Source organism: Lepidochelys kempii, chromosome 6 (genome assembly GCF_965140265.1).
Source record: "Lepidochelys kempii isolate rLepKem1 chromosome 6, rLepKem1.hap2, whole genome shotgun sequence".
Taxonomy (NCBI): Eukaryota; Metazoa; Chordata; order Testudines; family Cheloniidae; genus Lepidochelys; species Lepidochelys kempii.
In genome coordinates this window covers 75473573-75545661 of record NC_133261.1, presented here as the reverse complement: position 1 = coordinate 75545661, position 72089 = coordinate 75473573, and the positions used below count along the sequence as shown (strand labels likewise).

At 40.5% G+C, this 72089-nt stretch overlaps 1 long non-coding RNA gene across 1 annotated transcript; it reads right to left on the bottom strand.

Moving 5' to 3' along the window:
* Positions 1 to 28922: 28922 nt before the first annotated feature.
* On the bottom strand, positions 28923 to 52757 carry LOC140913101 (uncharacterized). The gene is made up of 3 exons (XR_012159470.1): positions 52582 to 52757; positions 30627 to 32552; positions 28923 to 29624 (listed from the first exon to the last, which is right to left on the bottom strand). It is a non-coding gene; the product is annotated as an uncharacterized lncRNA (long non-coding RNA).
* Positions 52758 to 72089: the final 19332 nt, after the last annotated feature.

Here is a 72089-nt window from a genome sequence, read left to right as displayed (position 1 = left end):
CACTAACTGAACTCTGTGTGCATATGTGCATGGGACAAGTCCACCTAAACACTGTTGTGGACTTACATAAGACTGGAATTTTTCCATTATGAATCTTGTCTGGTATCTCCACCTTGAGTCACATGTGAAAATGGGCAGATCTTAACTGTGTACACCTCTTTCCAGGAGATCCTAGAACATTCACAGAACATTTTAGCTAAAAAATTATGTAAATTTAGACAGCTGTGTGGGGATGTTTTCTGGCTCTTCCTTAGAAAGCAATAAAAATAAGAGGAGTTCCCTATAAATTATTAGTATATACAGTTAAATATCAGGGCTGTAGCAATAAAAAGAAGGGTAAGGGAGTAGAATGTTTTTTAGTATTGTGAGCAGCAATACATAAATAATAAAATCTCCAGGGTGAACATGGAAACAACTTTATTACAGCTCCAAATCTCACTCAACAATCACTCACACACAGCCTTGGACATTCAAAGCTGTTTTTCAGAGAGGGGCTATTGGACTGGAATTCTAAGTTAGGAATTATCCTCAAGAAATGTCATTGGCTCTTCAGCTTCCACATTAACAGCCACTAACGATGATCAGAAGGGATCTTGCTTTAATCAATGTCTTTATTGTGATCATGCTACCTCTAAGGTTCACTGCACACTGGCAAAATTCAGAGCCATAGTTTTCCATCAGTGCAGCTCTACTGGAAGCAGCAATGGTGGAAGCTTTAGAGAAAGCATGGCACAAAGTTAGCTGGCATGGTGTGCCCTAGCTATACAGCAGTGTCCACTGCAGTTGCCACCACTGTAGAATTACATATTTAATTTTTCCTGGTGAAAACAAAGCCTAATAGAGCAGTACCTCTCTGCAATTGCACTGTAGTGTCAGACCTACATTGGTGTTGAAGTCCTAGTGTAGGAAGTGACTGGGGGGCAAAAATTGCACCAAGTGAGCCACTACAAATACATGTTTAAGGAAGCTATTTTGGAACATTATCATGGTAGGCACATCACATACTATGGCAGTGCAAAAATAATTCCCCATAGGGCACAGCCAGAATATTTGTACTCTGACCTGGAGGAAGCACTTCTGAATTCATTCAGTCCTTGGCCTACCTGCTGTGGCTGCCAACCAGTTTGCTGATCGTACCAGTTGTGGTGGTTGTTTTTGTGACATTTTGCACATTGTGCAATAATCTGTTTGCATTATTATTTGAATATGTGATCCCATACCTTTCTAATGTTCTTATCACTGTAGAAGCTGGGAGCTCTCAGACAAATTTATCTACTATCAGGGTTACCTCCTAATGGAAACATGGCTTTCCACCCATGCAATCATCTCCTAGATAGTCTTTGATTAGAAAGTTCTTATGTCAAGTGAAGTTGAAGGATAATTGTCTTTAGGAGAATGCCTCTGTAAATGGGTGAGACTTGCACCATGCTCTGAAGGTCTCTTTTTCAGAAGATAATATTTTAAAGGAAGTGCATCAGAATTATGTTTATCACAAAAAGCACGGCAGGAAAATCACTGCTTTTGTATAAAAATACTTTGATAATGACTTATGTTTTCATACAATATTTTAAACTCTGGACTTCTAAGAATGTACTGGGTTGAGGAAGGGAGAATTTAATAGTATGTTTTTAGGTAATAGAAAGCTCAGAAATATGATCTAGTAAGTTAGCAAAACACAAATGGTGACAAAACTAAAAATAGTACCGGCAGTGTGCTGCCCATATGGATTTCATTAGCCCAAAGCCTTTCAAACACACCTTTTTGGAAGGGAGTTGCAGGGCTAGTCATTTTCCAGCATGTGCCCTTTTGCTTAGAGAGACCACAAAGAAGTCAAAAATTTCCTTCAAGGCAGCCATTCAGCCAATTTGTCATCCTTTGTATGGTGTTGAAAGTGGTGTTATATCTAACCTGCATTGCTCTGGTTTGGTGTTACATTTTTTAACTTGAAAGCTAAACTTTTCAATAAATTGTCTCCAGTCTGATTACTTTAGCAGTGCTTATTTTGTGAAGCTGGCATCTTGATGCCTATTCTGAACTCCAGTTGGTAGCAATTTAACTTTGCTTAAGTCTGAAACTACCATTAATGGGAAATATAAAGCTGCCTCCCCTGCATTTTTGCTAATATTAAAGTTGTCTTTATCTGAAATATTTCAAGTAGACAAAAATATTTACTCCTAGTTGTCTTACATTAAACAGTCACTATATGATGTGCAGCTTCCCTTAACTGCTGTCTTCTTGTCTGCCTTAGACTGTGTGCTCCTCAGAGCAGGGAGTGTCCCTTTTTCAATGTCTGGAAAGTGCCTAGCACTTCCTGAGCGCTACCATAAACAAATAGGAACTTAACTCTAATTTGTCTCTCTTAGACAGCATTTGAGCTGTGCATTCACATTTTTCAAAGGATTTAATTGTAAAGAAATAAATACGCAAGATAAATAACTGATCATTTTATTTGTATTGATATAATAATTACTGTCTTACATTTGATTTCTTCCTGATGGATCTTAGAATGCTTTACAAACTGTAGGTCTGCTCCTGCTCATACTGAACTCCTCATTAGTCTAGCCATAGATTTCTGTAAATACAGGATCAGGAACAATGGGCCTAATGTTGACAGGTCCCAAGCACTGAAGAGACACTAGTGCCACATCATGCATCAGCATTAGTATGTTGCTCAGAGGCTCGTACTGGATATCATGTTTCTATACAAGTAAGATTAAAGCCACTCTCTATCCTGGCTGCTGCTAGGGAAGAAAAACCCGAATAGAGGATCACAGTTCATTGACTTCCCTTGGTGCTAGACCTTTCTGGTCAGAGACTATTTAGGACTGGAAAGGGTGGAAAACTATACTCCCATTGGGAGGCAACCCTTGTAACAGAGACATCTGTGTAAGTGCTTTTAAATACTACCTTCCTTTGTACCTGCTATCTTTATCAGAGGTTTATGATCCATAACCAAGGTAAATGTATTTCCAAATGAGTATTCATAATATTTAATTATTCCAAAAATTACACCTAATGTCTCTATCACAACTTGAGAATAATTGTGTGCATGCAGGGAAGGCAGAATACTGGAACTGAGATCTGCCCTGAGAGGAGAATTTTGCCCTAAGTGCAGAAGGACAAATGCCTTGAGTTAGCATTGCTTATGGTTGTGGTGGTTTTCCCATTGTTGGAGAAAGAGGACGAATATTTCACCAATATAGTGTTGCTGTAGGAGGTGTGGAGGTGTATCCTTCACGATTTATGGAGGATTGTGGGTGTAAAAAATCACACAGAATTTCAGAGGAGGGTAGGGTGACCAGATAGCAAGTGTGGAAAAACTGGGGGTGGGGGTAATGGGTGCCTATATAAGACAAAGCCCCAAATATTGGGACTATCCCTATCAGGAAATCTGGTCACCCTAGATGAGGGGTTTTTTAATTTGTTCACATTCCCATCCCTTTTGTTTGCTTTTCTGTGACCGTTCATGCAAATGGGTTTTTGTCCAGCCTGCTGGCATAAGCTAAGAACTAACAAACTCATAGCTGGAACCCAGACCAGTTCATCTGTATGTTACTTTTGCTCAAAATAGGTATTAATGTTATAAGAATGTATCTAGCGTTTAGACTCTATGAAATGCTTTTAAGTTTCTGCATGCATTAATCTCACTTGCAATGCCTGTATTCCGTGCTATAAGAAAATTATGTAAGTTTTGCTTTATAAATGTTTGCTCTGAACTTGTGAACTCAGGCCTGGGAATAGTCACCCTTCCCCATCCAAAAGAACTATCAAAATCAGATGGGTCATCAAGGAACATCACAATACAAAGGATTGATTCATGACCCTATCACACCTGGGAAATGCGAAGTGCAAGGAAACTCATCCTGTGGACTTGGAAGCTGAATGAAGGAAATAAAACAAAGCCACAGGAAAATTTTCCATCTTTCTGGCTGTTTGAACTCTGACAGGGCTAGAGACTCTGAACTGAAGTTAGAGATCCCAAGGGGCTGCCTCTTGGGTCTGCCCTGAAAGACACTTTGAACTGACAGATCACTACAACTCTGTCACTCTTAGGATTTAGATGGTAAATCACTTGTGTGTATATGTTTGCTTGCTTTAACCTGTAAATAACTCTATTTCTTTTTCATAGTTAATAAACCTTTGGATAGTTTGTTACAGGACAGACTACAGAAGTTCTAGGGTACCAATCGATCTGGGGTAAGTGACTGGTCTCTTGGGACTGGAAGCAACCTGAATGTGGTGTGATCTTTGATGTAAGTGACCGTTTATTACTAAATCCAGTTTTCTGGGTGGCAACTTAGACTGGAGAGCATAAGGGGACTATCTGTGATTCCACGGTAAGACTGTTACAGTGATCCAGGAATTCATATTTGTTACTGCTGCGGTGAAAACTAATCACAGAACATCAGTTTGGTTATGAGGTACTCCAGACTGTGTGACACACATGTATATTTGGAGAAAGGCTGTTTTTCATGCAACACCTATATTCGTGCATGAACAAGAATGTTTGCAGGTAAATACAGGTATCTGCCCTGTGCACAGGAAGTACTCACCTCTGTTTATAAATGCTGTCATCCAATCAGGGAGCAGAATTGACACCATGTGACAGGTAATCAGTCACATATCCTGAATAGTGGAAGACATAAGCCTGGTGTATGCAGCTGAACTGTTTCACTAGCAAGGGAAGGGAAGCAAACTCCATGCCAGCTTCCTTTTTAAGACCCTTAGGGATGTGTTGATTGTTTACAACAAAGGTTGCAAATTAAAACAAAATAACACAACACAACTCAACTTCAAACACCAGTCATAGCCCCCAAGAGGCTTTTCCCTGCCTCCATCAACTGGGGAAAGAGGACACACCCATCCCCTGCAGCCCTGTACCCAGCTTTCACTTCCTTATATACCCTGGCCTGTCCAAACGTGATTAGCAGGGACTTCTTAACCCTGTCCAGGCTGCTGCTTTTACCTTGTCACAGTCTGGTTCTTATGTCTAGTAAGACTCCTTCAAGTAGGGCCACGTGTACAAAGCAGTCTGAAACATGGTGGATCTAGTTATCAAGGGATTAATTCAGTGTGGGGAAAACTTCTGGTGACAAAGAATCATAGGGTTAGAAGGGACCACCAGGGCCAGCAGAGAGACCCACAGGTCATTAGAGCTGACTAGAAGACAACAATTCTGTATCATGGGAACTTTCAAGGTATCAGAATTTGGTTGCGTTTTGTATTGGAGTTAATCAAATCCTTTCATGAATATGGAATTGTCTGGAAATGTCCATTTTGAAATAAAAATGTCTGTGTTAAGAGCACTGGCCTGGCATGTGGGAGGCCCAGATTCAAGTTCCTTCTCTGATTCAGAATGATCTGCGATGAAAAATTCTGCTCTGAACCACACAGAGTAAGGACTTATACCTGGGTTTCCTGCATGCCAGGTCAGTGCCTGCACCACCAAGCTAAAGAGTACGTGGCTTGCTCTTCCTTCCTCCCCTCCCCCACAAAATCTTCTATGAACTGTTTCAGCAAAATGAAATGTTCTGGCCAGCTCTAGGTCCCACCTGCCTCTTCATTTCTAGTATAGGAGGCCTGGGCTGGCCTCCCATACACCCAGTTGCTCTCTAGTTGCCAGAATGCTCTTTGGGGCCATTAGTTATTGAGATAGGTTAGAGCAGCTCCCAGCTGTCCCCAGGATAAAATTTAATGCCATCTTTGTCCCCGCTCTGCTCAGGTCCTAACTGACTATAGCTCAGCTGGACCAGGGAGGATCTTGGTCATAGAGTGAAGAGTTTGCATACAACCCGCTGGCTGAAGTATGTTTGCTGAAAGCGTTGAACAATTGCAACTACATTTTAAAAAATAAGAGTACTTTTGGGAAAAAAATCAGACAAATTGATGATAATAAATAGGTTACTCAGCCGTAGCAGGGACCATGGGTAAGCCAGATAATCAGCATACATACACATTATATAGATATGCATAAGCACAAACATACATGGACAAACCCACTTCCTCATGATTGCCTCCCTTTACACCCCTTTTTGATATCAGTGGCAGAAGACTGGAGAATCTCTGTGAACCTTTTGGGAAAGGATAAATTAACATTCAGCTTCCAAGACTGCCTGCAGATTTTCTTGCATGTTTGTCAGCCAAATTTGTCCGATCGTACTGATTCTTCGGAGCTAGGACTCTCGGTAAAAGCACTCTCCAATCTCTAGAGTACTTACTAGTATCATCAAGGCTGGTAACAGCCATTCACTGGAAAAAATCCCCCTGCTTCCTCCTGCACAAGCATACAGTATTGTTATGAAAGGATTTGAGAAGCTGTGGTAATGGAAAAGTTAATATAAGCCAGCCAGCAGAGGTTAGAGAGTCATTATGAAATTCAGCTTCTGTTCATGCAGTTCTCAGAAAAACAAAATTCCCAAGTGCTGAACTTTCAATCTTAAGGAGAAAGAATGGTTACTAAATACTTTGTTGCCAGTCAGAAAACCCATAGAAAGTATACTCCATTACGTGGTTATGTGTATCAGAAGAAGTGAGCTGTAGCTTACGAAAGCTTATGGTCAGATAAATTTGTTAGTCTCTAAGGTGCCACAAGTCCTCCTTTTCTTTTTGCGGACACAGACTAACACGGCTGCTACTCTGAAACGGTTATGTAGTAATCTATGTCCACCTAGACCTACAGACACTGAACTCATCAGTGGGATTGAACCAGAGACATTCAGCTGCAAGGGGATTGATCTAAAGTCCTTTGAAGTAAATGGAAAGCCTCCTATTGAGTTCAGTGAGTTTTTGATCAGGGCTCTAAATCAGAACCCCCTACTGCTTGAGCTGAAGGAGTAATTCTGTTAGCTGACAGTTAGTAGCAGGCTGTTCTCTGTCCGGGGTCCAGCTACATCATCACATGTATTTGTTACAGTAAAACAAAGGAAAAGAAAAGAAAAGAAAATATTGGTCACAACTGGTTGAAAATGGATTATTTGTACAAGTCTTTATGACAAACCTGAAAGAATGTAATCTAAAACAAATATTAATGATCAGTGTAGACTACTGGCTCTCACCAATGCTTGTTTTTAATTAACTATCCAGTTTAATTTTGGATGCACGCTGTCTTGTGGGGTGAACTATCTCCTGCATTTTTTTAGGGATGGAGTCTCAAGACTTTATATGTGGCCCAGTGCAGAAGGCTTATGTAAGGCCTAATATATCACTTAACGACCACATAATCCATAAAGGTAATTCCTTTACTTAGCTCTATGGATGTGGAGATCCCTCTGGCTGTGCAACAGTTGTGACTCTCTTGCTCAAGTTAGAGAGGAAGGTTTGATGGGGTAACATGGAGTATACAGCCATGATATGGCCCAGAACCCAGCTCTGTGGCAGCTCCTTGTATGATATGCAAAAGGCGGCAGGAGTGGGGTGGCGGGTAATCTAAACAAAGGGAAGGGAAGTTCTACCACTGTAAAGATCCTCCATTTCTCCTCTCTATGGAGAAAAGGGACAAGGAGACAAAAATAGTCATTAGGTGAGAATAGTCTCTGTGTGGCTCTGATCCTGCTCTACAGTATGGGGAGGACTCTTCCCCCAGTTTTCCTTGCAGAGATTTCCCATGGTCCTGCAAAGTTTTTCCAGCTGGAAACTGTTGGAGAGGTTTGTGCTTTTACCTGAGTCTTAAATGTTGCATATGACTTTTGGGGGTCTGGAGGTTCTTCTGCACAGGGGTCTTTCGCACAAAGGGTGGTTTCTCAGGCTTTCATTGGGAGGGTGGACACTAATTAAAGTTCTCTGCTACCTTTTATAAGAAAGAGGAGAAAAAATCTTAAACTTCCTTGAAAATGCATTTTCAATTTATATGCATTTTTTTTGGCAACACTTTATAATAGGAGGATATAGGATTTCAATCCATTAAGATGTCTAAGAGTCACAACCAGAATAATCAGTAGGTCTGGCCAGAAAACAAGAATTTTGTTTTGTGAAAAATATTGAGGTTTTGGAATTTGTTTTTATTTTGACGCTGAATGAATCTGAGACCATATGAGGTTTTTTTCTCCCCCTAAATAAATGGATGGTGAGGGAGAGCCTCGCCCCATCATAGGTGGTTAGGCTACTCACCTGGGATATGGGAGACCCATGTTCAAGTCCTTGCTCTACCTGAGTCTCTTTCAAGTACTGGAATTGTATTGCTCTGTATAAATAATTAAATGATCAGGGAACCAGGAGAGACTCTCTAACTCTGTGATTAGGGCACTCATCTAGGCTGTGGAAGCCCTGCCCCACCAGGTTCAAGTCCTGGACCAAATCAAGCAGAGCAGTGACTTGCACCTGCATCTCCCACACCCCGGCTATTAGCTGTTCTAGGGTTGTCTTCACACCAACAATTCCATCCTAGAACCTGAGAAACCTTCCTGTTGAAAGTTTCTTTGAAACTGTTTTCTGCAAAATTTTGGTTTAGATGAACTGGCATTTTGCAGTGAAAAAAACATTTCATTGAAAAATTCCTGACCATCTTTAGTATCAGTGTTAATCATTGTTACTTAATGATGTACAAGGTACATGCACTTTTCAGCACAATGCACAAGGAAGTGTAGGAGCATATCCACAGAACAGGAAGAGGATAGAGAACACTGTTTGCTAGTATAAAATCTCTTGTTCTGTAATATTTAGGACCCTCAGACAATCTCAGGAGACAAGTTTTTTAATGACATTGTTAAATAACCTTGGTAGCAGTAGAAACAGGCCTATAGTACAATAGCCAAGAAAAAAAGCTGCATATCACACAAAAAGATGGAGGCACTCAGAAGCACTTGCTTCACCTTTTTATCCCTTCCTACTGGCTGGAGATGTTGTTGAGAAAGTCTTCTCCTGTACAGCTTCTGCTATCTGGAACACCCTTTCTGTGCCTCTCTACTTTATCTATCCTCTGTTTCTTCTAAAATATCAAGTCAACACGTATCTTTTCTCCCTTACATATACCTGTTAATTTCTCCTTTTTCTCTTATTTATTGTTTAACTCAGTAAAGCATTTTGGGATAGACTTTGTTTGAAAAGTGATAAAATAATATCTATTGTACTGTATGCATGGAGGTTTCCACAAAAAAGGAATATGACTAGACAAGAAGGGCTGTTATTCAACCCTTTTATGGGAACAGAACTTAGTATTGTAAGATGTAAGACCTCAAAAATCACTTCTCTCAATACAGAGAAAGACAGGGCAGAGAAATACCCAACACTTCCATCTTCCCCTTGGAATAATTCATTCCCACCTTGGATTATATTCATTCCCTATATTCACTATATTCATTCCCACCTTGGATTATCACATAACTGTTCTGGGTCACATGTATCTCAATTATCATTAACAAAGTTAAAATGCTACAGACAGTGGGAAAATTCATCCTTGGCGTAATTCCAGGGATGAATTTGGTCCAGTATGCCCAGTTTTGATGGAATCCCATGGAATTCAGATAAATTCTGCCAGGTCAACTGAAGATTTCTTGCATTATTTTGTGGGCATAATTTACAAAACCATGGATAAATGCTTCCAGTTCTAAAATGTACTCTAATCCATGTGGGTATAGAAGACAGAAATAGATCATGACTTAAGAAAAACAGTCTGCTCAGAAGTCAGTTTTGGGCTGGACTTGATTCCAGTATGCTTTGTGGAGCCCAATGACATGCAGCGACCTTAATCACAGAAAAATATAGAATACCTTTTTTTAAAAACCAAGGACCTGTGTTAAGTCTGATGTTAGTTTCTATAAAATCTGGGAACAGAAGCTGTAATCCAGCGCTGCGTCAAAACAATTTCCTAACAAAACACATAGTACATGATTTTTTGTTACTGCCATTTGAAATATTCACTTAAGCTTTAGCCCAGCTACCTCAAAACAATACTTGGGTTTTCTGTAGGTATCCATTTTCTGTGCCATGTCAGTTTACTTCAGACCATAAAAACCACTTTGTAAGCATAGTTTCAAAGTCTCAACATAGGTGGAATTAAAGGTGAAACTGAACCAAAACTCATACATACACTCCTAAACTCAGAATCTGGATCCATTTTTTTCCAGCTAGCGTTTATTCCTTTAATGGCCTCTTCTCTGAATACCCCTGATTTCTATTTTTTTGGGGAGGCAGGAGATGGCAAAATGGCTCTAGCTCTGAATTTTGGCACTGGCCCAGCTCTGGGTGGAATGTTAGGACACTTAAACAGCATCTGTATCTCAGCTCTCTGATGACTGGGATAAGTTCAGTTTTTAGTGCAGATTTATCACTGAAAAAAGTGTGGAAGAAAGAAAATACACTTAGTAATGAGCTTAGGGTGACCTTGAACTGCTGAGCTATTAGTTAGTGGTTAGCTTTAGAGCAGCTCTTGGGCAGAAGTAATTGGCAATTTCAGTCTTGTTTCTAACAGTAGGGGTTGCTGCAGGCAAGAGAACAATGCAGTATTGATATCAGGACACACAGAGGAAACTATGAATTCACAGAAATGCCATTTCACTGAAGTAAAGGTTAGATAGACTGTTAAACTTCACTGTTTGGTTTAGAAATGTTTGACTAATGAATAATTGCCATTTTTTCAGGACACTAAATCTAGGAATGTACAATTTTGCTTTAATCCATATTAATTTAATATGTCCTCTGTAGAAAAAACTTTTGATTTTAATTTTTATATCCTGGTTTAAATTAACAATAAATATGACCCTCCCCCCACTCCGAAGCATATACAAGGTATTTAAAAAGCTGTTTATTTGTCCTGAAGGCAGATTCAGTGCAACACATACAACTGCTTTGTTGGGAATGGGCTGAGATTTTAAATGATGATAAAGGAGGGTCAGAATAAAGGAAAGAGTCTGTCTTAAGTGTTTATACGGTGCCAATCACTATTATATCTGGGTAGCAGATACTGGTGTGAAAAGCCCTGAGCCCCTAGTGTGACCAGTCTGGTATCCTGAGTTACTACTCTGGCATTCAGATATAGCACTCTTATTTGTTTGTTTTTATTGCAGAATTGCCTAAAGTCATAGACAGGGACTAGGGCCAAATAGTGCTAGCCACTGTAGTACACATACATAACAAAAAAGATGGTGTGACAGGTTCAAGAGCGCTCCCTTGCTCAGACCCTAAAGGGTTAATGCAGCAGCCGATTAACCCTGACCTGCCAGAGGGAGCACTGGAAATATAAAAGGTTGCCTGGGAGACAGCATAGGGGAAGCAGTGAAGTGTGAGTTGCAGCTTTACCTGTAGGTCTGTATGCCTGGGGAGGCAGTTAGTTGATGCCTTTGTTTTGCTACTGCTGTTTTGGTTTTTGTGTAAGTTCCTGTAAAGGTGTCCTTGGAGAAGGGAGAACACAACTGACTGAGGGCTGTTTGACTGGGAAATCAGTGCAAAAGAGCTCACAGATGGTCTTTGCCCTCCAAAAGAGCTGAAGGAATGCCTTTTTCACTTGCAGAGAGGTTAGGCACCCTACCATGTGATTTTCCTTATGGAGCAGCATAGCAAGGCAGTGTGACCATCAGTGTGATTAAGAGTTGGGGGAGAGAGACTGGATAATTCAGTGAATTGACAATGGAATATTAAACCTTTCAACCATATCCTCAGAATCCAGACCAGCAGCAATTTAAAAGTGCTACTTCCTGAGGGTTAGTAGGCTATGCATAATGAATTTGTGGTGTTGGTCCAGTCTGTAGTAGAGTAGTTGTCCTGATCACAAGAAGCATTAGCTGGCAACCTTGTTGACAGTCTTAGCTGAGACACCAAGGATTGAATGGGGTGTGGACATTGAACTCTCTTGTCTCTGGAGATGGCTCATCTGAAATAGAGCTTGGGTACACTTATCTGGCAAGAAGGGTAATCTTGCCCTGCTCTCACCCTTGGGCCTATGATTTCTCTGCATTGTGTGATCAGGATATACAAACACTGGGCTTCCAGCTTCCCTCTGCATCAACATAAAAGGGGAAAGGAGGGCCTGTGGAGCTCTCACCTCGCCCTGTGGCAAAGAAGCCAGGATTTGGCTCTGAGTTGCCTTTTTTTACATATAATACTAACACATATAAGAACTCCTGATTTTATAGAGCACAAATAATTCACTGCAAAATTCAACTGGTAGTAAAAAATATGTGTATATATATATATATATATATATATATATATATATATATATGTATGTATTTTGAAGGTTCCATGCTCCCTAGAAGGCTACATCAGTAAACACCACAGGTTCAGCCACAACCCAGATCAAATTGTCAGAGTCATTGGACTTTGCCATACTGAAGCAATGATTTATTTCAGTGGCAGCTGAAGCAGATGATAGCTGCAGAGGAGCAGCCTTAAAGTGAGGAAATGAAACCAACAATGCAGTTTAAAAAATAATTGGGAAGAATATTTTGTGGTTTGAGAAATGTTAATTACGGTGGCAATAAAAAAATATTGACTGAGGGTAGTTTTGTACTGCTCTGTGTATAATGATGAAGAGGAGGGGATATGCCAAAAATAAACCTACTGATGTGTGGAAACACTATCTCAATTTTGCCTCCCCCTCCTCTTTAAATTAGAAGAAGAGAAACTTGGGAGTAAGGCATAACTACCTCTCACCTTCCCCCCACATGAAAACCTTCCTGGTATTAAGTTATGGAATTTCCCTGAGGATAGCCATCGAACCAACATTGCTAGAGGATGTTGGCATAAATATCCTCTAAGGTCTCAGGGTAAAAGTGCAGCTGCTGGGGGGAAGCTATGGCGGTATAAGTCCTAACCCATAGATCTGCTGCAACGGGGAATCAGGGGACTAGGAGCACAAGTACCTGCAGGCCATGTTCTAGTGCCCCTTTTAAACGTAGATAACAAACACGCGCAACTGTAGGGGGCTTATGCTCTAAAGCAGTGGTTCCCAAACTTGTTCCGCCGCTTGTGCGGAGAAAGCCACTGGCAGGCCGGGCCGGTTTGTTTACATGCCATGTCCACAGGTTCGGCCGATCGCGGCTCCCAGTGACCGTGGTTTGCTACTCCAGGCCAATGGGAGCTGCTGGAAGCGGTGGCCAGTACGTCCCTCGGCCTGCGCCGCTTCCAGTAGCTCCCATTGGCCTGCAGCAGCGAACCGCGGCCACTGGAAGCTGCGATCGGCCAAACCTGCGGACGTGGCAGGTAAACAAACCGGCCCGCCAGGGGCTTTCCCTGCACAAGCGGCGGAACAAGTTTGGGAACCACTGGGATAAAGTCACATAAGACCAACTTCTAACTACAGGAGCCAAGATATGTTACTTGACTGAGGGACAAATCCTCCCCTACTCTGAATGCTTTGCACCATTGGAGCTGGAAAACCAACTTAACTTGCTACATGGAATTTTTGAGCTAGCTAGAAAGCCAGGCCCAATTCACAGCAACTATGTTGCACCTAGGACCAAGAGGTCCCCAGAATCAGCGGGGATGTTAATGTGGCATAAAACCCAATGCCGGGGGGAATCTGACTCTCAGTTTGCAACGTAACACCTTAGCCCAGGGAACTGTTTGTGGTGTGTTTTGAAATACTATAAATAACTTGTTTTATATACTTGTTTAGAAATGTGATTGTTATAATTCATTACAATATGGTGGCTACAACAATCGATTGAGAGCCTGGCAAAGCCTGGATTCCAGACCTAGTACAGCTACTATGCAACTTTGAACAAGTCCCTTGACCTCCTTGTGCTTAGGTCAATTTATCTGTAAAATTGAGTAGAAACAGACACTGCATTCTTTCCTCTAATATCCTTCAGTTAGTCTCTTCTGAGGTGTAACTCTCATACAAGTAAAAAGAAAAGGAGTACTTGTGGCATCTTAGAGACTAACCAATTTATTTGAGCATGAGCTTTCGTGAGCTACAGCTCACTTCATCGGATGCATACTGTGGAAACAACAGAAGACATTATATACACAGAGACCATGAAACAATACCTCCTCCCACCCCACTCTCCTGCTGGTAATAGCTTATCTAAAGTGATCATCAAGTTGGGCCATTTCCAGCACAAATCCAGGTTTTCTCACCCTCCGCCCCCCCCCCCCCACACAGACTCACTCTCCTGCTGGTAATAGCCCATCCAAAGTGACCACTCTCTTTAAAATGTGTATGATAATCAAGGTGGGCCATTTCTAGCACAAATCCAGGTTTTCTCACCCCCCCACCCCCCTCCAAAAACCACACACACAAACTTGGGAAATGGCCCAACTTGATGATCACTTTAGATAAGCTATTACCAGCAGGAGAGTGGGGTGGGAGGAGGTATTGTTTCATGGTCTCTGTGTATATAATGTCTTCTGCCGTTTCCACAGTATGCATCCGATGAAGTGAGCTGTAGCTCACGAAAGCTCATGCTCAAATAAATTGGTTAGTCTCTAAGGTGCCACAAGTACTCCTTTTCTTTTTGCGAATACACACTAACACGGCTGTTACTCTGAAACCTCTCATACAAGTGTGTAGGATTATATTTTCCTGGGATGGTGTCCTTACTGTGCTGTCCTAAAGGCACATCCCTGGCCAAACTGAAATACGTGGATACCATATTCAGGATTTATTTATTTACATTAGTGTCTACAGGTCCCAACTGAGATTGGGGCCCTACTGTGGTAGGTACTCTATGCCTGCGTAGTAAGAGACAATCCCCACCCTCAGGAGCTTACAATGTAAAGAGACAAAACAGACAGAGTGGGAGGGGCAAGAGAGGCATAAAGAAGAGATAACAACTTGCCCAAGTTCTCCTAGCAAATCACTTTTTCAAGCAATAGTAGAATTGAAAGAATTTAAATGAAATCAGACCATCAACAAATTGAATTAATTATTATTTATATTGCAGTTCCTGTATCCAATAAATGATCAGGGTCCCATTGTGCTAGGCACTGTACAAACAGATTAAAAAAAGAGACAGTGCCTACTCCAGAGACCCTCTTGCCTAGAACATTATTCCTCTACCCAATTCTATTACACCAATTCACAAATCCAAAATGGCAGTAGCTAGGTTGCCAGGAGAATTCTCCCATCAATCTAGTGGTGCCTTTGCTGGGGCTGGGGGCTGGGTTAGGTCGGTTTAACTGCATCGGTCTGGGGGTGTGGATTTTTCACACACCTTCGAAGAGGCATAGTTATAGTGACCTAATTTCCTAGTGTAGACCAGGTCTAACTCACGACAAATATTTAAACTCCTTCCATAAAAGGACTGAATTCCTACAAAACTGAACGATATAAAAATACGAAAAACAGCCTGTAGTTGAATCACCCTTGTATTTTGTTTAATATAGGTTTATTCAGCAAATTGGCTACCAGTGGAGTGCAGTGGTTTCCATACTACAATTTGTGGCATATTTAAAACAGATGGAGGTATCTCAGAGCCTGCTGTGTCCAAGGCCAAGAACATTTTTTCGGCAAAGATTCTGAACTTGTTGCCACATAAACAAAATGAGTGATTTAACATAGCGTCTACATATTTTGGATTGACAAAAAGTGCTGAAAAAAAAAAAAAAGACTGAGGCCAGAGGGCAGACCCCATGAAAATAGGAACAGATTAAGACAGAGAGAGAATTGCTGGCAGCAGCTCAGCCTGAGTGTTTGTGTGGTGAGGCTCTGAGCAAGCGCTAGGCTGTACTGGTACATCTGGAAAATCTCACAAACATTTTTATCCCATAAACACAGAACCAACCTATGTATTGTAGATAAGATATTTAGATCACTTCTGCTGATTGGCACGGCTGACAAAATTAAGCCTTGTGTTTTGTTGAAGTGTGTTTTGTGTATGGTATTTTTCTTTTCAGATTCAGTGAGCTGCTTGCCAGAAATTCAAACTCCGGCAAATAAGTTCCAGTTGGGGTGAGCTAGAAATAATGGATGTGAATCTTCTTTGCCTGAAAGGCTTGCAGAGGGCTTGCTGTTATAAACTAGTCCTCTGCGTGCAGTTTGTATTTTTTGATATGTGACGTGGAGCTCTCGAACTGCTACAAGTGGAGAAGTAAATAGATTAGATAATAATCAGGACCACTACAACATAATGGGGGCAGAGGACACTGGACAATGTAGTCTCACCATGAGAAATTTATTGTGGGACCATGGGATCATGATATCTCTAAAATATGAATGTTTCCAGGACACATGTCACTGTGTTGGCTAACTGCTGATAGAGAATCATGAGAATGAGAATCATGATCATGAGAATGATATTGTTGAATATCTCCCACAGGCCAAGTAAAGTTTGGGGTGTCACACTGATATGGTAAGCCATCTGCTCCTGAATATTATCCAGGTCATTCTGATTATGGAGAGAATCAGTGAGGGTTTACATTGCTACTACTAGAATGCTGTAAACCTATCCTGAAAGCGAAGCATGACCCTAGTGGTCTGAGTACAGGAGTAGAAACCAGAAACTTCTTAATTTTAATGATTCTGGCTCTGCCACTGAATCACTTTAGCCAAGTCCGCACTAGTGAAGTTCACAGCCATAATTCCCCACTGGTGCAGTTTGATTCAGAGTAGCAGCAATGGAACTTATAGTGTAGATAGGACTCAGACAATTTTACCGGCATATCTTCTAACTCTCAGTCTTTCCTTCATCAAAATGTGGACAGACATGGTGAGGGGAACTTTCTGATAACATAGAAATGGGCTGAAATTCTGTCTCCATTGAACTGAATGGGAGTTTCTTGAATATTATTTTATGCCAGATATGAGTTTGATGCTAACTTTGAGGCCCTGGTGCATCCTCAGGTGCACCATCTGAGCCCCCATTCTCACGCTCAACAGAATGCTAGAGAATCCTTCTCTGCTGCTACATGGGTGCACACGTTCTTTTTCCTTCTTTATACAGCTCTAGATATGAGTCAGGATTTATCCTTCAGAAAAGTAGGACAGGCTAAATTAGATGGGCTATTTGGCTTCTCTTTACTGGATACAACTCTGATATTATAGTCTGACCACTTAGTGAACTAATCAGAGGGGGATTGTGACGGGGTGTATCAGCCCTACACTGGTACAGCAGGGGTTAACCCTTCTCTCTTAGCCAAGGAGCCCCCACTCTGCTGGGCATGCGCCAGCTGGAAGCAGGATATAAAAGCCAGAAGAGCAGCTCAGTGTGGGCTGACTGCTGGTGGGAAAGGAGGTGTGTTGCAAGCTTCTGAGGAAGAAATGCCTGCACTCCAAGATGTGGAGGCCACCTGTTGGAGATGAAACCCAACAGACCTCAGTAACCCAGGGAAGCTTTGTGGGGAAACGGTTACGGAACCGGAGTAAGGCTTGATGTGTTTTGGTTGGTGCCCTGTCAAGCTCGTGGCGGGCAACCCCACCACTGATAGGGCCCTGGGTTGGGACCCGGTGGACAGGGTGGACCCAGGTCCCCCTAACGTGGCCACCACTCACCCTGAGGTGGTGGCCCTGCTCATCAGTATTATTGACTCTGGCTGCTAGGCCACACTGTTCTGAGAGTGAGGGCCCTATCACTGACTCTGGCCAGTAGGCTGCACTGCCCTGAGAGCAAGGGTCATATTAAGGACTAAGGTCTCAAAGCCATGCAGCTCCGAGACATGGGGCAGCCCTTCAGACTCAAGCACAGGGCTGTGATACACCTCTCCCCGGCCCCCATGGGGTTACGGGGTGTATCAGCCCCATGACAGGGATAAATCATTGAAGCTCCAGGGACTTTAATGGAGCTGTACAGATTTCCACCATCTAAGAATCTAGCACATAACTTTCAGACAATAGTTTAGAATATAAGTCTGTAGATTTCACTGAAGCTTACAGATTCTGTAATTGATTTTATGCGGGGTTGTAGAAGATACTGCACTTTGCAGTATATTAGAGATTGTATTCATTGAGAAATAATTTAAACATAAAGAAGGATCATATGTTAAAGCATAAGCACAAAAGGACAGACTTATTGTTGAGCTTTTAACTTCCTTGTTGCATTTATTGATTTGAGTGCTCGATTCCTCACCTTTAAAGCTGCATTAATGCTACTGTGTGCAATGAAAATATTTTTCTGTTCATCTCTAACGCTGTCTACCTTATTAATTTACAAACCGTAGTAGAAAAGTATCCAGCTAACAAAAAGCTTCTTTATTACCTTTTAGACACATTTACTAACTTTCCCAGGAGACTGCTTGATGACATCCTCATCCTATTTCAAGCCTTTTCTGTTTTGTCATATTCTCTCACTATTTAACATAAATTATAAATTCTTTGGGATCAGGGACTGCATCTTTCTGAGTCTGGAAAACATCATGGACATGTATTGTGCTATATAAGCAATAAATAATAGTAATGGAGGAGCAGCAGTATAATCATGCCAGTATAAATAGAATAAAAACAATGGTCCAAGATCATCATGTAGCTCTATTGACTTCAGTAAAGTTGGATTGTCATGGTTAGAAAAAATGTATTTTTGTTTTTAATCCAGCAGATGTATTAAGAGGAAAAATATTGATGGAGAAAAGCCTGCTCAGTAGTGATTCCTACTGTATACGAAATGAAAGGAATGTTTCTTATGAAAAATGACTTCCCTGGTTCCAGCTCTACATGGTGTTTTTTTTTTTTTAAAAAGGGTACTTATGTTGGCATTAACTATATTACCATCCTGTAATTTTTTATCAGTAGAGTTCTATATTATCTGTTCTGTTATCTTGCCTGGGTTTGCTGTCAGACTGACAGGCCTGTAATTACCCAGATCATCCTAATAAAATAAAATATTTAAAATATTCGCACAACTTTAGCTTTCTTCTGGAACTTCAACAATGTTCCAAGACATTGAAAAATCAACATTAATGGTCCAGAAAGCTCCTCAGTCAGCTCTTTTAAAACTCTTGGATCCAGGTTAGCTGGACTTGCTGATTTAAAAATGTTTAACTTCAGTAGCTGCTGTTTAATATCTTCCTGAAATACTAATGGAATAGAAAAAGTGTCATCCTCATCATGATATAACTACATCATCTGTCTCCTCCCCAAAAATAGAGAACAGAAAAGTTTACCGAACACTTCTACTGGACTAGCAGTTTTGCAAATAGCTTATCCATAGAGCAGAGGCAATGCAAGCTTCTCTTCATACTTTCACCAATGCTCCTGAAACCTGATTCCTGTGATGAGACTGTAGTTTAGTTTCCAGGTGTATGCAGTTCCTTGCAACTCTTCTGAGACTGTCATCCTTTTTGGCAATCTGTAGCAGTCATGGTAATGTTTTTTGGAATGGACATATCTCCAACTGGAACAGGCCTAAGACCAACAACTCATTTAACTGAAGTCACTGAAGAGTCATTAGATAATGACATTTGGTTGCTACTGGGTGGGGGGGGGCGGGATTTGAATAGGCTACCTAGAGTTAAAAGCTTTATCTTCCTTTAGCACCCCCAAGCTTATTGAATTCCCCTGAACTATGGGCTTTTTTTTCAATTTTGCACCATGATCCTAATAAAAATGTAGCTCTTCATTATCAATGAGTGTAAACAATATTACAACTTAAGAAATTATTTAAATTTATGAAAGAGGGTAACTCATGTTTTGTGAAAATAAATGTGGTAATGAACACTGACATGCTTACAAACGCATCATGGTTACAGTGAAAAAGTTTACTTTTTACTAAAAGCACTGAAAAACTCTCCGGGCTTGGTTTATTTTTCTTTCTTTCTTTTTTTGTTTTCTAATCCTGTACTGGCTGGAGATGGACTTGATGACCTAATAGGCAGTTTTCAAATTCTATTATATGAATTTCAATGTGGTATTTCATATTCAATTTTGTTGTTTTTGTTGCAGCTCAACCATGGACACATGAAGACACAGCTTTCATTACAGCTGCAGTAAAGAAAATCATATTTTGAAATAAACTGTCCTTTATCTCCTCAGGTATCTTATTTTTCAGTTCAGAGTTGCACATTTAAAATGTATCTGTGTTCATAATCTCTATTTTATATACATTTGGTAAAAATTCACAGCCAGAGGAAAGAGGTACAAGATTGATTTGCTCAGGTTCTAGCCATATTCTTAACTGCAGCCATTTGAAAGTGATAAAACATCTACAAGGAAACCTTATTAGAAAATGTTTGATAAATGAAGGACCAGATTCATTGCAACCCATTTGACTTAATGGGGTTGCACATGGTTTATAGGGAATGAAACCTTTTCTTTCTGGCTTATAAAATACTGTAAATTTAAAAAATATTGGAGAAGATAGAGGTTTTAACTCATGAAATAGACAGCATTGCAAGGCAGTTGTACAAGATTGTTACAAAGCTCTGCTTTTCCCCACTGTATTCTACTTTTCTCTGAACAACCAAAGGCTGACAACAGAAAATAAAGGTATGGTTTCAATTTCAGATAGCCTGTTGGATAAGAGAATGAGGACTTGCTGGAAAATAGTGTGCTTTTACAGGTGATACTATATTCCTTTGATCACTTCAGTGGTACAACTAGGTTGGTTAAGGGAGGCATAGAATTGGAAGACAAGGATTGGTTAAGAGGCTTTGCAATGCTGAACTTTCTGGGGTTCAGAAGAGGTGAATTAGTCATCAACAGTGGGATATGATTGAGAACGTGTGTGTGTGTGTTTAAAGCCATTGGCGTTGATCTGAGTATCAGAAAAATGCTGCTGATTAGTATAACTATTAGCAATTTTATCCCCTTTGAAGTTGGTCAATTTTTCCATAAATAGGATCTTCTAGACTTTTTGTTGCAGCAGTTTTGTATTGTGTAGAAGAAGTGTTCCAATTCTGAAGCCACTTCAAATCTGGCATTGATTAAATGTTCTCCTGGCTTTCTATGTGCCCTGGAAAGATATAGTCAAAGTGAAGCACCAGAGCTAGTGCCAAGAGCTAGGTTATATAGTTAACTTGATTGTTTGCTTCAATCCTGGATATGTCAGTGTGGGGTCCAATGGGCTGAAAAGGGGGCTGTAAAGACATAACACATCTCGGGGTACTCTGCAGCTCTACTGAGTTCCTCTGGTCTTGAAGGCTGTGGCTGTCATAATTATGACATATTGGGGAGTGTATAGCTTCTAGTAGGCCTGTCTTTCCCTTTTGTCATGCTTCTACAGATGTTTTGATCCTTAAACTGTCCCATCAAGCACTATTTTATTTCTAAAGGGAGACTTATCTGAGCAGTGTAATCTTGCAATTAAGGAGAGCTCTGATTCAGAAGAAGAGACTGACACTGAATCTGTGGGAATATCCTCTGTAGCACTGGATTTAAACATGCTGCCATAATCCCCAAGATTTGCAGACAGGACCACTGTGATTGCTGTTATATCCCTAAGGTTCTGCACCTAAGTTTGTAGCCTCGTTGTTTACTGACTTGACCAGAACATCTTTCCAATGTGAAGGGGGAATTCTGTTGTGGAAGTGGCTGAATGCTCCCTTTCTTCTGCATGGGGAGAGGAAGAGTCATATATGGAGGTTCCTTTGCACATGAGGATCCAAAGGTCCATTAAATCTAGCCAGAACAGTTCTGCAGTTCTCTCATTATTCTGGTCTCTACTTGCTGGTAGGGGAAGTAGTCCACTTGTCTGGGATGGTATTGGACACAAGAAAATTTCAGGCTTTTGAGAGGGGCTTGAGTAAGGGTGTTCTTCCTCCAGATGTACAAATCCATGCTGGATATAGCTTCTTTAAAATAAGTGGAGGTGTATTCAGGATGATGAATTTGTCCCACTGTGCACTTTTTGAAATGTGCCAAACCAACAACAACTTTGAATGCTATGGAATGAAAAAGCTAATGGAGCTCACAGACACGTCTAGCCACTCTCGTTCTGTTTACCACAATACATCCAAACCCGATATTGTACATAGAAAGCACCGGATTCCCTGTATAACAGTTTTTCTTTAAAGTTTGCAACATAATGAAATACAACATAATAGATCATGAAGTAAAAAGTCAATTTAAATGAGACCCTCAGGATTCAGAAAAATGTTGTGTCCAAAACAAATAGCTAAATGTAATGAGCATCAACTTTAAACTTGTTTTTAAAAATCACCATAGAAGATGCTATTTTTCTACCTGTAGGAGGGGAGTGGTCAATTTCAACAAGTACATGGAATGTGGCAAGCCAATAATTTCATTTTTAGAACAGTTCCTTTCATAGTGATCCATTATTTCATTTAAGCCAATAGCTTCAAACATGGTACAATTTGCTGCTCATTTAAGTGGAAACATTATAAGAAATTATTGTGTCCAAATCTGTATCTGTGATAACAGTTGTTGTGGGCTGTAACATTGAGGAATGATGAGTGTCTATTGTGAAATAGCTTCTGTTCTTCTCTGTAACCTACAGTATGTCTCCATTGACCATCTAGATTCTCTGACAATGCCTCTTCTTTCATGGATTCAGAATACCAGAAGAATCTAACGATATATGAATCATCTACCCTTGCTAGTGGGAACTTCCAACAGGTAGGTGGCACAGCAACTGACAATAGCAGATAAAGTGTGCAGTACATTAGACATGGGATTTGAGGTCTCAAATTTACATTGGATGCCTTGTCGCTGATTTGCTAGATCTGCTCTTTCACATTGCTTTACTGTTAATACTGAATTTTAAGTCAATGTAACAAAATCCTCTTGAGGATTCAGTTGCTTTTTGTTGGATTTTTGTGGCTAGAGAAGTTGCATTTTTGTTTTAAATCCAGCAGCTGTATTAAGAGGAAAAATAATGATGGAGGAACGCTTGCTCAGTAGTGATTCCTACTGTATAGGAAATGAAAGGAATGTTTCTTGTGAAAAATGACTTCCCTGGTCCCAGCTCTACATGTTTGTGGGTTGTTGTTTTTTCCTAATGGTTAGAATCTGTAATCTGGAAAAACTGAAATGCATGAAGAATGAGGATATTTACATTGCATCATAGCATATGTACAGAGCTATTCAGAGTTAACTGCATGTGGGTGGCCAAGGATAATTAAAATGCTCAGAGATTGTTTTAATCTTGAATTCAACCTCAAAGATGTATCACATCCAGTAAACTGCAGTAAAGCCCAAATAACAAACTAAAAGGTAAGACTGTAGCCAACTCAATGAAACACGGAGGCAGGCCCATGCAACTAAGCAGGGCAGCAGAGTAGGAGATTATTTTATTAGCTGGATTAAGAACTGAGCCTTAGCACTGGGTGACTTTCATCATATCGGTGCTAGTTCACCTTTAGGATTAGAAATCTGAGCAGTATAATATGTGCTCTGATTTTTAACCAGCTCTACAAGGTTGCTGTTGATCACTAGAAAAGTGGACATAGCACTCTACAAAACTAAGCAGTCCAGTGCGTACAAGCTGATGTTACCCACTGGCTCTTCAACTGCTCATTTAGTATTACCTGTTGTCTACTCATTAGCTCAGTTGGTATTGCCCAGTGGCTTCTTTGTTTACACTGTTTAGAGTCAGAACTAGTCTTCTGAGCATATTCTTGTGTCAGACTTTTCTGTTTTGCAGATATGACCAGCACCCTCAGCCAAGTACGTTCAGGCCAGGGATTATTAAACACCAAAAGACTTTCCAACTGGTGGCTTTTACCTTTCATACTTACTCAACTGTGAGTTTGTTTCCATGAAACTTTCAATATTGCCATAAATCAATTTGTAAAAAAAACCAAAACACATGTATGCACATTGCTCTGGGAGCAATATCTCTACTGTAATAAATTACACCACCTGTAATATATTGTAATACCTCCACTGTGTGCATTATGGATACATGTGCACAAAGAGGAGTAATCCAGTGGTCTGATCACAAAGCTGGGATCCAGGAATTTAGGATTTCTAATTTTGATTTTGACACTCTGTCTCTGTCTGGCCCTGGGTAAGTCACTTAGTTTCTGTCTCCATTTCCCATCTTCAGAATGGAGACCATATCTCACAGTGGAGTCCGGTGGCACCTTAAAGATTTAAAGACTTTTTTTACCCACGAAAGCTTATGTCCAAATAAATCTGTTAGTCTTTAAGGTGCCACCCGACTCCACGTTGTTTTTGTGGATACAGACTAACACGGCTACCCTCTGATACTTGACACCATATCTCACAGTGGTGCTATGAGGATTAGTAAAATGCCACCCACCTACATTTAAGGGGTGGGGTAACTTGATGGGGCTAGTGATGAAAGGGGGATAGTCCTAGCAGAAAGGGAGGGAGACTCTTGCCAAGGGTCAGTAGGTAGCTTTTCCCTCTGGGAGTTTCTGGCACCCACTGGCCAGCTGGAGGAGAGGGGCCTGCATTCCCCAGCTCCCAGGATTTAACTCAGAATGGCAGCCACGTGGAGCCTCTTCCAGCTCCACTTCAGCAGCCCACCCTACCCACCCAAACTAGGAACAGGAACACAGCCTGATAGATGCTGCAAGTCTGGCTGATCACCTATTTAGGGAGTCAGGAAGGAATATTTTTTCCCATGGGCCAATTGGCAGAGGACCAGGAAGATTTTTGCCTTCCTGGCAGCACCTTCACGCCACAGTGGGTTGAGTACGAACACACTTAGTACCTGACTGAGGTACTGGGGTGGAGTTGTTTGTTTGTTGCAACTTGTGGCCAGTTTCCAGTGTGGTTAAGAGAATAAAGTGAAGGGTTCCCAGAGATAAAAGACCTGGTATTTTGGTGATGGTCCTTGGGCTCATGGGATAGGATGAGATCTTGTGGCCTTCACGCACTGAGGTCAGACCTTTTGGCCCTTGTGGTCTGAAGTCCCCACCCTTCTGCACCCTCTGTCTCCTTCACAAGGAGGAAGGTGCTAGGACACAGAGAGAGCTGAATTCTGGAGGGTAGGCTGAGGATAGGGTTATATGGTAAGGAGCCCTGTAACCCTTGTGCTAGTTATGGGTTATATGGTAAGGAGCTCTGTAACCCCCGCAGTGGAACCAATTCAATGCCTGGTATAGGACAATATGGATGATGGGTGGATAGAGCCCCTCCCCTGTGTTTAAAGTTTAGTAAAAGTTGCAGCCTGCCACTTAATTCCATGCATGTCTGTCCTCATTTCACCACTGTGTCCATCAATGGCTGTAAAATGTTTTAAAGATAAAAAGTTACATAATTGCTAAGTGTCAAGACAACGTAGCATAATTTGGATACTGTTTTCCAAATGTACCTGTTAGGCATTTTATTTTTAATTTTACCCCTGGATAAAATTGTTTATGATCACTGGTTTATATATGGTATGTCATTTTGCTGCTTTATATGAAGTAGAATTCTAGCCCCCTAACAAATAATACCTTTTGCTAGATTGTTCACTGAAGGGCAACTCCTGGGAGCTACTTAAAGTGCAGGACATTAGGGGAAATTTGGTGTTTCCACTGCATAGGATGGCGTCAAACAATGAAAAGTTCATGCCGAAGGATTTCACACTACTGTGTGAGTCTCACAGCTTTGTATTTCACACTGCATACTGGGTGTAAGCTAAGAGAGGGGGTAGCTAATGACTTCACACACAAAGTAGATTCTCAAGGCAAAATCCCTCTGTATAGTGCGGACCAGCGGTTCATGTGCACTATTCCTTCACCATATCCTGCAGTATGTGATTGCATCTACACTGGCAATGTTAGAATCTGTAATACCAAACGGGTTCAGCTTCACAGGTGGAAAGTGATTTATTACTATTACTAGTCATAGCGCCTAGGAGCCCCCATCATGGACCAGGACCCCATTGTGCTCTGTGTTTTACAAACACAGAACAAAAAGATAGTCCCTGCCTCAAAGAGTTTACAGTAATACTAGTGAAGACCTGAAGCTTTGACACTCAGATTTATGGTAAATATGACTGAGGGTGTGCTGGGAGACTTTGTTTTGTGAAGGTTGTGAATGAAGGGTATATGCTGTAGTGAGGGGCTCTGTGTGCTTCTGGTTATTGTGAGTGGTGGTTGTATTGTGTGGGTGGTTTTGAAGAACTGGGAATTGGGCAAAATAATCCACTACCTGTGCAGTCTCCCTTGTACAAACAACGGAATTGTTGCATGCAGATTAGCTGTCCTGTAAGGGTGGTGGTGATTGAGTTACCTCTGATATCACAGTGGTCCTAGGACTCTTGGCATAGCATAGATACATACCTTACTGTAACTGTTCACTGTATGGGTGTAATTCGTAAATCAGTCACATGGCTGAACTTAAAAATCAGATGTTGAGAGACAGCAAATCCTGGTGATAATTGAATCTGATATTCTGAACAAAAAGAGCTATCAGCCATGCTTGTAGGTGTTTCCGTCACCTCCAACTGACTCAACAGACATTCTAGGCTTCAGAGTGACATTCCTGGAATCTTATTATATAGACAGACACTAGACCGGACTTGACATTTCTATCTCCATGTTATTTAACCCTATTCTGAGCAGGGTTGTATAAAACATGGTAGTAATAATGCCTGAGCCTTTTCTACCTAGAGTTTGCACTGATGCCATTGGGAAATGTGTTCTGAAATTGCCTGTATAGGCAACTGCGTGCTGTATCCAGTATGGAAAATATTCCATTAAATATAATTCAAATAACTATATTCAATACTGGAAAAGAGAATAACAGCTGTGATGGTGGGCTTCCCATTCGTGAATGTGTATGCTTTTTAAAAAATCATAAAACATGTCTGACTTGTCTAGGCAGCCTTCCAAAATTACATTTTCTCAGCATTTTTTTTGGTCCAATGCTGATCTGAAAAATCAAGATGTTCTGTAGTACAGATCTTGGAAAAGGGTTCACAGCTTGAGTAAGCAGATGGTGTGACCAAAGTACAGTCATATGCTGAGTCTGTACAGGCAATTTCAGAACACATTCGCAATGGTACCAGTGGTAACTCTAAGTGAACCTTTATGCCCATTCAGTCCTTGATCTCTCTGCATTGGCTGACAAGTAGTTTGTCTCTCTGCAATACTCAGTGTCAATGAGGATGCTGTAGTTTGCAAAAACCAGAAGAAATTCTACACAGGGTATTTTCATTTAAGGACTCTCAATTATGGAGGTCAGATCAAACTAATCTGCTCCGTTCCATACATATTCATTTGGAAAGGCCTTTCTCCAATCAAGAATACAAGGAGCACAGGCACTCTTTCTAGACTTCACCCAACTCATGATCCCTAGAAACATGTTTTTTTAAAGGAGGAGCAGAGAAGATTCCACATACTAGGACTGATGTGGCACATTTTTTAATCCTGTATTAGGCACTGTATGCCCCAGTGATGGGTTCTAAAGCATGATGTATATCTGGATTTTGTATTGTTTGTTACAGCCATCTAGCCGCTAGAGACAGGAATGAAGCTGTCACCTCATTGAACAATAGTCTTTTGGAATGTCTCTCTAAGTCTTGTAGTTCTGACCTTGAATAGATTCCCACCAACAACTTAGAGTTGTCTATACATTGCATATAGCTAACTGTGCAATGTGAAAAATCCACATGTTAATGTATCTTATATATATATATATATATTTACAATTCACTATCAGTGTAGTAATTTATAGTCTGGAACCAAGGAAGCCACTCTGCACAAAATAAACCCCTTTAAAATCTGAACATTAAATTACCTGTTTTTTCTGCATATATTTTGCAAATGAGACTGCCTGTGTATTGTGGGTAGATTCCCCACCCCCCAACCAATAAAAACATTTTTTTTAAAAAAAAAAGTGCAGCATAAATTTAGGGACAAGTTCTTCTAAAAGATTAACCAGAAAGACCCCAAATTTACAACTTTTGCAGTATCGAGACTTGTTTACAGAGAGGCCAGCAGGTGTTAAAAATATCCCGTACTTGATGAGAGCTTCTCTTTAGCATGGAGGGACTCAAGAGGGAGACATTTTAAAATATAATTTAAGGCAAACTTTTCTAAAAAACACTGGTAAAATTAAAGTTTCTTCTAAAGAAGGAGCCATAATTTACCCAAGATACATTCCCCAAAATACAGAAGGATCAGAAACCCCAATTAGGGATTTGGTATGGTAGAGCTTTATCATTTTGAGATCCAAAAGTTTAATAAAGAGACTTCAGGGGAGTCCCATGTAGATGTGCAGTATCTTTATTTATTTTTTTACTTAACTGTAATATGTGCTTATTTGGAAACTGTCCTTTTAGCTGAAGGTAGCTAGTAGGATCAAGAAACATCTTTATAAAACTACAGAATGTTGCCTTCACTTTTCACTTCTATCTGGAATAATACCAGCTCTGAATAACTATTGTTTTAATTTAAGATCTTTTGGGACTAGAAAACTAGATCTCCTATTGCAAATTAATTGCAGGCTTGCAAATTCTTGACTGTAAACCTTTCCCTACATTGTAAGCAGTATCTTCAAATAGGAAAGTAAAACAATATTAGCAAAGGGATGGCTGTATAGGTTCTTTCAACTCTAGCAATTGGGTTTGGCTGACAGCCGTGGCATCTGTAACCAGATGTCATAGATTCATAGACTCCAAGGCCAGAAAGGATTACTATGATTCTCTAGTCACTTCCTGTATAACACAGGCTAAAGGACAGCCCCAAAATAATTCCCTAAAAATTGCAGGTGATGGAGAATGTGCCACAACCCTTGGTAAATTGCTTCAGTGGTTAATTACCCTCACTGGTGTGTGTGTGTGTGTGTGGTTTTTTTTAAAAGCTTTATTCCAGTCTAAGTTTGTCTAGCTTCCACTTCCAGCCATTGAATCTTTTTATACCTTTCTCTGGTAGAGTGAAGAGCCTATGATCAAATATTTGTTCCTCATGTAGTACTTAATGGACTGTGATCAAATCACCCCTTAACCTTCTCTTTGTTAGACTCAAGCAGTTTAATATATTTAGCTTATCACTATAAACTTAAAGCATGTTTTCCAATCTTTTAATTGTTCTTGTGGCTCTTCTGTTGGGACATCATATGCTATGGGGCATAGTGGGGAGAGTTGCCCAAAATCTGGGAAAACTAACCACCACCCTGGGGCACACCTGAGAGGCAAAACTTTGTCACGCCTGAGCATTGAGTCAGTGTATAACTGTGTATAACAGTATATAACAGTGTATTTATAACAAAATAAAACTTTTATTAAGAGGAGATGGGACACAACATTAAGTTTGGAGAACATTGCAACAATGACTCAAGTATTCAAACAATAAGTAAAACACCTGCTCCACAGTATCTTGGGCAGGGGCCAGGCCAATTCGGGGTCTCTTGAAAAATCTCCCCCCACCACAGCCCTGGGGCTGGAGGAGCTCTTGCTCCCCACCACAGCTGGAGCAGGGGTACAGAGCTTTTCCGGTCGTGGGGCTGCAGCTGAGGAGGAGAAAGGAGCGAGTGGGGGGAAGAGTATGGGGGGAGTGGGGGCAGGGCCATGGGGAAGGGGTGGGGCTGTGGGGGAAGGAGAGGAATGGGTGAGGGGCTCTGGACTTGGAGCTTCTGCCAAGGTCGAGAGCTCTGCCACGGTCCCCGTGGGGGCTGAGAGCTCAACCCCAGCTGGGGCCAAGCTCTCTTCCCCCCCTCTGTTGCCCTGACCAAGCTCTGATCCTGGGCCACAGGCTGGCTGAGACCAGAGACTGTGGGTGTGGCCTCGGCCAGAAGAGGTGAGGCAGGAGGCTAGCCTCCCCAAGATTCACCCACCGCCCATGGAGCCAGGGGACTAGATTCTGGGTCTTCCATCTCCCAGGTGAGAGCTCTGACTACCAAGTTATGGATTTATTCTTGTGCTTGCTGTCTTTCTTTCTGGCCCAATGTTGAAGCTGTTCTGCTGTGGATAAATAATGAAAGAATCATCAGGCGAGAGAGAAGGATTAGCTTCTTGCTAAAAATGGCATAGGTACCTAACACCAAGAGAGGGTTTGCAGCTGAAAATTCCAAGAGGAGAGAGGTGCTTGCCTGGACTTAGGTACCGATCTCCAAGAGAAGGGTAGGACCACGAACATAACTCACATTGGCTAGTTTAGGTGAGGTGCCACCTAGTGTCCTGGCTTTTGTGAATCCCATTCTGAGGCACCTCTCTCTCCCCATTCATAATATTCAGCACCTAGGCAGTGAACTCAGGCTTTGCAAATCCCAGTAATTTTCTAAGTGCCTAAAAGCCATTCTGAATCTAGACCAGTGTTTCTTATATTGTTTAATTAAGAAACTAAGATTTGTAATGGGGTCTCCAAAACCCACACAGGGCTAGGACTCAAAGAGGTTAATGGCCAAGCTTAGAAAGATGGGATGCATTTGGCTCCTGTTAGAAATGTCATGCATAGAAGGAGACTCCTTCACCTGGATGGAATAATCAGGAGAGGAAATACTGATAAAGGGGAAGAAGCAGCCTTTAGAAAGTTGAAGGCCTTGATAAAGGAAAGGCTCTTTTTTTGGGGGGGGAGGGGAGTAATCCTGGAGAAAATTGGATTCTACAGGCCTGAGAGCTATAACCTGCTCAGAAGAGAGGAGGAGCAGTGGGGCTTCCCTAGGTGATGTTCAGGCCACAGGCTGCTCATCCACTTAGCGAGTGGAAAGACTGGCCATATTTCCCCAAGATGAAGCATATCCTGGGGACTCATCGTACAGTGTGTCTCCCACCCCGAGCTGTGTTCACAAACTGAAAGTCTGGTGAATGGGAGAAATTCTTCAGACCTCCATAAGGAAAACCTGGGGAAGAACTCAAGAACTCTTTCTGGAACTGACAATGGTCTGTATCTGGCATGGGGTTCGGCCCTTGACCTGAATCTTTGGATTACTGGTTTGATAAAAGAGGGTTTTCCTCGAGCCCTACCCTGGGTCTGTTTTTCCTTCTGTTTCCTGTTATTTCCAGTCATCCCTTTCTCAGTGTGACTACTGTGTGAGGCCTAAAGAAATATAAAATGGCCAGAATAAGTGCTAGAGGCATTTAGTTAATTTAAAATAAAGAATAAAAATTAATGTTTAATATACAGAGTTAAAAAGAGTGAGATAATATGAAACAATTGAGAACTTTTTTGAAATTATTGATGTTCATGAAAAAATACTCAGAATATCATAAAAACCTTTTATAACTAAACAAATTTCAGCTTGTGGTACATAGACATAATGGAAAAATGTCTCAGCATTTAAAACTTGCATTGAGGATGAAGCCCCCAAGATTGGACAACATGACAATGAATCCACAAGGGCAGGAAATGAATAGTTAGCACATGAGATGGAGGTGTCATGATCCAGATCTGTCCATCCATCTCACCACTAATGGAATATTTCTTGGTGTGTTTTAGTGCTCCCACTCTTGGGCACAGCTAAATTAGGAAACGCAAAAGCACAAGAAAATGAAAGAATAAGAGTTTGTTAAATATTCTGAAGCTTCAGTTCAAGAATGTGTGGTGGTTTGGGTTGGTTCTTATTTTATCCAAACTATTTGACCCTTCCCTGGACACAAATGGCTACTTTCTCCAGGAAAGAGTATTCATATCTTATAACTTTCCATTGTCTTTTTTTATATATAAAAAAGTTGGGGTAGGGGGGAAGAAAGAGTGGAAAGGAGGGAAATTAAATACAATTCCTCTAAGTTTAAATAGTGTTAAGATTTTATCACAAACCAGCAAGAGCTGAGAAATTTTGGTTTTACAATTGACTATCCTTAATTCATATGTTTTCTGAAGCTTTCCAGTCTCTCTCCTGTTGGTAGTGCTAAAGTCTGTATATGAAATTATCTTTCTAACTAGCAAGAAGGAATGTGAGTTAAGTTTCTCTACTTTAACCTAAGAGGTTCTCTTCCAAATAAACCCTACAAAACAAGTCTAACCAAAACCCCATTCTTTCTGGATCTTGTTAATGCATTCTGGTGGCCTTGGATTGATTTCTAATTCTTCTCTCATTCTCTCCTTACCAAAATCCCACAAAATTTAGTAAATTTGGCAGTCCTAGAGCATTCTTAACTGAAATGAAGATGAATGAGCATAAAAAACAAACTTTTTCTCACTTCCCCAGTGGGGAGGAGAAAGGGTGAATCCTTTTTGAACACATTTTTAAAAAGTTAGTTCTCCAGCAGCAGAAGGGTAATTGACTGCAATGTAACGATCTGTGAACATCATTAGACTTCGTACAGTTACCTTCATAAAAGGACTTTTTCAGTCCTTTATAAAAACAAAGGGGCTGATTTCTCTCCTCATTTACCTCTGAATAAATCAAGAGCAATATTATTAAGATCAACAGAATACAGCAGTGTTACTGAGAGCAGAATCTGGCCCATGAAACTTAAGACTGCTGCTGTACTCAGGATGGACAAACTGAAGAATAAATTTTCTGAATAGCACAGATATCCCCTGTGTTTGGCAAGGTAAATATTTCTAAATACGTTCATGCAGATACATATTCTGCTGCCTACTTCTTCTATCCAAGAAGGCCTCAGGAATTGCTTGTTACCACTGGCCCTTTAAATGGTACTCTGGTCATTATGCTCTGAATGCACTGGGGAATTGAGAAGCTTGCTAAAGTTCTGGTTTTGTAGATTGTACCTTAAGCTCTATTCCTATTCTTCATCAAAATCTTCATCCCTCACCCGTGTGCACCAATTTTTCCTCCACCATAGGCTGCCAATGGCATTGTTGCCAACCCCATGCTACATTCTTCTGGTGCTGTAGAACCCTTGCAGTTTTTGTTACTGTCCAACATCTGGAGGTGGTGTTTTCAGAAGTCATATCATGGTTCATAGTTATCTGTGGTGGATGCACTGCAGATAGGGAGTATTTATATAATGTTTCACATGCAACCAGTATTTCAGAGACATGTTAGCCAAGGGCTAAGTCATTCCTTCTGCAGCAGCAGGGATAAAAACACAGTGGATCCCTGTCTGAAGGTAGGAGTGCTGCTTCAGCTGCTTTTCCCCCTAGAACCCTGCTCTTGCTTCCCCCCTAGAACCCTGGTAGCTTCATTGTGGGCAGGAGCAGGCTGTGACCCTGGAACTGGGGCTGGGGAGGGGAAACAGGTACTCTCTGCATGTTCTCCCCAGAAAAGCATGTGGTGTCCACTTTTCCATGATGTGGAGTCCCTACTAAGGAGGGAGTCCATGGAAAGCAGCCAATTTAGAAGTTGTGCTGGATCCATGCTGCCAGGGAGTTGGGAAGGGACATGGAGAGCTGTGAGAGTGTGGCAGTATGTGGTCTTTGCTGGTGTTGCACAACCTTAGAGTTGAGTGGAAATCCAAGGTCAGTGGCTTTGAGAACTAAATATCCGTTTATGTGGGGTGTGTGGGATACCCCCTAAGGGAATGATACTGAGGAAAAACTGCAACGGAAACTTTATGGAACTTCTTGTTCCCTACATAGATATCCCCCCCCCCCCCCCCGAGTAAGGGGATCTGAGCACAACTAGATGTTCTTTTGTACCACTAAGAGTTAGTGCTTGCTGGACCTGGTTCAGTAGCTTTCATCTGTACTTTATATTGACTTCTATTTTTCTAACTGCTGAATGTACATGTAAGAAAAACAACTAGCATGTCTAGTTTCTCTGAATGTACACAAACAGAACATACACACAGATACTGTTTACATGTTTATATATGGGCTCACTCTGCAGAATTTAATCTCATAAAGTTTGGGGCCAACTGGAAAATTACAAATCCAGGTTCAGATTTTAACACTCACAAAACTTGAGTGCTTGAAACCAGGGTTCTGGTTTTTCCCTTCGCTAATTTCCACTCGCTATTGATCAGAATTGATTTTGCAGAAAAATATGAATTTCTTTGTTTGTACAACTCTTTGAATATAAAACACTATGTAATTGATAGTATTATTATTATATTCTGTTTCCATAGCATGTAATCATTTGCAAAAGGGTTTACTCACAAGACTTGCCTTTAAATGTTGCATAATTAATTGTTAGGGGTGAGAGAACATCCTGGTGTTTTGGCTTTGCAAAACCTCTAGTGTTTTTTTATTTTTTTAGTTTTTAGTTTCAAATTCTGTTAAACTTTTGAGTTTTGCCAGACACTTTTTCTCTTAAATTAAACCACAGTTTTTAAAGGAAAATGTAATTGCTTCCTCACCCCATGTATTTGTAGCTAAACGGAATCTTGTGTTATGCAAACAATAGCGATTCTTGCCTGAAAGTAATTTGTGCCTTGCTTGTAGAACTAACCAGGGACATGAAATAGAGACCTGTGGCAGCTCAGGATTTGCACTTGAAATCCTGAATAGACTGAGCTGAGTGGAACTGAAACCTCAAATGATTATTTTTCTGTCATAACTTCAAGTTCTAAATATAGAACGCTCTATTATTAAGAGGGTCCTAAACTTGACAAAACAAGTTCTCCACTCCCCACTTTATATTTTGACTGTTATACAGAAACAGTGATGATGGATTTGATTGTCCATGGTAATGTTTGTAGTCCTCCACCCATAAGCTGATATCAGCTAAAGTAATTTCAGGACTGATGAATAAATGTGACGACTGATGCTTGTTACCTGCTTCTACACTGGTAAACTACAACAGTACTGAAAAATTTGATGCATTCTGTCTTACTCTGCCTTTGGACATGGTATGGAATGTTCCAGGTTGGGAAATTAGCTTCACATTCACCATAGTACCAGTAGAGGTACACAACAGGGAAAGCACTAAAATGCCATGTGGCTATAAAAAATGATCGGCCCTCCCAGTAAGTCATTAGATAATCCTATTTGTGGAGTCATGAAGTGAGAGGCCGTGATCGCCCTAAAACCCAACTAGCTGCTTGAAAAGACTGTGGCTCCTAAATGACTTCTTTAGCTATTTGCAGTGTAATATTTCTTCAGACACATGTTGTAGTACTGTACAAAGACCTTGGTTATGTAGAGTTCTCTATCTTCCTTGAATATTTTCCCTCTTCCTTTCTAGGTCCAGAACTATCTCTAAAGAATCATTGCTGCAGTAAAGGAAATGATTAAAATTCCTCAGAGAAAGGTAAATATTGGTTTTAAATGTAGGTTCAGAATGAATTTAGATTTTACAACCTACAGGACTCATCATCCAACACTCTCCATAGTAGCATTTCAGTTCCCCAGAAAGAATATTTGTCAGTAGAAATATATTATTTTGCCAGGAAATAACTGATTTTGAGTTATTAGATTCCAGCTGTAGCTGAGGCAGGGAGGACAGGAAGCATTCACAGTTCACTGTAAATTTACCACAAGATTTTCCTAATCCTCCATTTACAAAGGTAATGTAAATGATGGATTGCAGAAACTGAACTACAGGTGCAAAGATGTGGGGCCCTCCATTAAACAGTGTTTTTTTTTTTTTTTTCTCTCCTGCTGGTCAGCTGAGCTCACTGTGAGCACAGGAATTTCATTCTAACCTCCCACAGCTCAGTTGGAAAGAATCATTTGCACAGTTATATTTTGAAATAGTTTTGTCTAGTTTCATATTAACCCTACTAAATAAGATGCATGTTAGATATTAATTCAAGCTGGGGGGTATGTTCTCTTCTTGTTGAGTGCACATAACTTCACTCATTACTCAACAAAGTCTGGCCTAGACCAAAATCATAGATCAAAACGCCTCTGAGCTCAGGGAAGTTCAGATCCAAACTTTGTGTTCATATACTCATTGAGAGAACACTAGACTTCATATATATATATATATATATATATATATATATATATATATATATATATATATATATATATATATATAATAATTCAAACTGGAAAAAATTAGTCTTCAGCAGGGGTGGGCAAACTTTTTTTGGCCCGAGGGCCACGTTGGGATTGCAAAACTTTATGGAGGGCCAGGTAGGGAAGGCTATGCCTCCCCAGACAGCCTGGACCCCGCCCCCTCCCACTTCCCACCCCCGACTGACCCCCGCAGAAATCCCAACCCATCCAACCCCCCTCCTTGTCCCCTGACCGCCCCCTCCTGGGACCTCTGCCCCTAATCGCCCCCCGGGACCCCACCCCCTATCCAACCCTCCCCAGTCCTCATCTCCTGACTGCCCCCCGCGAACCTCCGCCCCATCCAACCACCCCCTGCTCCCTGTCCCCTGACTTCCCCCTGGGACCCCCTACCCGTTACCCAACCCCTCACCACGCTGCTCAGAGCAGCAGGAACTCGCAGCCGCGCCGGCGTCAGTTCGGCCGGAGCGCTGGTGGCACAGTGCGCTGAGACTGTGGGGGAGTGGGGAACAGAAGGGGAAGGGCCGGGGGCTAACTTCCCTGGCCGGGAGCTCAAGGGCTGGGTCGGACGGTTCTGCGGATCGGATGTGGCCCGTGGGCCATAGTTTGCCCACCTCTGGTCTACAGTGTATTAATTCCTGGAGCTGGCTGAAAATTTTTCATCAAAAATTTTTTTTTCAACAGAATAGTAGGTTTTTGACTAAACAAAACTTTCCAAGTGTCTGCTTTCAGCCCAAAGAGGGGAAAAATCCCATTTTGAAATGCTGCTGCAATGACTCATGGGAGTTGTAGTTCAGGTGCCTCAGACCTCTATTCTTCTCTGTTGGTTGAGTTTCTCAGGCAGTCTTTATCTCCAATTTTTCTGTGGGGAAAAAAACACATTCCCTGACCAGCGGCCATTCATGTCTAATTTACCAGTTCAAATTCCACCCTGGTCAGCAGTAACTGAAAGATGTTAATATCTAATAGTTGTCAGGTGACTTTTGTGCAATGAGTTTGTTGATCCAGTTAGAACTGGACAACTGCTATCCTGAACACCCTTCTCTACACAATTAATACTTGATAGCAGTTTTAGCAGAGAAGCCTGGGACTGAATGGACCATGGAGACTGAACTAACTTCTCATCTAACTTCTTATCTTCTCATCCTCAGCCCGCTAGGTCAGGGATGAGGTATATTAGTGGAACAATGTGAAGGGGTGTTCACTGCTGCTGCCCGTGCTGTGTATGATCTATGGAGAAATAGACATCTTCATTCTTCAGGTTCTGACAAATCAGCACTTTTAAAATGAGTTATTACACTCACAGAAAAAGTTTTAAATAAATAGTGATGACTGTTGGCAAACATCCTGCTGCTCAGGTCTGTCGAAAACTTTGACAAAATTTGCTGGAGCCTTCTGAGCTAAAGAAGTAAGCCCTAGCTGTGAGAAAATAACAGGCTGCAGAGTGGCTGCGACAAATACTGAAGACAGTCGTGCTGACCACACAAACTAGATCTTTGTATTACTCAAGGCAATGGAAAGTCCAGCCCATTGTTCTTTTCATGGTATAGTAATGAAGTTACATCACTTGCAAAACCTGATGAGAAAGTGAGAAACAATGGGATGCACCCATTTTTGGAAGGCTGTGCTCATCTTTGCTAAAGGGAAATAGATTATGTGAGGGCAAACTTTCCTTTAGTCACTTTATTTCCATATTAGATGGTCTTTCAGAGCCAGTGTTGTCCTCATGATTTTTTGAACACTTGGAAGGTGTCAGTTTTTATCTTCCGTATTATCTTATGTCTTAGAATCATAGAACTGGAAGGGACCTCATGAGGTCATCTAGTCCAGTCCCCTGCACTCAAGGCAGGACTAAGTATTATCTAGACCATCCCTGTCAGGTTTGTCCAACCTGCTCTTAAAAATCCCCAAAGGTGGAGATTCCACCACCTCCCTAAGCAATTTATTCTGGTGCTTAACCACTTTGACAGGAAGTTTTTCCTAATGGCCAACCTAAACTGACCCTTGTTGCAATTTAAGCCCATTGCTTCTTGTCTGATTCTCAGAGGTTAAGAACAATTTTTCTCCCTTTTCCTTGTAACAGCATGTTATGTACTTGAAAACTGTTATCGTGTCCCCTCTCAGTCTTCTGTTCTCCAGACTAAACAAACCCAATTTTTTCAATCTTCTCTCATAGGTCATGTTTTCTAGACCTTTAAGCATTTTTGTTGTTCTTCTCTGGACTTTCTGCAATTTGTCCATATCTTTCCTGAAATGTGGCGGCGCCCAGAACTGGACCCAATACTCCAGCTGAGGTCTAATCAGTGTGGAGTGGAGCAGAAGAATTACTTCTTGTGTCTTGCTTACAATATTCCTGCTAATACATCCCAGAAGGATGTTTGCTTTTTTTGCGACAGCGTTACACTGTTGACTCATATTTAGCTTGTGATCCACTATGACCCCCAAATCCCTTTCCGCAGTACTCCTTCCTGGCACTCATTTCCCATTTTCTATGTGTGCAACTGATTGTTCCTTCCTAAGTGGAGTACTTTGCATTTGTTCTTATTGAATGTCATCCTATTTACTTCAGACCATTTCTCCAGTTTGTCCAGATCATTTTGAATTTTAATCCTGTCTTCCAAAGCACTTGCAACTCCTCCCAGCTTGGTATTATCCGCAAACTTTATAAGTGTACTCTCTATGCCATTATCTAAATCATTGATGAAGATATTGAACAGAACCGGGCCCAGAACAGATCCCTGTGGGACCCCACTCATTATGTCCTTCCAGCATGACTGTGAACCACTGATAATTACTCTTTGAGAACGATTTTCCAACCAGTTATGCATCCAACTTGTAGTAGCTCCATCTAGGTTGTATTTTCCTAGTTTATGAGAAGGTCATGCGAGAGAGTATCAAAAACCTTACTAAAGTCAAGATATACCACATCTACCGCTTCCCCCCTATCTCAAGGCTTGTTACCCTGTCAAAGAAAGCTGTCAGGCTGGTTTGACACGATTTGTTCTTGACAAGTCCATAATAAGGTTATTTATCACCTTATTATCTTCTAGGTGTTTGCAAATTGATTGCTTAATTATTTGCTCCATTATCTTTCCGGGTACAGAAGTTAAGCTGACTAGTCTGTAATTCCCTAGGTTGTCCTTATTTCCCTTTTTATAGATGGGCACAAAATTTGCCCTTTTCCAGTTTTCTGGAATGTCTCCCGTCTTCCATGACTTTTCAAAGATAATTGCTGATATCTCAGATAGGATGCATTTCATCAGGCCCTGGTGATTTGAAGACATCTTAGTGAAGTGACTTGTGTAGTGTTTGTCTTAGTTGTAATTAGTACATGGATTTACTCCTTTTTGAATGAGAAGAACAGCTGGATCTTTTTTTCTTAAGGAAATAACATGCTATTAGAGGTAAGAGATGCATCTCCAATATAATCTTCATGAAATAATATTTTCTTCCTGGGCAGCAAAATTCATGCTAAAATATTTGCACTTGAAAAGCAAGAGGAAAATAAAGTAAGGAACCTAAGGCTCTCCAGCTTTTCTTGGAGCTTGTGGAGGGGTGTGATTTTTTTTTTTAAATTGCAGTTCAACTACCTCATTTATCCAATTCAGTTCTGCAATATTTTCCGCTTCCTTTAGCTGAAAATCATTAATATTAATCCTCAGCTCAATTTACTGTATACCCAAAAATTCAATGTGAATGAAAGAATCTGGATCTCCATAACTCACACATCCTTCCCAGTCTGCATATGAGATGGGTGGGGGTTTTTTATGCCACCTTTCAGTTTATTTTTGTTAGAGGCACTAATTCCTAAAAAAAAAAAAAAAAAAAAAAAGTGACTTTAGGGCTAATAAATGGTACCAGATCAAAAGCACTACAGGCTGGCATTCTATGTTTATCCACATATAGGTATGCACATCGGCGATGCAAGCTTCTATCTTCTCCTCAACCCTTATTGAGATGGACAGTTTCTAGGGGTGAGTTCATTTCCCATGCTCAGTCAGTCTTCTTGGTCTCTTTGTCGAGACTGCCAACAAAGATGCTAATTGTGATAAGAATACCTGTGTACTAGAAGTTACGTTAAGTTACTCATTTCTCATAACTCTTTTCTCCAAGGATCTCAAAGCACTTAATCATGTTTTTATCAATGGCATGATTTTATAGACGAGGGAGCAGAGGCAAACATCTTGTGAGTTGCCTAAAGTGGAAATGCAAAATTGGGAATAGACTTCCAATCCCTGTTGTGGTCCCTAGGCAACTTCATCGCTTAAACAACCCTTACATAGTAACAATTTCAGTTACTTCTAACCTGGACTGGATTGACCTAGAAATGATAGACTCTGTACCCTGTTGCCCTTCTGCTGAGTTACTTATATCAAGGAAACATAAAGTTGAGACCTCTGAGTTGCCATTATTTGTGCTGCTTAAATTCCTTGGCCTAGCAGGTGCGGTATAACAACATGGCTGTTAATTTCCTCCATGATATTGTTTTTGTGACTGAGGCATTAGACTAGGAGACCCAAGATTGATTTCCCAGCTCTTACTGAGTTTGCGTGATTTGAGCCAGATTGCTTAATCTCCCTGTGCCTCAGATCCTCATCTCTAAAACAGGAAAAATAACTTATTTTCTCTGGGTAAATTCTTATATCTGTGACTATCAGATGGTCTCATAAAGCTGTTGCAAAGAAGTAGTCCCATATTACTATCTGTATTATATAAAGTCAGTGCTACTTATCAGATGTCAGAATGATAGTGATACCACTTAATGGTATTAATCGTTAAAAAAATGTTTTTTAAGTCAAAGTGTAGTTTGGAGTTCTGCCAATTTTGCTTACTTTTGGAGCAGAGAAATAGACTTCTGTAATTATTTTAATATTCTGAAACTTTCCCTACTTTTCTTTACTTATATTCGCATCCCTAAGAAGCAACCACTGGAAGGACAGGAGGAGGCTAGGAGGGGACAGATAGTATTCCCTTGAAGTTTTTGACTATCCCACTGATATCCACTTCAGACTGGTTTCAGGAATCTTGTATTTTCACTTCTGGTCTCCCCACATCACCTCCTTCAAATAATTTTGAAGCTGCACCTCTGCCAGGAAAGGGTCCCTTTCTGATTCTTCAAATAGCCAACAATATTGAGACGTGTAGCTGGGAATGTATGCCGACGTTCATACCAACATTATCCGGTAGGTGGCACCAACACACAGTTAAAAATAAAGGAAAACATTCCCTGAACCTTACTATGTAAGAGAGGTCATTTTAGAAGCAGTATTTTCATAAGGGGCTCTTCAGTACACAGAGTCCAGTGTGCAGACTGTTTTGTTTAGGACTCCAGTTTGCAGTGCCAGTGAAAGTCCAAAGATTCTAACTTTGGAGCTGCTGCCTGAAGATTGTCTGTACTGAGATCAATAACTCCCCACCCCCCTTTCCCATTGTCTGTCCTGGGTAATAGTATTTAAGGCTGACTGGTGTTGGCAAACTCTGGAAAAACCATTTGGGTTGTACATTCAGAATGCACAAGAACCTGAATTAATTTGAAAATATTTCTTCTTTCAAAATTTCCAAAGAAAATCCACCAAATGTAATTTAAAATGATAATCTAAATATTAATTGAATAAAAATAAACATAAAATACTCTCCCTTTCATCCAGCCCCCCAAATAACCAACAAGAAACAAATGTAACTAATCAGCTCATCAATCCACTCACTACAGGAGCATGTCTCCTGCCTCCAAAGCATTTCTACTTTCCCATGGGTTCACAGATGTCTTCCCTTTATACCATATCTACTCCTGCCCATTATGGGCTTTTGTCATTTTTTGTTGTATTCTTTCTCTGACTTATGGCTTGATCCTGGCAGGTGCCAAGCACATCAGCTTATGAGAGGCCATCAGCCCTTAGCTCCTACTGATGTTAATGGAAGTTGAGTAAGTTCAGGATCAAACCAGTTCATTTTAAGTTCCAAGGAGCATGAGTAGGGATTTCTTTTGCTTGTGGAGTTCCATGTGCAGCTATGGTTTTACATCAATATGTATTAATAAAAGTAATGGTATTCATCTAAAGCTAAATATGGCTGGTATTTCTATTAGTGTTTACTGTTTTTCTTTGCCTTTTAATTCCACAGGCCTTGAAATGCTATTTGATTCAGGGATTTTGTTTTTAAAATAAGAACTGGTCGCCTGTGGTATTTCCACCATCTTGGATTTGAAATACCATGGGAACACTAGATCTGTGTTTCTGCTGTGTAAATGAATCCCTAAGGCAATAGAAAATCTTCTGAAAAATGTAAATGCAAATATTTGAAATACAATTATTAGACCCTGCCTCCCCCTAAAAGCAACATGCAACTTTTTATTGAAATGATTTTTTTCTTTTTAAATGCAATTTTTCTTTAGCAATATACCAGAAAATAGAGTGTGGTCATTGGAGGTTTTTGGGGCAAGAAAACCTGCGATTTAAGTTTTAAAAATGTTTCCTAAGCACACCCAGAAGTTACAAGAGCCAGACTGAATTTGCAAATGGATGAAGTTCCATTATAATTGCAGTACTTCAATAACAAATTTTATGCTGACTATGTGGCTCAGGATTTGAGATGCTGGGATGCCCCCATGGAAATATTGATACCTCCAAACTTGGATGTACTTGACTGACCCTGGGGAGAAGCCCACTTAGAAAACAAATATTCAGATCCTATGATGAGGTCCATTGAAATGCCTACAAATAAAAGAAAATGGAGATATTTGGCAATAGCCCTTTCACTTTACAGTATCAACAATGGTGTATCTCTTGCTATCATTCCGAGAGAGAGAGATGTGACTGCACATATTACATTGGACGTTCTAAGGGCCAATCCTGCTCTTATTGAAGATCATGCCAGTTTTTTCAAATGCTTCTAGAGAGAGTGGGCTTAGACCCTAGCACTTCTGGGAATTGCACCTCAGTAGGACAGTGAATGGGCATTGCACATAGATAAATACTGGGTACTGAAATACCTGCACATCCTTAGCTCAGGATTAGAAGAAACAATCACTTGTGACATGTCTGTATACACCCCACAAGAAGTCTGTGCCAGACAGAACTAGGAATACAACACAGATCTCAGACCTAGTCCTGTTCCTTACATCTAAGACCATCTTTGTTTTCCCTGATGAAATCCGTTTTGGTAGACTCAGCAGCTAGGTCAATGCGTTTCACTTTCCCAGCATCATTATGTGTTAGTTTATAAGCTCGTCTGAGCCGGGGCAGTACCTTTAATGTGTAAAGCTTACATGCTGCAAACATTAAAGTGTTTGTAAAGGTTCTAGTGCAATTGGGCCATGATCATGAGTAAGGCCTCTTGGGGACTAGTGCAATACAAATACCCATCACCATTGTATTGGTCACTGAATTGGCCAGGAGACTGAACTATCCTCTTGGTTATAGTGATGGTTCTTCCAGAGCAAAGTTGAAGCACATTATTAGATATGGGGAAATCTCTCACTGCCACTACAGGACAGAGGCTTTCTCCAGGGCTGTTGAGCCAGCATATTTTCCCAGCTCTAAATGAAATTCATTTTAAACATTACTTGTCATACCAAAGCTGACAATTTAAAGACACCATCATGAAGAGAGCTGCCTCTCACGGTTCCATTAAATAACCCAAACCTTGTATTTATTTTATGGATTTATTCCTATTGAGCCATGTAATCTTCTGCACAATAGTGTTATTGTAATAGCATCCAAAATGTGCTATGTGCTGTGCAGACATGAGTAAATATGGTACCTGCCCTGAGGAGTTTATAAGCTAGCAATTGTTAGACTGCATGTGAAATTTTGTCTTCCAAGGGGAGTTGCTAAAATCCTCAGTCAATCAAATGATCTGATTGTTTTGGACAGACGTTGTTGGATGAATTGTAATCAATGAGATAAAGTCACAGCTTTCCATGGGGGCAAAATGTGGTGTTGAAAAGGAGGCAAGTGTGAGACATAGAGCATATAAGTATTGTAACACTCACAGCACCTGGGCATTGATAGGGATAGTCTATTTTTTTCCCCTCTCGGCATTGTACATTTGTTTTGAAAAATATGCCAGAAGGTGGGAATAAATGTTGCCCCTTCTCCACAAGTGCTGTGGGCCCTCTTGCATGAGACACAGTATGATTCTGCTGTGTGTACACGTAGGGACAAAGATCTGGGTCACCTGCAGAAGCCACAGGGGAGGCATACTACTGAAGTGTTGGAGAGGGAACAAGATCTAGTGATTTGATATAGGGAGTTGGAGTCAAGAACACTTGGGTTCTTGATGCTCTATTACATACATTGGGCAAGTCATTTGGTCTTGCTTCTGATTTTACACCTACTTTACAGCATTGTAACTCTACTACTGACTTCAGTGAGTTACTCCTGGTATACACTAGAGAAATTGGAATCATGATCAAGTGCTCTGTATCTCTTTCTCCATGTGCAAAATTGGAATGTTAATACTAGAAGTAGGCTTGGAGTCATGTCTGAATACACCAAACTCAAGGAATGAATCTAAACTTTGTAGCACAGATGTAACTCTAATTAGGACTCACTTCCTTTTATCACGTGGGTGTTGTGGTTGGTATTAATTAATCTTTCCCAGACTTTTTGAGGCTGTAAATTTCTATATACCAGAAGTATTGTACTAGCTAAAATGAACTGTTACCCCAAGGCACCTCCAATCAACATCATTCCTTTTTGAACTGGTTTTATGGAACTGCTGTGAAAACAAGTTGTTTTCTGTGAGTCTCAGATGCAAAAAGCAGCAGGATTGGCATCCATACATGCCATGCCAGGGATTGTGGCCTTTTCAATAACTAGGTTACATTGTGTTTGTAGTTTTAGAAGTTAATATATAGAATAAATGATAGACCCTGAAGTACAAAGACCTATAAATACTATACATTGAGAGTTCTAATGACATCAAAATTAGCTACAAGAGCAAAGTTCAAGGTCTTTTTGTTGTCACCAGAACCTCATGATTATAGTGTTGTTCACAGTCTCTTCCTGTTTCATATGTTTAATTTTTTTTATATAATACATGGATCTGGTTAGCAATTTTAGTGAAAAACAGTTTTCTAACAGAGAAATATTGTGTTACAACTAAAATTCTAACTATATTGTCTGTTTTTATAGAGAGGCTTAACTAATGGTAATTGGAATCAAGTGTACTTGACTGAATATGACAGTTCTGTCTACAAGGAATTAGTGTCTCAGCACAGTCCCTTTACGTTTAATACTCTCAGAAACAAAAAAAATTAGAGAAGAAAAGACCTGCTAAATCCTGTATTCTAGCCCACTTCCAGTGTAGAATGTTTCTTATAGCACATTTTCTAGTGCCCTTTCCTATCTTACTGTCAATGTAAAGAGAGCATTTTTAGTAGTTGACCAAATTTCAATACAACTGAGTCCAAACCCTTATTCCTGACTTGGCCTAGAACCTGAACCCCAAATTATAGTCTGTTTCTAATCTGGGGGAGGGATAGCTCAGTGGTTTGAGCATTGGCCTGCTAAACCCAGGGTTGTGAGTTCAATCCTTGAGGGGGCCATTTAGGGAACTGGGGCAAAAACTGGGGATTGGTCCTGCTTTAAGCAGGACGTTGGACTAGATGACCTCCTGAGGTCCCTTCCAACCCTGATATTCTATGATTCTATGGTGCCATCTATGAACACTATCTCTTTGGCCAATTTCTACTGCATTTATGGACATGAGGAGAGTAATTGTTGGTCAGCTATAATGGTCTGAGTTTCAGATCAGTAGCTGAATGACAGGCACATGCTAACACTGCAAACAAACCAAAATTTAGGCATGAAAGCAAATGATCAAGCCCAGCTTCTGCATTGCATATTTGAGATAATGTGGACACACTTAAAAGTTCATCCTGGCTTTAAAGATAGTACTGGTTCTAGTGGTGTATTCTCCATTGAAGTACATGAAACATGGTAGGAATCAGTAATACTTCTAATACTGGAATGAACTTTTTAAATGTGCCCACTGTAAAATCTGTTTTACCCTAACAAATGTAAGAACCACACCCCATATTTTCCAATCTTGTAAACATCAATTCCATGTTTATTTTAACTTTACACTCTCCTTGTAATACCTGCTGCTTTGTGCCCTGAGTGACTCATGATTTTGAAAGACAGAGGAACCTGCCTAATGCTATATGCACATTTAAAAAAAACAAACCCACATGATTTTAGCAGTCAGATTTATAAAAAACAGCAGCTTGAGTGTAATTATCACCTCTTGTCCTTTGCCTTCTGTGTTTCAACTTATGTGAGATGGGAGACTCGAAAGAAGAATTGTACTGAGGACCAAAGCTGTGAGTGCCCCTGTCAAAACAGGTTAAGAATTTGAGATGTGAAATGGGACATAAGAGCTACAGTTCAGAGTCTGCCAAAGAATTGCTGTTTTGTCTCTTTCATTAGGCTCAAAACTGCCATTGTGAGTCCTGCAGGTATCCATTCTCTTCCATGATATTGGGAACTGAGACTAGTGGCGATCATGCCTAATGAGACTGGGTGGATTTAGAAGGGAGAGGTGATATCATTTTAACAGAGAAGTGGAAAACCACCAGTTGCATGGGAGCTAGAAGTGTTCCAGTATTTTAAATCTTTCTTCTTCTTCTTATTTATCTTACCGTGGCACCTCGAGGCCCCAACCCAAATCAAGGCCCCATTGTTCAAACATGTAGACCTTGCTCTGAAGAGCTTACAATCAACGGTTTATGCAATAGGTAAACAGGGATGGGCAGGGAATGTTAATGCTAAATAAAGGATGGCTGGACAGGCTCAGTTGAGTTCTGATATTTAACTATTCATGCTGTATAAACAGGCCTAGTTCAAATAACTTTTTATGGGACAGATCTGTCCCTTCCCTCTATAGGTGTATGTGGCCTAAAAGGCATCAGAATTGGTCAGGCTCTACTGGGAAGGAGAGGCAGAATATGTGGGGACTGTGGAGTGAGTTTGGATTATGCTTTGTAGGAGTCTATCCATGGCACTGCACAAGGGATGTATTTGTGGCATAGCTGCAGTGATATTGGGGTAACACCCATTGATTTCAACAAGTTATGCTGAATTTACACTGGTGTGAGAGGAGATTCAGGTCCAGCATAATTAAAAGCCTGCCTTAGATATGGCACATTTGCTGCTATTTATTACAGTTCAGAAAAGTTGGGAATTATGTTGGTTAATTACAAAAAAAGATAGACAATAGCCCTTTTCACTGGGTGCTAAGGAGGGCTAATATTCAGTCTGTATTACTTAGTGACAACTTAATGGAGCTAAAAAGATTATGCAGCAAGTCCAGCTGTGGATAACTTTTGAGTGCTGCACACAGTTATAGGTTTGTGTCTTGCTATCTTATCCATAACTATAATATTTACTAAACACATAGGTGAGATCACTTATCTGTATATGTAAAAGGCAGTTTATAATAGCTATAAGAAATGCACTTCATGGTGATAACTTATTGAGTGAATAGACCACAAGGCCTTCGGCCTTTTGCCTGTATCATGCTACCCAAGATTTGCTTTAAAGATGGGCCCATACAAGAACCATTCAGCTGATTCCCTTGTGTGAAGAACTGGGAAAGGTGTGTGTGTGGGGGGGTGGCTTTATTTAGGGCCATTGTTTTATCTTTCCTGCCTGATTTCTTGTAACTACCTGTTCGATCTAGTTATCCACTCAGGGAGGGTAATATCCCAGAGGTACACTGAGGGGCACATCTCTGTGATATTATCCTTCCCGAATGGTTAGCTGGATCAAATGGGTAGTTAAAATAAATCAGGCAGGAAAGGTTAAACAATGGCCTGGATAAGGAACGTTCCTTCAAACAATAGGATCTGCCCTTCTCTGGCTCTGTGGACCCTTTGGAAAAATAATTCATACTTTGGTTTGGGTAAGCTGCTTCTGTGGTCACTGCACACTGTTCCTGTCCACAAGCTCCTGAATGAGAACTCTTGTGGGTGCCAAGGCCATTGGGCCTGCTAAGGAAAGAGGTTGGCAACCAGGAGCAGTGTAACCAGAGACCCAGACAGAGAGTGGTTGGATTGCTAGATCCCACCCCAAAGTGAGGTGGAGTCGGGGCCTGACAGGGTCTACTTGTGAGCCTCAGAAAGGGCAGCCCACCCAAGCATTGTGATATCCTGTCTGAAACAATCACTTGTTTGAGATAAAATGGAACCTAGATGTGCAATAATCCCTGGTTTTTCAAAACGAAATCCACACTGAGGTTTGGTAAACCAAAGCCACCCTCCGTTTTGCCCATCTTTATTTGGAATGGCCAATAAAATGCAATAAGCCAAAATCAGAACCATTTTCGAGCAACTGCTTCACCTTTCCCTAGGCCACAGTGATTTGAATGAAATGAAACCTGAATCCACAACCACCCCAGCTTTGGGTTTGGTTTTGTAAAACCCAAACCCAACCCAAATCACTATTAAAATCACTGCCAAGAAGGCACTGCTTTTGTGTTTTTCTTGCATAAGTACTGCTGCACTACACAGTACCAATTTCAGCAATTTGTCTTACAGCAGTATATTTAGAATGTGTGCTGTTACTCTGATGGGGAGAAAAAGTTCATCCTACTGTTGGCAAGTGTCATCATAGCCAAAGATTTAGCTCAAGAGTACAAGCTGAAGTGTAACATACTTGTATTTCAAATCATGGTACTGAAATTAAATGCATCCATGATTTATGATAAACATTCCCTGAGGAAATAGTAACTACAAGTACACATGTCACAAAGCGATACTGTAACAGGATATCTTCCTCCGCTAGGTAGAAGAGCATTGTTAACCACTAGACCACATGGCTGTGAATTAATCTTTGTAAAGATTCTAATACCTTACCCATGATATGGTACCGTATCTATTCTATCTGAATGAGAAAAGAGGTGGACACCACTTTTCTCACCTTTCTTAGAAGAGCTCTCTTCTTGAAACTGTGTTGCAAGCATAGTTTTATCTCATTTTTGGAGGGATTACAGAGGATGAGTTTCTTTAATCTTGGGTTGAGTTGTAGTTTTGTTAAAATGAACTGCTTTGATCCATTAGCCCAGGTACTTAACTGGTACAAGTCACAATGGAAGTCTTTCTGTGGAATCGGAATGAATTGTAACTCATTTCTTAGAGACGGGTTTCAGAGTAGCAGCCGTGTTAGTCTGTATTCGCAAAAAGAACAGGAGTACTTGTGGCACCTTAGAGACTGACAAATTTATTTGAGCATAAGCTTTCGTGAGCTACAGCTCACTTCATCGGATGCATTCAGAGTTCTCTCCAAATGAAAGCGTATATCCATTCTATCTTGCAAAACTCATCTAGGATTATTAGAAAGATTCCTAATAGTAGAAATTTCTTCCAAGGTTAACAGAGCTTGTCTTGTTTCCTGTCCGTTAGCCCCTCACTTCTAGGAGGCCCCCTCCACCATTTCTGAATTAAGCCTTTGCACATTAGACAGTAATCTCTGATGTGGAATTTTGTCAAGTATTTTCTGAAAATCCAAGTATACAATGTTCACAGCATTCCCTATGTTTGTACTGGCAGCAGCATGCTCAAACAATTCCAACAAGTAAATGAGGCGTGACCTTCCCTTCCTGAAACCACGTTGGCTATCCTTAATTCAAGTTGTGGTTTTCCGACCATTCCTCCATTTGATCTTTTAAAACCATTTCCAAGACTTTCCCCACAACCAATGCGAAACTGCAATAATTAGTCTATAATTTCCTGGTGTGCTGTATCTATACATTCTAAAAATGGCCTTGTGTTGGCTACATGCCATGCTTCCATGAGTTCTTTTCAGTTGTCTGTTAAAAACCTTCAGTTCCTACCAGGGTTTCTGCAGCACTAACTTTTATTAGGCAGTGAGCTACTTGTGTCTTATCACTCATACAAGTCTGAGAACTGTGCAGTGAAATGTTAAGGAGAAAGCAAAGACAAAATGCTTAGATAATAAATGCATTTTCATTGCAGAATACAAGAATTAATATCAAACAGGTGCTGAAAAATCCTGAATATTGTGATGAAAATTTACATCCATTCAGAGCTGGATGAAACATCCAAAGTTTTGCTTCCTAGATTATTGAGGTTCAACCAATTCTTGGTCCTGGTGAAATCTATGGGAGTCTTACTGTAACAGGTACAGAATTTGCCCAGTTGAAACTACAGATTTCAACAAAAAATTCACAAATTAAGCCCTAGAAGAAAGTGTCCTTTTGATTCCTACTTCTTTCCCCCTTTATTCAGTAGAAATATTGCACAAGCGTGGCAGAGCTCATAGGTCCAAGCCTATAGCAAATTCAAGAAACAATGTGCATTTTGGAGGAAGATCCACTTAGCTGGTAGGAAAGGAGGCATGTGGAAGTAAACAAATAATCATTTTTGGCATAGCAGTCATTCAGCGATGGACAGGAGTGTGGGGACACATCTTTGTCTCTTCATTAATCCAGCCATTATGTTTCCTTTTACCAGTTCTCTCTGCAAAAGAGTGACTAAGCACAGAATATGAGTGACACACTTTTAGGTTTCATCTTTGTATACTGAAGACACAGAAGTGCTTTCCTTCAAAACTGGCCTCTAAGTCATTACTTCAGTAATACTAAATACCATCATTTTTCCTTTGCTGTCATTCTTATTAGCCTGTTGCAGTAAATTTCAAGGACCGAGTAAAAGTCATTCATCCTGAAGAGGTGTATCCTCCTCAGATTGCTGTGTAGTTACCAGTTCTGGCCAAGGGATGGTCATTGATATAATATCAGATATATATGTAAGAAGAGGACATGGCAAACGGAAAAGCATATAGGTGAATAGTGGTTAAAAGTTTTGACTTGTCTTCATCTATAGACAAGGTGTCTAGCAGCAGCTTTGCTGCCTAATAATTCAGGAAGACAGCACTTTCTTTGTTTTATACTCTGCTACAGGTTTTATTTGCAACCATCAGAGCTAATATATATAGTACTTTGTATATATGAAATTGTTGTGATCAAAGATTGCTTTCGTTTCAGTATACGATGTCTACGGACATTATACACTATAGAGTGCTGATTTCTTCACCTTTTCAGCTCAGTGAGCAATAGTAGATTTCCATTGTCCAATGGCCTTTTTCTTTTTCTAGCACTGGCATTGTAGTAGACTGATATTTTTTAAATCAGTGGGCCAGCTGATCTGACTCTGGCTGCTCTAGAGACTGAATAATGGCTATTAGATTTGAACAATTTTCTGATTTGTAGAAATAGGCTTTGGTATAGACACAAAGGGCCTGTCAAGTTAAAGAAAGAGAGTCACTTATAAAAACAGGTGAAATGAAGGTTGCTCACAGCAGTGCTAACCCTTCCGGAAATTGAGACTTGAAAATCAGGGAATGCTCAGTTATGGTGCTGCCACATATTCTATAAAAAATACTTTAGCTTTAAGAGAAACTACAAGACAGAAATTTAAGAAAACCAGGAAATGCACAGTTAAGGTAAAGCTTCCCGCAAAACATACCAAGACAACCTTAATTCTGCCCCTTCATTGTGTCATGAGCAGAGCTGGGAAAAAAAATTAGTTCAAAACTTTTTTTTGGCAAAAAATACATATTTGGTGACAATGAAACGTTTTACGTCTCATGTGAATTTCACTAAATTGTTCGTGTGGAAAGCCATACAGCAAAAACAAACCAGAAAGTTGAAATGAAACATTTTGACTTTTCTGTTTGAAAGGACTTCTTGTTTAGAAACTACCTCCAATTCTATCTGTTAGGATATAGATATTCAGGCCTGTCTGTAAAGGCCTACACTCAAAGAATGTAGGTGTATTCTTATCACTTGGCTAGTGATAGAGGTATAAAAGAGAGAATCAAAATCACTGTCTGCTGGTGTAAGGGCCTTCTCTTACTGTGACAGTCTGAGGCCCTGTTCTTAGGCTAAGGCCTTTGGCTAAGCAGCAGAGGCAGCCATAAGCTGGGAAGCAAACAGTCACATCCTTACATTCCAAACTAGTCACACTGAAATAAGGTGCTATTCGGCTGTTAGGAATACAATCCTGTCCTGATAGTTCCTATCACCTCCAGAGAAAGGGAAGTGCCTAGAAAATGTAAAAGGAAACTTAGTTTGATAGCATCCTGTCTGGCAAGAGCTCACTTATCAATAGCTGGGATGTGAAATCGTCACTTCTGTATTGTCTTGTCATTATAGTTCCCACTTTGCTATTGTTTGTCTGTATAATCTCTGTCTGGTTCTGTGATTGTTCCTGTCTGCTGTATAATTAATTTTGCTGGGTGTAAACTAATTAAGGTGGTGGGATATAATTGGTTACATAATCATGTTACAATATGTTAGGATTGGTTAGTTAAATTTCAGGAAAATGATTGGTTAAGGTATAGCTAAGCAGAACTCAAGTTTTACTATATAATCTGTAGTCAGTGAGGAAGTGACTGGGTGTGGGTGGGGGTGGGCATGTGGGTGCGTGAGATGGGAACAGGGAATGGGGGTAAGAAAATTGGAATCATGTTTTGCTAAAGGGGGAAATGGGAACAGGGAATGGGAGTAAGGAAGTTGGAATCATGTTTGGCTAAGGGTAGGAATGGGAACAGGGACACAGGTGTAAGGCTCTGTGGTGTCAGAGCTGGGAAGGAGGATTCTAAGGAAGGAAACTGGAATCATGCTTGCTGGAAGTTCACCCCAATAAACATCGAATTGTTTGCACCTTTGGACTTCGGGTATTGTTGCTGTCTGTTCATGCGAGAAGGACCAGGGAAGTAAGTGGGTGAAGGAATAAGCCCCCTAATATTATCTTTAAAAAAATTCCACCTTCTTTAAAATCAAAGTAAAATATTTAATTTTGGGGACTTCTTGGTTTGCCAATAATTTAGTTTTAGATTTGACCTGAAACAACTTTTTTTTTTAACTGAAAATGTATTTGCACAGCTCTAGTCATGATGGACTCCTCTTCAGAGTACCTTATCCCTCCATAACAAACATAGCCATAATAACAATGTCTCTTACAATAGGGTCCAGTATATTACAAAGTACAAACAGTATGAAGCAAGTGCTTCAAGTAGCCACTTTCTATATGTTTGGGCACATCATGCTCAGGAACAGTATTCAAAAAATAAGATCCCGTGTACTCACAGTTACTGCTCCATAATCTTACGTTTTTGGCTTCAGAAGGGTATCTTTGGAAATATGTATAATGACTTTACTTTCTGGAAGAATACCAGTAGTGGACAATCTCTGAAATTCAGCTTTCACAGGGAAATAGGTCTCCAGATCTGGTTGTCAGTCTGCCTAGAACAAATGTGTTTTTGCAAGTCTTGATCAAGAGGAGGGGACACATGACCTAAGGTGACTGATAAACAGCATGAGAATTTGGCTGAACTCTATCTACATGACACAGTTGCTGCAGTTGAAAACAACAGATGAGAGAGAGTCCTTGGGCCAAATCATGAAATTGTAGGGCAGACCTAGTACAGGCTGAACTCCAACAGAAGTCAGGAAGAGATTTGTCTGAGCAAGAACTGCAGGATTTAATCTCTTAAGAGAGATCTTGGGTTCAGAGGAGTTTTATACCTGAGGACTCTCCCATTATTGTGCTACTAGCTGCATGTTGGTAGTATGATGTTTTACAATAGAAAAATAATTAGAACAGAGCTTTGTATATCACATTCTGTGATCAACTGTTGTTTTTTACTTGCAATGAAACAGGAACTGAAGAAAAGCAAAACGCATAGGGAAAATAGCTAATATTTTGGAAAAGTAGAAAATCTTTCTTCTTATTTTTGTGATGGATTAAATTAAAACTCATAGTTGTGCATATGATATGTGCTGGCCTTTCGCTATTGCAAGTTTTCATGTTGCTTGACCCTGTATGAGCTAGCTGGTTGTTTTTTGTTTTGTTTTTGAGCATCAAATTACAATCACTATTCTGAGAGTAGTAGTATAAAGTTTTTTCTAAGTTATTTTTTGAAGGGCTGAATTTGTCTCCTTTTGGCCTATGGATATAGGTGCTAGGCTGTTCCTTTCTATGACTTCTTTTTTCATTTTACAGTAATAGTAACTCAGTTCTTTTTTAACTGATGCAGAGAGCCCTCTCCTCAGTAACCACACTGGGAATTTTGCCAGAGCAAGGATGTTACAATGAGGACTAGATTTTGTAAAGTCAGAATATGAAAGGGTTTATGTTATGCACTATATATCCTAATGCTGAGTACTTCTTCCCACCCTCTTTTATTCATTTCTCTCTTCTCCTCTCCTGATGCAGTGCTGTAATAGCCCAGTACACAACCTAATAAAATATTGGAATGTAGAATAACAAGCGGCAGATTTGCTATTAAAAAGACATTTGGCATTTTTAAAATGTGTTCAGTATTTTGGATGTCTGGACAGAGTTGATGGCACATTACTATATAGTCCTCTAAAAGTATGTAAAAAGCTTCCTGGCATGTAATATGGTCATGAAATGTGGTCTAGCTTTTAAATTAAGAGATGTGTTTAGCAAAAGAGTTAACTCATCCTAATACTGAGAGGAAAAATATGTGATCCAGATTAGAAATGTGCTGAAACTAGACACTAGCTGAAAACATCTCTGTCCTAATGATGTTTCATACACACTGGGTACGAGAGGTGACCAGACTGAATCCTGCACAATCCCACATTAAAACCACCTGGGAGGAAGAGCACAAATGTTTATTACTGATCTTTAATCTCTTAGAGAACAAAATAATTCTACTGAAACTGATTTTTCCATCAAGTTTTGAGTGACTTTTTTGGTGAATATACTATTTGTTCTGAGAATGTACCTTCTATGACTGTATCTGTCTTGAGCAAAAGATAACAGCCCTGTAGTCTTATTATGGCTACATTGGGCAGATCAGAACTGTAGGGCCAAATTCATGGCACTGCACTAGGGTGGCTTAGGGAAGGATTTGACTTGTACTATCCAAGTACAGTTTACTTCATAACTTTTTATCTTAACTTGAAATTTCTAGGTCTCAAAAGAAAGCTATTATGATGCCAGGACTACTGCTCATATGGAATTTACGTGGTTGTCATTGGCTCCTGCTCCTTCTGTAAAAGGTGGTAAAATAAACAGGGAAGTGTAACGGAGGGTGGACTTCATTATTCCATAAATTTCCAGGATTTAAGGCATGATTATGTACGTGTTAACCTGAGCATCACAACAACATAAACAACAGTACAGGCAACTAACAGTAAACCATTGTCAAGATTATTTTTGCCAATTACACTATTAACTATGGAATTTCAGGCACATGTTTGGATTACCTACCCATTTCAATACTTTCCTGTTGCTGATCTTTTCTAGCAGCAGTTTTTCCAGTTACAAGAATTGCTGGTACTATGCCTGGAGACACTCAGCCTTTAGTTCAGGTAGGAAAAGATTCTGTAAGATAGTTTACATAGCCATATCCTCAGAGGGGCCTGCTGCATAGCGTACCGTTTTAAGGTTTAGCAGGGCACATACCACAGATATCGGATGTAGACCATCTCAAGGGTCTCTCCAGCTGTTTAACTCTTGACATAAACTGTTCCTTCCAGCTCGAGCAGAAAAAATACACATTTGCTTGCCAAAGCTGTGCAAACACATTCAGCTAAATAAAGCTAATCAATTATGTAAAAGACGAGACATTTTAGAAGTAAGAGGTAGAGGAAGGGAAAGGGGCCAGGTTTATTTTTTTCTGTGATCATTTTTGATTAACTGTACATGTGCAATGGAAAAGCAGCTGTTGAGACTGGTATTGTAGTGATGCAAAAACAGGGAATGGCTTTTTCTTTCTTGTTTTGAGAAGTACTGAGATTGTTTGAGATTGTACTCTCAGTGCTGAAATTCAAGTAAAATATTTCCAGGAGCACATGCTTTCTCTGTCTGAAGATGGAAGTAGAATTATGGTAGCTTTTTAGTAAGTGGAAATAGTGCTTAGCATTTACATAGCACTTTGAATGGACAAAGTGCTGTTGAAACATTAGATAATGATATTACACTTATAATGAAAATATTAGTGGAAGCATTCTGCTTGTGGGTATACCAATTGTAGTTACACCACTAGACCTACGAGTTGTCACAGCATTCTGGAGAGGATCAGGCAGCTCCTTGCTGGGGCTCCCCAGAAGTAATTAACTTGTTTTACATAAATTAAAAATGGGATTATTGGGTCCACCAGCAGCCTTCTCTGCTATAGAAGTGAGCCCATCTGCTTACATTGCCAACATTTAAACAACTCTGTCAAGGGGAAGGTCTTCAGATGATGTGGGAGCTCCTCTGCTGGAGGACTTTTTGTGCATACTGTGAATTTAAAGGTTTCAGAGTAGCAGCTGTGTTAGTCTGTATTCGTAAAAAGAAAAGGAGTACTAGTGGCTAGTCTCCAAGGTGCCACTAGTACTCCTTTTCTTTTTGTGAATTTAAAATTATTTCTTAGTCTTTTTTGTCCAGTTATCTAACTACTGTATAGAATCCAGTGTAATATAACACAAGTTCTCAAAATACCCACACTTTCTCATCCACTTAACAGAATTGTGCCGGGGAAGTACTATAAAATAAAAGAACATAAGTAGATTTAAATCACTTAACTTATAAATAGTGTCTCTCTTCTTGTTTAATTCCTTTATTCACATTTTCTGTTCTTCCATATCTGACCCAGTCTGTTAATCTCTATTTTTATTATTTTTACTGTTTTCTTATATTCACTCCTTTTTTCTTTGAAGAGCAATGTCGTCTTCCTCCTCATTCTTTCTCTTTCATATTCACTCCATCCTATTATTGCCTTCTATCTCTTCTATGTTGTGTTGTCCTTTACCTGTTGCTTCTCTTCTCTTCTTTCTGCCCACTTTGCTGATAGTACTGTCATCTTTATCTCATCACTTATTACTGCCTATATTTCATTGCCTCTCCAAAGTTCTCCCTATCTTTTTTCCATCACACTTAACACTTTATCAGCACTAATTAATTACCACAAAGAAACGCTGAGTATTATTAATCCCACTAGATAGGAAAATTAAGCCAGCAAGGCTTGACTAAGAACACAGGGTAGATGTTGGGCAGGGAGAGAATACAGGAGCCCTAACTCTTAGTCCATTAGACCATGCTGCCTCTCTCACCATCCAGAAATTACATGAATAGCTCAGCAGAGGAGTTGGCATATTGGAAGGCTGCCACCTGTTGGCAGGAGGGAGCTTGCAGAGGGCCTTGTGTCATCGGAAGATGCTTGAATAGCAATCTTCTCCCCTCTTCTCTCAAACTACTGATTTTTTTCTGCGATTACACCCAAAAATGGAGTAATCCTTAGGTGTGGATTGTGTGGGCCTCAAAGGCCAGCAGTGGGTATCATGTAGGGGCACCTTGACAAATCACCATGTCAGATGTTATGTTTGAAACAAACAGGGATCGTTTTGTTTTTTAAGTGAAAGGTGAGATTAACCTTGACATTTGAAGAGAGGCAGAAGGCAATATACGTGTGTGTGCATATGGGGGCTGCTATTTTTGCAGCCCCCAAAGGCTACTCTGGCAACAGTATAGTTCATTATATTTAAGTTGGTTTAATGTTAAGAACGTGCAGAACAAAGTATCAGGAAGTTAACTTTTTTCTTTTTTTGGTTTTCCCCTTTTCATTATATTTGTTTCCTTGACTAGTCATGGCTCAGCTCAAAGTGTATGCATGAAGACCCACAAGTGTTGTTCATGTGGTAATTTCTCTGCCTATATGAGTAAGTGGAAAATGGAATGGCCCCTGTTTCAAGTCAAGTTTATTAAAAAACAACAGAGTAATAATAGGTGGGAAATGCTTTCTCTACTATGGATTCCACTATTTATTGAGATTTAAAGTCCTCATACAGTGCTATGCATGCACAGATAAATTAAACGCACGGCACCAAATACCGGTATATTGGCTATTCTAGTGTTGGAAACCCAAAGTAGGACATTAATGTTATTTTGGTTTCCTTCCACTAGGTATCATAGTCTCTGATTTTTTGGTCCTGTAGCCTGAACAGAATCTATTACAAAGGTTGAACCACTGATTTCACAGTCTGGTTTATCTTTGGTTGATGTACTACACAAAACTTCGGAAATGAAATCAGATTCTTTGCAGCTTGGGGGTGGGGGGAAGGAATACGGTACACTCACTTCCATACCTGAAAGACAATAGGGTGGCAACATTGCAGTGTGTGTGTTTTCTCATATCCTCGGCATGTGGCTATAGCTCGCTGAAGTGGAATATCTACTAACAAATTATAGTATGTCTTTGTGTTTAGTAGGCACACCTGGGACCCTATGTCCATGAGAATGGAGAACACTGATGCTGCTTAGTATATGAACACAAGACATTGGTGTGGCTGGTTCTTTACATTCTAGACTGTGCTTCGAGAGTTCCTGAAGAAAACCTTTAACTGCCCACAGATTTGGTGGGACAAAGTCTATCAAACCATCTGCTCCTCATTTGTGGAATCCCCTTAAAATGGAATTATGGGGGTTCAGACTGTTGTTCCTCTCTCCCCTCTTTTAAAACAAAAATCGAGGTTGAAAAATTCTTATTTTTTTTAACTTAGCTCTGCATTTAATGGTTTTGGTGCTAGAGCCATGCACTCCAGTGTTATTTTTATCTGCTGGTTTGTTTTCCTTGTGATGCTTTAAATGAAAAGTGCTATAGAAGCAGACTGTGGTAGGTGGTAATAAATTAGAGTCTCACAAAGTAGGACATTGTTTAACTGGAGTGAACGGATCTAAACTCCAAGGTTGTCTGCTGTAATGAGGGATAGTTAGGAGATATGTTTAGGGTTATGACATTATACACAATTTTCACTTGGCTCAGTCCTGTTTCCATGGCAATGAGTATATTTCATTAATTACTAGTTTGTTACCGTGGATACTGTATTTCTGGTATTTTTTACATTATTAATGTCCTGAAGTATAAAGAAGCGTTGAATGACTTGATTTTTCAAGCAACCTTCATTGGCTATTAGAAAATATGGTAACACAAATCGTACTTTTGATCAGCTCACAGTTGATTTTAAACAAGATCTATTAATTTAACTGAGTTTAAAATAAATAAATATTTCAATACACTGAGATCTTGACTCCAGATCCTGGTCAGAGTCTTTGCCGAGTAAAGACGGTGTAGCAATTGTAATCCCACATAGCTCTTAGAACTTCTTTATTTGGCCTTTGGATAAATTTAAGCGTAGAGCCAGGTAGACAGTTTGAGTGGAATGGAAATCCAGACCTGCTCAAGTCAGCAGCAGTTGTGTCTACAGAGCACAGCACTAACAGTGTGAGTCTGGGTTGGCTTATTGCATCAGGGTCAATGAGATGGACGGGATGCTTCCCTGTGTGCTAGCCTCAGAAAAGCCCATGACTCAGGACTTCATCATGCAGTCTTAGGGACACATTTCCAGAGCCTGGGGAGGAGTTTGGATATACTGAACCTTGTTGTTATCACCTGAGATTCCTTAGGCTTGCTTGTGCCTATTTTAGTGTTATGCAGTGGATTTGGTAGGGGGTATTCTCCAATCACCGAGTGAATTCTCAAAATTATTTGTCTCCATTTTCTGTCCCACCCCTTATTAATATTATCGTTAGACCTGATCCTGTAAAGTGCTAAGTGCCTCCTCAGAGGTGTTGTGTGCTCTGAACTTCTGCTGCAACCAATAGGTATGAGAGCACTTGTACCTCCCAGGAGATGTGCTTAGTCATTTACAGAATCAGGCAATTTATGACTTGCTTGGTTCCTATTAGTTTCTGGACTGGGCTATTCTCGTATCTCTTCTGATAGCTTAATCTTCCATTTATGCTGCTTTTTATTTCAGTACCAGTACTGTAGTATAGATACATTCAAATAGCCTGACCACAAAAGGTAAGTACTCTCAACTGCTACAGAAAGCAGAACCTTAGTCAGGTCATGTCTATAGTACAGTGCTGTAGAGTTCTCCCGTCAGCATAATAAAATCACCTCTCTGAGAGGCAGAAGCTATGTTGGCTGGAGAAGCTCTCCCACTAACATAGCGCTGTGCACACAAGTGCTTATATTGGTGTAATTTATATTGCTCAAGGGGGTGGAATATTCACACCCCTGAGTGACATAAGTTTTGCTGACATAGACCGTAGTCTAGACATAACCGCAGTGACTATAGTGGGAGTTGAGGGATCTCAGTTCCTCTGACGATCAAGAGGGACAACTAGCAGGAGATCAAACTGAATTTTAATATATACTTCAGTGTACGAAGGTTATAATTTGAGAGCAATCTTGATTTGCTCAATATCTTGCTGTGTATACAAGGAAAATCCTACATGTCAGTCTCTACCTGGAATATATTCTATTGTTAAACAAGCAAATAGCGCAATCAACTTCAAGAGAAGGCTTGATTTGGTTTGGCCAAAGATCGAGAGAATGAGTGAGTGGGGTTTCTAGTTTTATCCAAATCCATACACCCATCCTCATTTCTAGGCCCTACAGTGATGCACTCTCTCTAGATTAGCGTTTGTCAGCTACCCACCTTTTCCTGGACTTAAATTTCCACTTCTGTCAGTTCCTTAACCTTTATGAGCTGAAGTATTCCTCCACCCCACATGAAACCCTCACATATATATTCCTGAAACGACAAAATAACACTTCTCACCTCCATATTCTTTATAGTTTGAAATAGATCATTTAGGTGATAAAACTGAGTGTTCAAAGCACACCTGGCTTTAGAAGAAAGTGATAAAAGTGGTACAAAACTATGCCAATACTAATCTGTTAATGACATTAATCTAATTAATTTAAAATTTCATCAGAGAAAACAAAAAACATTGCGGTTCCTGCAAGAAACTGAAGAAAAGGAAATTGTAGAGTTTAAGATTAAGACCCTCTACCTTGCCACTGGCTCTGCACAGATGAAGGGATGTATCCATGCAGACCCAGCTGCCTAACTCTGTTGCTGAAATAAAAAAACAACCACCACCGTCCTCTCTCTCTGTTCCCAAAGCAAGCCCAGTTTTCTCTGTGTTCTGCTTTTTTTTTTTCTGTTGGATGGGAAGTGTCCTACTTTAATGTATTTGAATTACCTCTAAGGGTATGTCTACACTGCAGTTAAAAACCTGGGGCTGGTCCATGCCATCTGATTCAGGCTTGAGCTGTGGGGTTCATAGAATCATAGATTATCAGGGTTGGAAGGGACCTCAGGAAGACATCTAGTCCAACTGCCTGCTCAAAGCAGGACCAATCCCCAACTAAATCATCCCAGCCAGGGCTTTGTCAAGCCTGACCTTAAAAACTTCTAAGGAAGGAAATTCCACCACCTCCCTAGGTAACGCATTCCAGTGTTTCACCACCCTCCTAGTGAAAAAGTTTTTCCTAATATCCAACCTAAACCTCCCCCACTGCAACTTGAGACCATTACTCCTTGTTCTGTCGTCTGCTACCACTGAGAACAGTCTAGATCCATCCTCTTTGGAACCCCCTTTCAGGTAATTGAAAGCCGCTATCAAATCCCCCCTCATTCTTCTCTTCCGCAGACTAAACAATCCCAGTTCCCTCAGCCTCTCCTCATAATCATGTGTACCAGTCCCCTAATCATTTTTGTTGCCCTCCGCTGCACGTTTTCCAATTTTTCCACATCCTTCTTGTAGTGTGGGGCCCAAAACTGGACACAGTACTCCCAGATGAGGCCTCACCAATGTCGAATAGAGGGGAACGATCACGTCCCTCAATCTGCCGGCAATGCCCCTACTTATACATCCCAAAAAGCCATTGGCCTTCTTGGCAACAAGGGCACACTGTTGACTCATATCCAGCTTCTCATCCACCGTAACCCCTCGGTCCTTTTCTGCAGAACTGCTGCCTCGCCACTCGGTCCCTAGTTTGTAGTAGTGCATGGAATTCTTCCGTCCTAAGTGCAGGACTCTGCACTTGTCCTTGTTGAACCTCATCAGATTTCTTTTGGCCCAATCCTCCAATTTGTCTAGGTCCCTCTGTATCCTATCCCTACCCTCCAGCGTACCTACCTCTCCTCCTAGTTTAGTGTCATCTGCAAACTTGCTGAGGGTGTAATCCATGCCATCCTCCAGATCATTAATGAAGATATTGAACAAAACCGGCCCCAGGACCAACCCTTGGGGCACTCCGCTTGATACTGGCTGCCAACTAGACATGGAGCCATTGATCACTACCTATTGAGTCCGACGATCTAGCCAGCTCTCTATCCACCTTATCATCCATTCATCCAGCCCATACTTCTTTAACTTGCTGGCAAGAATACTGTGGGAGACCGTGTCAAAAGCTTTGCTAAAGTCAAGGAACAACACGTCCACTGCTTTCCCCTCATCCACAGAGCCAGTTATCTCGTCATAGAAGGCAATTAGATTAGTCAGGCATTACTTGCTCTTGGTGAATCCATGCTGACTGTTCCTGATCATTTTCCTCTCCTCTAAGTGCTTCAGAATTGATTCCTTGAGGACCTGCTCCATGATTTTTCCAGGGACTGAGGTGAGGGTTGTTTAATCGCAGTGTAGACTTCCAGGCTTGGGTTGCACGCCAAGCTCTGGGACCCTTCCACCATGTAGGGTCCTAGAGCCCAGGCTCCACCCCGAGCCTGGAAGTCTACACTGCAGTTAAACAGCTCTGCAGCCTGAGCCCCGTGAGGCCGAGTCAGCTGGCACAGCCAGCCGTGCATGTCTAATTGCACTGTAGACATACGCTAAGGTTCCTCTTATTTCAGCCGCACCTATCTTGAGTGCTTCTTCTAACTACAAATTGCTTCAGTCAAGAAGGAGTGGATGCTTTGGAGCTTGGCTCTTTTGACTACTTTGGAACCTATCAGTATTGCTCCTAAGATGGCTGGAGGTATGGCCAAACTTTTTGAAAGTTTAATGTGAGATAATTAGTTGCTACAAAGAGTTTTATAAAGTACTAAGGGCTGACCAGACTTCCATAAAATTCAGTGTTTTAGATGGGTGCTTAGTGACTCAGTTGATTGACAGCCCTAGTAAAACTTCTGTTAAAGGAACAGTTTAATTTTATTTTCACAAAAATGATCTAAAATTCAAAACAGACAGTTATAAAAGTAAACCATACTATTTGAGTCTGATGAAAATAAGACTGAGTACTCTGTCATCTGCATGCTGCTGATGCCTCAGTCTGGAGCATCTCACTCTCTCTGGCCTTGTGTACATTGGAAAATTAAACAGTTAAATAGGTGTAGTTATACAGGTATAATTTCCCATGTGGATACTCTTACTCCAGAATAAGAATGGCTTTTTTGATTTTAGCTTAAACCCTTTCCCAGGTGACCCAGCCCCTTTAAAATTTAGTTTAAAACACTTATTCTGGTATATCCACATGGGATAAACAACTATATCAGTTTACGTTCACACCGTGTAGACAAGGCCTAACTCTGAAGCCTCATATATGTGTTGAGCAGGAGGGAGTGATGGGAGAGAGCATTCTGGTATCCCAAATGAGTGGTTAGCATTGATGGATTCCAAAGAAATCACCATCCACTTTTCCTTGGCTGAAGAAAGTCATTCCAAAGTGGGCATTTGAAGAACAGAAAGAACAAAGGGGAGTTGACGTGTGAAATGGTGCTGTTGTCTTTGGAAAAACCCCTATAATTGTATCATACATACACACGTGTATACGTATATAGATGTTAATATATATTCTTTGCAAAAAAAAAAAGCATAAACAGATAATAAAGTTGAGAAATACAGCACTGTAAAGTTGAGAATAGGGTGACCAGATGTCCCGATTTTATAGGGACAGTCCTAATATTCTATAGGCTCCTATTACCCCCGACACTCTGTTCTGATTTTTCACACTTGCTGTCTGGTGGCCCTATGAGAAATGCAGAATTAGGGTTGAAACCTCAATAATAACTCTATTTCCTTGTGATTATGCCTCAGCATGAAGTCACTTTATCAATATTTGTTTTAATTATCTGCCAATTAATACAATGGAAACTGTAATGTCTTACACAGCTTTATACACAACAAGTTGATGTAACAGACTCCCATTGTCAGCTGCCCTGGGGCTGCTTTGTACCACACTGGTGCATGATCCTAAAGTTGGCCCAGGCAGCCATAGAATGATCACCCCCACCCCACCACCATCAGAGGAACCTCTGGTAACACAGAGCCAGAATAACAGCTTCTATGCCATCTCCTTTCTGAGTGGCAGTGTGGGGGCAGCATAGAGAATTCCCTAAACCTTGGTGATTTCTGGTTGCCAAAGAAGCCCTTTTGGACCATTGGCAGCTGTCGTAAATTACAGCAGCCCTCAAACTGTTATAATTTACACTGAGGGACTGGCCCAGTGCACCACTGGCCCAGAATCAAAGAAGCACAGAGATGACTTCATGGCTCCCTTTTGGTTCAATGGTGCAACCCAACAACAGGGCCACAGTCTTTAGGGTTGACTAAACTTGTACATCTCAGTGAGATCTATAAAACAAGCCGTGTTTGTGGAAAATCCTTTTGGTAGTTTTAAAGTTATAAATGTTCAAATCGGCAACTTTTTTATTTGATTTTTTTTAAAGAGGGCTTTTTCTAAGGCAACTGCATTTCATTTTAACTGCATAGCAGTTCATATTTCTCCCACTATTAAATAATGAAAGCTACTACAACTGAATGGCATTGGACAGAATGTGAATGTTAATAAGCTTTTTACAGTTTGGGATCTCTCTCTCTCTCTCTTTTTTTTTTTTTTAAATGGAAAGATACATTTTTTTCCTTCCACTGTTTTGGCTAGTGTCTTGGCAGCTTCCACCTCACACTTCAGGCACACCAGGTGACTGAATTTAACTGTGACATACATGGCAATAGTGATGATCACAGGGTCCCACAAGAGAGACAGCTGCAGCACATTTCATGCAGTTTAAATTTCTGAGCAGCAGACTGGAAAGAGTTGTGAGCTACTCCATATCCCTGGTGTGTGGGCCTATGTATTCTTAAGATATTATCTAGCTATTACACAGTATTTTGTGTTAGTTCCAGTGGTTTTTGGTCTGAAGACATCCAGCTTGGAGAGAGAAGGGAAGTTATCCTTTCAGATGGGGTAACATAGGTCATACAGTACAATAGCGATGTGTATTATATATAATATAAGAGGCCTGGAATCTCAATTTCCTACAATGGTGTGGGATAGAACATCTCTCAGCTCTGTTTACTAGGATTATACAGTTGTCTCATAGCTTTAGTGTTAGTTCAATGTAATCTTTCTTTAGCAGGGCAAGTCGGAGCTTGCTTCACTCATTGCATATGTTACTGTGAGTGGACTAGGTTTCAACAGTAATCACTTTTGAATAGTCATGTGGTCCATGGAAGATTTTTAAGTGAGCACAGTCTGTTGCTGAGACAGAACCCTCATTATTTAGAAAAAGATGTCTAATCCTTCCCTTCTCTGCTGCCCATTGAGTGTTCCTTCTTGACAGGTGCTTCCACTTCACGATGGTTCCTGTCTCAGAATGGCATTAATCTTAGTGCCTTTGGTTATTCCACCAAAGATTCCAGCAAATCACAGCTGACCAATTCAGCCATACAATTCTATTCAAGTGCCCAAACAGCGACTCCAGAACAGTTAAAACTTGGAATTTTGTGGTCCTTTCTTTTTCTCAATTGTTCTCTCCCCTTCCCCCTCAGCTTTGAGGCTGATGAGCTGGCAACATAAGGGCAAATGAGTGACTCCAGTTGGGTGCAATGGGGCTTTATTAGAAAGACTGACCCCAGCTGTTAGGAGTACTGGAACAAATTTTATTGTGGGGGTGCTAATGATGGAAACCAGGTGTTTGGTGTTTGTTATTACTACTTCAAATCAGGGGCTGTGGCAGCACTAATTCCAGCTATGGTTGTGAAGCAGGGAGAGCCCTTCTTAAACAGAGCTTGTAATGGACTAGATGAAGGAAGACGAGAGAGTGAGAAACAAGGGGGGGTTCCCCTCTGGGAAGTGTCTGCCAAGATCCGGGTGAGGTATTCATAGGGAGTAGAATAGGCTTCTGAGTGGGGAGCACTAAGATAGGGCCTACAAAGAGCAAGGAGATCCTCAGAGGTAAACTGCTTCAGTCCCTGGCAATAGGAAGCAGTGGGGGAATCCTGCTGGGGAAGAAGCTGTTTAAGAGAATCTTTGAAGGGGCTAGAAAGCAGAGGATTTTAGTCAAGCCTGAGAGGGCAGAAGAACTATAAATATGGACATTTGTTGTGAATTTCACATGGGACCTTCACTTACCCCCAAAGGGGAGTGAACTGTTACTTGACTTGGCTGGAGGGCTGACCTGTAGAAGACCCAAACAGAGAGTCAGGAGAAGATGCTGGCTGGGACTGGCCATTTGGGGCCAAGGAAATGGCCACCAGGCGAGAGCAAGAGGCGAAGTCCCCTGCAACGCTGTGCCCAAGCCCGAGGTGGTGCCCTATTAGTTAAGGATATCCATGCTTGGAAATATCCAGTCATATAAAGTAGCTGACACAGCCATGCTTCTCTGGATATGCCAGCAGCTGTGGGATCTTTTCTATTCAAGATGGTTTCAGACTGCAAAAGATTATTTAGATTTGGCTGAGAATATGAAAAATCACGTGTCCCACTGTGTTTATGATGGCTGATTCTTCAGTGCCAGTATCAAATTAGTACCCTAGGATTATCTCAAGTCAGCCCTGCTGTAGGGAGAGGTTTTGTTTTATTTCTTCTGTGGCCGTTTTTGTACAGGAAAAACATAAGTACTAAAGCACTTTTTCTGAAACTTAAAAGTAGGTTGGCTTTCAAACTTGTGTTTTTCATACAAGTAGTTGACTGCAAAGTGACCTATGGACTCACTTTGTAAAGTACCTTGGACTCTGAGAACTGGATAAGCTCGTTCTACCAAAATGGAAATATTTTCAGGGCTACAGTAAGGACAGAAGAACCAAATTTGAGGATACAAGCTGTGCCCTCAGTGGTTTCTGCTTTCAGTGGAAGAAATTCTGTACTGTAGAGTATTTAATTTTGCTTATCCTGTATGTATATGATTTACCTTATATGAGAACTACAGTGTGTGTGTGCGCATATTAAAATTTTTAAATTCAGGGTTCTTTTGCCTTTTCCCTACTCTGAGTCACCATCACCAGAAGTAGTCAGCTGTCATACGTTGAAGGGAAAGATTACCTCTGGAAGGACAAACTAGCAGAGTGCAACCTGATTTTACAAACAATAGTTGTAATAATATCCACAATCTTGGAAGGAGAGGAAAATCAAAGGGAGGCTGGAAAGGAGAGATCACTGCACATATGAGGGTGAAAAGGTTAAGAAAATGGAAGGGGGGAATAACAGAAGAAAAGGGAACACTAGGAAGAAGTGGAAGAAAGGAAGCTGAGAGGAAAAAGTAAACAAATTATTCAAGAAAAGTATATTGGACAGGTTAAGGCAAAGAGAATGAGAAGATTAGGGAAGAGAGGACAAAAGACTGGGAAAGGAAAGGCAGTAACAAGGGGAGGTAGGTGCATTCAATTTAGTTCCCATTTTGGCTGCTCTCACATGACAGAATAGTATATCACCCCTCTGAATGTGGACTTACTGGTTAAGCGTAGTCCAGGTGTATTACATGATATGGTTGAGCTGAAGGACATTTCATCAAAGCACATGGATTCAGATGGGATTAATGGTGGTAAAAGATGCAACCTATTCCACCCACATAAAACTTAAGAAATAGAGGGGTAGAGTGCAGAGGAGTAATATCTACCATTTACCTGCTGGGACATTTGTGTGGTGCATTTGATTGATCCACTGGATGCGTGTAAATGTGGATCCTGCAGCCGTTCTGGACCACCGCTTCTTAGCTTTCCATCTCAGGCTATCTGGGGTCTGGGCAGAAACACTTCCAATGGTGTGTAGGGGGTGGCCAGGGCCCCCTGCAAGATGCTCCAATGCTGGTTCCCCACCCATCCCTACAAAGTGGTGGAAAGGGCCTTGTGCTGGTGTTTTTTTTTTTTTTTTTTTGGTCACAGATTTGTATCGCTTCAAGGTACTGGCATAGGTGTAGTTTGGGAGGGTTGGGGGCATTGCCCCCCCCCAACTGCAAGTCTCAGGCAGGTGTGGAATTTGTCATCTCTCTCCCCACCCCCCCACACACAGTCCCATTGGTCTGACTGGAGCTGTCCCATCCCCAAATATAGCGATCAAACTACACCTATACCACACTGGAAAGACCCCAGCATAGGCAGAATGCAAGGCTATGTTATTTAATCCTTTGCTAGTGAGACTACTGATGTACATAAAGTTAAGCGCGTACTTAATTGCTTTGCTGGATCAGGGCCTCAGATTACATCTTTTGAGAGCAATTTATCCTACAGGAAAGAAGACATCTGAAAACACATGGAAATCATTTCTGGTTTGTATTAATGGATCTGCTATTAATGTATGAAAATGTAATACTACGATAGTTGTTGGAAAGCCAACTAGTGAAGGTTCACCTTGGAGTCAGGCTTCCACCATCAGATCAAATATTCTAACTGGTGTTTTGTTGGCTCTGTTTGTGCATGTTTAGTTCTATTGTATCTCCTACAGAAAAGTCCTATATAACTTAATAGAAACCTATAGAGAAACTATAGTCATTCTGAATTCTCTTACAGCATTTAAAAAATTCCTTCTATAATATTTTAGTGATCTAAAAAATCTTCTTAAAGGGTATCATTCTATAGTTTTTAGTGTAGTTATTGTAGAATCATATTGGTGTAATCATTGTTAAATTCTCTAAGATTTTTTTTTCTTCCATAAGGGATTTTTTGAGTGGGCTTAAGAGCTAGCTAATACTTGTGTTCTCTGGGTCATACTGGGCTCTGGCCATGCTTTTAGAAGTTGGGGGTGGTGATTACACAGAGCTATCTGAGTTCTGTGCTCTGTTTAAAAATGTACTAGACAATATTTAAAAAAAAAAATCTGTGACCTACAACTCAGCTTTGCATATTGAGGCACGCAGGATGCTGCTGCAGCAATTAGCCACAGCCCGGTTCTGGGGCAGTACAAGAGTGCTCCTTTCCTGTGAGGCAGGCATAATATCTCCTGGAACTGTGGCAGGCACATGGGAGTGCAGCCACTGTTGCACTCTTGGAGAAGGTGCAGTGTTCAATCCCATCTGTGCCTGTGCTGAACAATGCATGGTCAAGAACCTCTCCATCCTTCTGGGAGAGGTTGACATCCGCGGAGGTGTTTTCCCTCTGGTGTCCTAATGCTGTGTATTTGGGAGTACAAAGAGTATGGAGCAAGAATGTGGAAAGCGACTCCTTGAGTCCTCTGTTCTGAACACCAATGCACAATCTGTCTGATCTGTTTAGTTTGCAATTCTAAGCAGGCCTCCAAAGCTCTGCAGCATCCAGGCATTGTTATTGACATAGAATTGTTTCTCTTCTGACCTGTTTACCCAAGTTACTCCAGAGTGTTACAATGTTTCCCAGTGAAATTGTTGATTTTAAGTGTGCAGGGTACATGCAGTGTATGAATGCCAAGTAGCGTGTGCCAAGGGTAATGCCCAGTTCTTCTGGTAATTGTTGGATGTTGATCTTCTGCCCTACACTCACCTGTTTGGAATTTAGTTTAAAATAATCCTTTTCAAAATTCCTCTTGCAATGTAATCTTAAATTTTCAGCACTTGTTTTGTGAAATGGCAGGAAAGAAAACCTTTCAGCTGAGCTGGCAGCCCCACATGTGTACTGAGAAAAAGAGAACACCACTGGTAATAACAGACTTGGTATGATCACCGTTTTTAAAGGTTTTTAAAGGGAAAAGGAGGAACCATTTTTCAGCTGAAAGGAACCATATATATGTAATTACCATTCCAGCTGTAAATAAATATATCCCAGCAGTGGTTAGAAGAGGGTGTCTCATTGTACAAACCATATGTTTTCGCATCAACTGTCTCCTCTCTAGAGGATCATATAAACATATAGTTGGCCTTTGAGTTCAATAATCACCTGTAAATTTGACAGCATGGAGTCCATATTTCCTCTGTTTCAATAACTTCCAGATCATTTACAGTTTACAGGTCAAAAACTGACTTTTCTGATTGACTGCCCTACAAACTCAGGGAGGGACTGAAACTATGTTCTTTCTGTATGTCATCATGTCATTAAATTATAAATATTGTGCATAGGCTGATAGTTCTGTTGATGATGTGTGAGTCAGAACAGTATCCAGCTCGCTATCCCATAGCTGCATTGGCTTTGCATGGCTAACAGGTGTAAAACTTTTGACTCAAGATGCAAAGGGAGCAGATAGTTGCATAAAATCCAGTAAGTGCCATTTTCACTAGAGATGGAGACCAAATCAAATCAAAGCGCTCAAACTTTGGAATGTTCCAAATAATGATCTGTCGCTGAATTGTTCAGCTTGTGCTCAACTCTAATTTTAGACATAGGAAGTACTCCAATATCTGTCTGAATATTCACATTTTAAAAATTCATTTACTTTGCCCATTTGCATACCTGTTGTATTTCCTTTACATGAGTATTCTAACAAATAAGATTATTGCCATGCATATTGGTGAATATTAGTTGCAAACTCAAAATTCACTTTCAATCACAAGTATGTGAAGCTTATTCTAAGGGTTACACTCATCCAAGAAGAGCTCTGTGGAGCTCAAAAGCTTCTCTCTTTCACCAACAGGAGTTGGTCTAATAAAAGATATTCCCTCATCAACCTCATGTCTCTGCTCATCCAATCAGGCAGTCATGTGACCTACACATCTAATCAAACCTAACCAACAACATTTGTCTAATATTGAATGTTCATAACAGATTGAGAATTGCCAGAAATTTTGTCAGCGAATAATTTCAAACAATAAATACAGTCAAGAAAATCCTGGTTTATGGCTTTTTGTTTGTGAATTGTTAATGCACAAAATATTTGTTAAAAATTCTTCATTCAACTCCATCTAGTTTGTACACAGTTACCTTTTCTATGTGACAAAGTTTGTGCCCTGAAATCCGCAGCTAGGGAATCCCTGCGGAGTTATGTGAATAATGTGACACTGGCAGAGAAGAGATTTCTGCCCCCCTTTTCAGCAGTTGCAGTGGCATCTTAAGGCCCTGTGAGCCGAGCTCCTAAGGAGGAAGAATGAAAAAAAAAAGTGGATCCCCGCTTGGCCATTTAAGAGGTTGTATGGATTCAAAGTTTCTTTGTATTGGTTCTGTGAAAAAAGAGGGTTTTGTGCTCAGTCCTCCATTATACCAGTAAACACAAGATGCAGTTAGAGGCCATGCTGTTGATTTTACAGCATTCCTGTCTCTGACATAGTTTAGAGCCGCTTTGGATTTCCAGATGCAAGGGTCCACCTATAATCATTGCATGATCGGGGACTTATTTCATTGGCATTGTGCAATGTGGGGTTACCTGAGGAATGGACTATCATCCTACTGTAGAAAACCCTGTCAGGGCTTGTTCATACTATAGCTAAACCATGATTTAAACTAAACCACTTTTGTGGGTAGCACTTTTTCTGTGCTCCAGATTGGACCTATCATAAAGGGTTTGTTTCCTTCAATTATTTCAGCGTGGACACAAATCACGTTAATCACTTTGAAACTGTGCTTCTTTTCTTAATGTGGATTAAAAATTGTAGTGATAGCAGACAAAGTCTGACTGTTCTGAAATTCATTTCAGGAAGCAGTCTAAGCAAATGCCTGCCCCATAACTTATGTACCCTTCCTAGACCAGCTACAGCATCTATTACCCAAGCCTAATTCCACTTGAAATCAGTGGTCTTTCCACTGATAGGTTTCTTGAGAACAGGAATCTCAGCAAACTGAGTCTTGTCAATGCTTATGAGATAATGCACCAGCATGACCATTTAATATCCAGATTCATACATAGTGGTGAAATACTGTCAAATCTATTAAATAAGCACAGCTGCCAAAAAAATCTTAAGTAGTTACGTTACTACTTTGAGTTTAACCAACTGCCCATTGGCTGTCTAAATGAAAGAACTGTTTTTCTGTGTTTCCTCCTGGCTGATATTGCAACTGAAAGAGGGAAGAATTCCAAGTACAATATATCTTTGAGAGTGAACCCTCAACAGGAATACATTTATTTTATAAAACCCATTGAAATAACTACACTAATTTATCAGAGAACAAATACACATCCCAAATGGAGTGCTACTTCTTGTGCCAAAAACATCTGAAGCGAGACCTTGTGCACGAGGGTCACCATAGAAGACGGTTGCTTTGCCCAGCATTTTGTAGCAGATACAGCCTGTGATGCTCCATGGTGGTATACTATTTGAATAATAAATAGGTGTCCAGACACGAGGACTTTGTCTTTAGAGCCCTAGCTTCCCCTAACCTGTGCCACCTCCTTAGATGACTTATCTAGGTTTTATCTTGTATTAATGTGTTGTAAAGTAGTGCTATACTTTGATATAACCACTTTCTTTGATTCTTAAATGTTTTGTAAGTGAACCCTCTCATTGTGCTACTACCTTGTAGAAAAAGATCCAAACACATGCATGCTGCAAATAAACCCTGGATGATTAAATTGATGCTTCATATAGATGTGTGTGTGCACTGCTCTTTAAAAGTGTATTAATTACCCAGACTCCATGAACATCATCAAGTTTACAAAAATTTCATTGGATTTAGGTAACAATTTTGGCTCCTGGAATTTTGTTTTTATTATTTTGCATGACTTGTACGATTTGTA